Source organism: Leucoraja erinacea, chromosome 35 (assembly GCF_028641065.1).
Source record: "Leucoraja erinacea ecotype New England chromosome 35, Leri_hhj_1, whole genome shotgun sequence".
NCBI lineage: Eukaryota > Metazoa > Chordata > Chondrichthyes > Rajiformes > Rajidae > Leucoraja > Leucoraja erinaceus.
The window spans coordinates 12909609-12980206 of record NC_073411.1 but is presented as its reverse complement, the minus strand read 5'-3'; the positions used below and the strand labels follow the sequence as shown (position 1 = coordinate 12980206).

General features: G+C 52.6%; 3 protein-coding genes across 3 annotated transcripts; all 3 read left to right on the top strand.

The window, feature by feature from the left end:
* The first annotated feature begins 19947 nt into the window (after positions 1–19947).
* LOC129713352 (zinc finger protein 703-A-like) lies at positions 19948–24855 on the top strand. Its single transcript, XM_055662339.1, has 2 exons — positions 19948–20301; positions 23172–24855. The coding sequence occupies exons 1-2, from the start codon at positions 20155–20157 to the stop codon at positions 24441–24443; spliced, it is 1419 nt and encodes a 472-aa protein (XP_055518314.1). The 5' UTR covers positions 19948–20154; the 3' UTR covers positions 24444–24855.
* Positions 24856–35242: 10387 nt separating this feature from the next.
* LOC129713351 (erlin-2-like) lies at positions 35243–54743 on the top strand. The gene is made up of 12 exons (XM_055662338.1): positions 35243–35328; positions 35946–36061; positions 37616–37697; positions 39339–39385; positions 41525–41586; positions 44389–44514; positions 45595–45668; positions 47843–47901; positions 48982–49073; positions 50679–50768; positions 51315–51394; positions 52224–54743. Exons 2-12 carry the CDS (start codon positions 35955–35957, stop codon positions 52425–52427), a joined length of 1023 nt encoding a protein of 340 aa, XP_055518313.1. The 5' UTR covers positions 35243–35328; positions 35946–35954; the 3' UTR covers positions 52428–54743.
* Positions 54744–57986: 3243 nt separating this feature from the next.
* plpbp (pyridoxal phosphate binding protein) lies at positions 57987–65186 on the top strand. Its single transcript, XM_055662337.1, has 8 exons — positions 57987–58102; positions 59029–59136; positions 59315–59350; positions 61460–61535; positions 62106–62240; positions 63218–63360; positions 63990–64088; positions 64867–65186. Exons 1-8 carry the CDS (start codon positions 58031–58033, stop codon positions 64990–64992), a joined length of 795 nt encoding a protein of 264 aa, XP_055518312.1. The 5' UTR covers positions 57987–58030; the 3' UTR covers positions 64993–65186.
* Positions 65187–70598: the final 5412 nt, after the last annotated feature.

The following is a 70598-nucleotide window of genomic DNA, read 5'->3' as shown; positions in this document are numbered from 1 at the left end:
TTATAGGAGTGGAATTAGGCCATTCGGCTCATCGAGTCTACTGTTCCATTCAATCATGGCTGATCTCTGCCACCGAATCCCCATTTTCCTGCCTTCTCCCCATAACCCCATGGTGGCCGATTGGGAAAGGGGGAGATGCAGCGAGACCTGGGTGTCATGGTACACCAGTCATTGAAGGTAGGCATGCAGGTGCAGCAGGCAGTAAAGAAAGCGAATGATATGTTAGCTTTCATTGCAAAGGGATTTGAGTATAGGGGCAGGGAGGTTCTACTGCAGTTGTATAGGGTCTTGGTGAGACCACACCTGGAGTATTGCGTACAGTTTTGGTCTCCAAATCTGAGGAAGGACATTATTGCCATAGAGGGAGTGCAGAGACGGTTCACCAGACTGATTCCTGGGATGTCAGGACTGTCTTATGAGGAAAGACTGGATAGACTTGGTTTATACTCTCTAGAATTTAGACGATTGAGAGGGGATCTTATAGAAATTTACAAAATTCTTAAGGGGTTGGACAGGCTAGATGCAGGAAGATTGTTCCCGATGTTAGGGAAGTCCAGAACAAGGGGTCACAGCTTAAGGATAAAGGGGAAATCCTTTAAAACCGAGATGAGAAGAACTTTTTTCACGCAGAGAGTGGTGAATCTCTGGAACTCTCTGCCACAGAGGGTAGTTGAGGCCAGTTCATTGGCTATATTTAAGAGGGAGTTAGATGTGGCCCTTGTGGCTAAGGGGATCAGGGGGTATGGAGAGAAGGCAGGTACGGATACCGAGTTGGATGATCAGCCATGATCATATTGAATGGCGGTGCAGGCTCGAAGGGCCGAATGGCCTACTCCTGCACCTAATTTCTATGTTTCTATGTTTCTATGTTTCTAACCCTTGACACCCGTTGTGGGTGGGGGAGAAGATGTTCCCGATCTCCAAGCCAACCCGCCGTGATAAACAGCCTGACGAATCTCTAATTTCGAAGCCTCCGCGTCAATCTTCACGAACAGGCAGCTCACCAGGATGCTTGTTGCAATAAATCTTCCTCTGCTATTGAATGGTGACAGTGATGGCTATTTCCAGATCTCCCCACAGATCGCTGACACTGGTATCATTCAGTAATTATTGTTTCCCCTTAAGTTATTACTGTAATTTCTGCTCTCTGAGATACAATCAATTTCCCTTCTCAAGGGCAGCGGCAGAAAACCATTGCTTGCAGGCTGCTTCCTGACAGATTTGCTTCTGGACTGCACGCAGACAAATGGTCTAATTTGGCGCATATTAGCTCAGCTTTGAGCTCTGGCGTTATACACCGATGTAAATTATCTCGTCGGCAACAAGTAAGTCACCTTGGCGCTGAGGGAGCGGATACAGAAGAGCCAGGCACAGTCCCTGCTCATGCCGGCCTTCAGGGCCTGCCGTTGCTATGGCAGCCAGGGCTCATGGCGGTGGGCCGGGCCTGTTCTCCCTCCTCCTTCTCCACAGCGTCTCACCGCCCGGGCACTGAAGCTCTGCATCTGCATCTTCGGTGGGCGGTGATGTTAACGGTCGGTCGAAGGCCGGAGTGTTAGTGATGACACCCATCCACAGCCCCGGCCTACCTCCCTCCACCCCCAGGCACAGCCTGCGGCCTACACAGGCCTAACCAGACCTATACAGGCCTACACAGGCCGACACAGGCATATACAGGCCTATACAGCCCTATACAGGTATACACAGGCTCACACAGGCCTATACAGGCCTACACAGGCCGACACAGGCATATACAGGCTTATACAGGCCTATACAGGCGTACACAGGCCGACACAGGCCTACACAGGCCTACACAGGCCTACACAGGCCTATACAGGCCTACACAGACCGCCTATACAGACCTATACAGGCATACACAGGCCTACACAGGCCTATACAAGCCTACACAGACCTATACAGACCTATACAGGCCTACACAGGCCTACACAGGCCTACACAGGCCTACACAGGCCTACACAGACCTATACAGGCCTACACAGGCCTACACAGGCCTACACAGGCCTACACAGGCATACACAGGCCGATACAGGCCTATACAGGCCTGGCAGTTGTGGCAGGGGGGAGGCTGAAGGGGCTTTGGAGCCGGTCTGCATCTCCATGCCTGTGACTTCCTCAACGGCCTGACTACTGTAGGCCCATAAGTAGTCAATGGGAATTAGACGAACAAATATACACGGAAATTGCAGACAAATAGGGTTGTACTAGCAGGGGATTCAAACTTCATAATATAGACAGTGACTTATCAGTCTGAAGAAGGGTTTGAACCCGATACATCACCTATCTATGTTCTTCAGAGATGCTGCCTGACCCGTCGTGGTACTCCAGCATTTTATGTTACCTTTCAAATAGTCATGGATAGGGACAGGCTGGGCCAAAGGTTAAAGTTTTCAGGCAAAGGTCATTGAAAGTGGCAGCGTGAGGTGTAGATGGAGTCAATGGAAGGGAGGTTGGTTTGTGTCATGGTCTGGGCTGCGTCCACAATTCTCTTCAGATCCTTGCGGATTTGGATGGAGCTGTTCGCAAACCAATGCTTCTCGATAAAATGATTTCTGCGGTGCATCTGTGGAAGTGGGTGAGAGTTGTTGGGGTCAAGCCGAACTTTCTAAGCCATCTGAGGAAGTAGAGGCACTTTTCAGACCCAACGAGCCAGAGGTCATAAGGCCTCAAATGATAGGGGAAAGATTAGGCCACTCAATTGTGGCTGATCCATCTCTCCCTCCTAACCCCATTCTCCTGCCCTCTCCCCATAACCTGACACCCATACTAATCAAGAATCTATCTATCTCTGTGTTAAAAATATTCACTGACTTGACCTCCACGACCTTCTGTGGCAAAGAATCCCACAGATTCACCACCAACTGAAGAAATTCCTCCTCATCTAATTCTTAAAGGAAGGTCCTTTAATTCTGAGGCTGTGACCTCTAGTCCTAGACTCTCCCACTAGTGGAAACATCCTCTGCACATCCACTCCATCCAAGCCTTTCACTGTTTAGTCCGTTTCAATGAGGCTCCCCTCTCATTCTTCTAAACTCCAGCGAGTGCAGGCCCAGTGCAGTCAAATGTTAACCCAACCATTCATTCCTGGGATCATTCTGGTAAACCTCCTCTGGGACCCTCTCCAGGGCCAGCACGTATCCTTCCTCAGATATGGGGCCCAAGATGTTCTCACAATGCCACTGGTACATCTGAGGGCTGGAAGCCACTGCCCAAAACCAGAGGCTCCTCTCTGCTGATCTGACAGCGATTAGCCAGCGATCATTTCTGCAGCATCTTTGGCTGCTTCGGCCCGAGAGGAATTTTGGACGCGTTCCAAAGGCAATGTTTTAATTCCTTGCCTGATTTTATCGAGACGACGCATTAACGTGTTATCTGTGGCTTCTTGTTATCCGTGACGTGAGGCAAATTAGGGGAGGCAGGAAGACGAGATCACATCTCAACATCCACAATATCACCCACAACAAGAAGCAATTTCATACTCATTGAGTCTCAGCAGGTTGCCTTCATAGCACAGACACGGGCAGGCTGGTGTGTCGCTTGCCGCATAGCAGGCCGCTGCTAAATCCTGGCATTGCCCCTTCAGCTCAGATCCCCGCTCTCAACTCATCCCCCTTCCCCGACACCAATTAAGGGCCTGTCTCACTTTCATGACCTCTGCCGAGTTTGCCCCTGACTCATACTCGCAGCATGGTCGTCACGAGGTCGTAGGTAGGTCGTAGCGGACCGTGATGCTAGTCGTAGGTACTCGTGGCATCGAGTAGGTCGGGGCGTTTTTTCTAGCCTGATGAAAAATGTCCACGAGTAAAAAAAGGTCGTGAATTAAGTTGTGAAAGTGGGACAGGCTCTTTACCGCTGACTGGATAGCACGCAACAAAAGCTTTTCACTGTACCTCAATAAATGTGACAATAAACTAAACTGAAACCTTCGATGGTGGGGAGGTCAGTACTGTGATGGGCCTTCGATGGTGGGGAGGTCAGTACTGTGATGGGCCTTCGATGGTGGGGAGGTCAGTACTCTCATGACGAGCGTGTGAGGCGTGGGGAGATTACAGAGACAACACTGGCTGGCCACACGCCAGACTAAGTGGGAACCTTTTCTCCAACATCGGGACAGAGGGCAGGGCCAGTTATTTTTGGGCTGAGTTCGAAAAAACAAGATCACGTGAGAAAGATTTATTTCAAGCCAGGCTTTCCGTCTTTCATTCCCCAGATTGTTTGGATCCTGTTGGGAATGATTAATGGGTTTACGGAGATCAAACGGATGGCAGATTCCCCCCGGAATATGGGGACCAGATGTGGGAAAGGGGGGGCAGGGGGAAGAGCGGCCAGTTTCTTGCTCAATACCTGCAGTGGGACGGGGGGGCGGGGGAGGGGGAGGGGGGAAGGGGGGGGGGAGGGGGGGAAGGGGAAAAGGGGGGGAAGGGGGGAAAAGGGGCAAGGGGGGAAGGGGGGAAAGGGGGAAGGGAGGAAGGGGGGGGGGGAAAGGGGGGGAAGGGGGAAGGGAGGAAAGGGGGGAAAGGGGGCAAGGGGAGGGGGGAAAAGGGGGGAAGGGGAAAAGGGGAAAGGGGGGAAAGGGGAGGGGGGGGAAGGGGGGAAGGGAGGAAAGGGGGGGAAAGGGGGAAGGGAGGAAGGGGGGAAGGGGGGGAAGGGGGCATGGGGGGAAAGGGGGCAAGGTGGGAAGGGGGGAAGGGGGGAAGGGGTGAAAAGGGGAGAAGGGGGCAAAGGGGGAAGGGGGGAGGGGGGGGGAGGGGGAAGGGGTCCCCTTCATTCGTATCCATCTCCATTCTCTCAGCATATGACAGCCCAGAACAAGGGGTCACAGTTTAAGAAGAAGGGGTCGGCCATTTAGGACTGAGATGAGGAAAAACTTTTTCACCAAGAGAGTTGTGAATCGGTGGAACTCTCTGCCACAGAAGGCAGTGGAGGCCGATTGACTGGATGTTTTCAAGAGAGAGTTAGATAGAAGCAAGAACGGGGTACTGATTCTGGACGATCAGCTCGAAGGGGCGAATGGCCAACTCCTGCGCCTATTTTCTATGTTTTCTAAATGCTTTTGGAATGTCTAGTCCTCCAGTAACTACACCACAACACTGGTCCCTGTCTCTCACATATCTCTCCACATCTCTCCTGTACAGCAACAGGCGATGAACGATAAGAACTTAAAACTATTTCTTAAAACGCTATCAAAGGAAAGGAAATGGTTTCTGTAGCCACACTCTGTTTTAACATGTTGCTGATTAGATCTTGGAGCCTACTCATCTTTCAATGCTCGACCCATTCCTTCTCTCCAGAGATGCTGCCTGTCCCACTGAGTTACTCCAGCATTTTGTGTCTACCTTCGATTTAAACCAGCATCTGCAGTTCTTTCTTACATACATATATATACACTGTGTGTGTGTGTATACATAATATATATGCTGTGTATATGTATTATGAACTTTGTATTATGTGCGTACTGAGTACTATGTTTACATATCCGTGGTGCTGCTGTAAGTAAGAATTGTTCTGTTCCGGGACTTGTGACAATCTTAAGGGGCTGTCCCACTGTACGAGGCAATTCAAGAGTTCTCCCGAGTTTGCCCTGATTAGAACTCGGAGAATTACGGTAATATCCGCTCGTAGGTACTCGGGGCTCTCGTGGACATTTTTCAACGTGTTGAAAAAACTTCACGTGTCTTACCGCGTTTCCCGAGTACCTGCCGTTAGCGTTACGAGCCGCTAAGAGACGTCCCCGAGCTCCGACGTACCCGCTACGTACATTCTACGGACTTACCACGAGTTTGATTCTTGTTTAAACTGGGGAGAGCTCTTGGGTAAAGTTGCACAGTGGGACCGGCTCTTGAATCTAGACTCCTCAGGGCAAAAGGGTCAAGGATGCTGCATCAGGCGTGGTGGGGCAGGGGTTAACAGCTGCAGGTCCAGCCGCAGAGCTCGGACACAATGCTCCCTGCTCCCCCCCCAAGCTTAGCCCACACTATGGATTCCACATCTGGTCGATTCCAGCAGCTCCATTTATAGTTTAATGGCCTGGAACTAGAAGTGTAATAAATCAAAGGCAGATCAGAGGGAGGGCAGGCCAAGCCTGTCTCCCAGCGAGTGCACATCCCCCCCGGAGGCAGGAGTAGTTTAGTTTAGTTCATTGTCATGTGTACCGAGGTACAGCGTTCCGTCACTGCTGCCCCTCCCACAGTGTGCAGCAACACTGAGTAGCGGTCAGTGTCGGTATCCGTTCGCCAGCCCCCCCCCCCCACCCACCGTGAAGGTCCTCTACGCAGGGATTCTCCCCCTCTACATCGGGGACCTGGGGTGGGGGCTACTGCACTGACGAGTCTCCGTGCAACCTGTTTCTCTCGCGGTTCACAGACTCGCCACGCTCACGAAACATGGAAACATAGACATAGAAACATAGAAAATAGGTGCAGGAGGAGGCCATTGGGCCCTTCGAGCCTGCACCGCCATTCATTGTGATCATGGCTGATCGTCCCCAATCAATAACCCGTGCCTGCCTTCTCCCCATATCCCTTGACTCCACCAGCCCCTAGAGCTCTATCTAACTCTCTCTTAAATCCATCCAGTGACTTGGCCTCCACTGCCCTCTGTGGCAGGGAATTCCACAAATTCACAACTCTCTGCGTGAAAACGTTTTTTCTCACCTCAGTTGAGAAGAGTCTGTGTTCCACGTGTACATGGGGCATGTAAGGTTGCAGCCCCTGTTCCAATATCTAAAGGGGGCTGCTCCTCGCCTTCACACCCACCACCCTCATCTTTGGACACCCTGTGTGTAGGGGAGAGGGTTTGGGGCTGAGGATGTCCTGGTTGGGTTGCTCCTGGGCCTGGCCAAGCTGGCCATCCACGAGTCACGGTGCCAGGCAGCAGAGGGCTCTGCCCGAGCCGGCTGTCCGCCCCGGGGTTACGTCCGTGCCCGGGTGGAGTTAGAACGTGAGCACGCGCTGCCCACGGGCGCCCTGGGACTGCTGGGCACCACATCAGATTCAGATTCAGATTCAGATTCAATTTTAATTGTCATTGTCAGTGTACAGTACAGAGACAACAAAATGCATTTAGCATCTCCCTGGAAGAGCGACATAGCACATGATTTGAATAAATAATAATAAGTGTCCGGGGGGGGGGGGTGATTGGCAGTCACCGAGGTACGTTGTTGAGTAGAGTGACAGCCGCCGGGAAGAAGCTGTTCCTCGACCTGCTGGTTCGGCAACGGAGAGACCTGTAGCGCCTCCCGGATGGTAGGAGGGTAAACAGTCCATGGTTGGGGTGAGAGCAGTCCTTGGCGATGCTGAGCGCCCTCCGCAGACAGCGCTTGCTTTGGACAGACTCAATGGAGGGGAGCGAGGAAAAGGGGTGGTGATGCGTTGGGCAATTTTCACCACCCTCTGCAGTGCCTTCCGGTCGGAGACAGAGCAGTTGCCATACCATACTGTGATGCAGTTGGTGTGGGTGCACCCTTGACTAGGATTGTAACACAGTTGCTTAATACTCAGTATACTTGATCTTTAAGAATGCTGGTGCTTTGTGCTATGGCGGTGGGTTTGTTGGTATTGTGTTGTGCGGCACATATCATTCTTGTAAATTATCAATTCAAATAATTTTCTGCCAGGCAAACAAATAGTGTGGTGTTTACATGTCCCTGCCCCTCCCACAGCTCCTGATCTGATCACACTGAGGGTGGTGGGTATACAGTATGGAACTAACTGCCAGAAGCACTAGTTGAGGCAGGTACTAGCACCGTGTTTACAAGACATTTGGGCAGGAAAATTGATAAAGATTTAGAGGGATACGGGTAAAAACATGGGTGACTGTGATCTGTGTAAACAGGCATCTTGTTCGACACGGACAGGTGGGATGTGAGGGATTCTTTCCATGATATGTAACTCTGTGAATCGATGAACTAGTAACTCTTTAATCTCATTAGATTAATTAAAATCAGTTTAGATGGCTGTTTGTGAGGGAAAGAACTGCAGATGCTGAAGGTAGACACAAAATGCAGGAGTAACTCAGCGGGACAGGCGGCATCTCTGGAGCGAAGGAATGGACAATAGACAATAGGTGCAGGAGTAGGCCATTCGGCCCTTCGAGCCAGCATCGCTATTCAATGTGATCATGGCTGATCATCCACAATCAGTATCCCGTTCATGCCTTCTCCCCATACACCCTGACTCCACTATCTTTAAGAGGCCAATCTAACTCTCTCTCTTGGGCACTGTCGGGCACTGTTGGGCACTGTCGGGTTCTGTTGGGCACTGTCGGGCACTGTTGGGCACTGTTGACACTGTTGGGCACTGTTGACACTGTTGACACTGTTGACACTGTTGACACTGTTGACACTGTTGACACTGTTGACACTGTTGGGCACTGTTGACACTGTTGACACTGTTGACACTGTTGACACTGTTGGTTGACACTGTTGACACTGTTGGGCACTGTTGACTGTTGACACTGTTGACACTGTTGACACTGTCGGGCACTGTTGACACTGTCGGGCACTGTTGACACTGTTGGACACTGTTGACACTGTCGGGCACTGTTGACACTGTTGACACTGTTGGCACTGTTGACACTGTTGGACACTGTTGACACTGTCGGGCACTGTTGACACTGTTGGGCACTGTTGACACTGTTGGGCACTGTTGACACTGTTGGGCACTGTTGACACTGTTGACACTGTTGACACTGTTGGTTGCACTGTTGACACTGTTGACACTGTTGGGCACTGTTGACACTGTTGGGCACTGTTGACACTGTTGGGCACTGTTGGGCACTGTTGACACTGTTGGCACTGTTGACACTGTTGACACTGTTGGGCACTGTTGACACTGTTGGGCACTGTTGGGCACTGTTGACACTGTTGGGCACTGTTGGGCACTGTTGACACTGTTGGCACTGTTGACACTGTTGACACACTGTTGTTGACACTGTTGACACTGTGTGGGCACTGTTGGGCACTGTTGACACTGTTGGACACTGTTGACACTGTTGACACTGTTGACACTGTTGGGCACTGTTGACACTGTTGGGCACTGTTGGGCACTGTTGACACTGTTGGGGCACTGTTGGGCACTGTTGGGCACTGTTGACACTGTTGGGCACACTGTTGGGCACTGTTGACACTGTTGACACTGTTGGTCTCTGTCGGGCACTGTTGACATGGTGTTGACACTGTTGGGCACTGTCGGGCACTGTTGGGCACTGTTGACACTGTTGACACTGTTGACACTGTTGACACTGTTGGGCACTGTTGACACTGTTGGGCACTGTTGACACTGTTGGGCACTGTTGACACTGTTGACACTGTTGACACTGTTGTTGACACTGTTGGGCACTGTTGACACTGTTGGGCACTGTTGACACTGTTGACACTGTTGGGCACTGTTGGGCACTGTCGGGCACTGTTGACACTGTTGACACTGTCGGGCACTGTTGACACTGTTGACACTGTTGGGTTGACACTGTTGACACTGTTGGGCACTGTTGACACTGTTGACACTGTCGGGCACTGTTGACACTGTTGGGCACTGTTGACACTGTTGGGCACTGTTGACACTGTCGGACACTGTTCTCTGGCTGTAGTGGTATCTAGTTGTTCCTCAGGGCCAGACCACAGTAAACCAAAGCTCTTCCAGCCAAGAGAGGACAGAGATGACAGAGGGAGAAGTAATTGAAAACACCCAGGCATTTTATAAATCCTCCATGCCAGTGACTTTCAGCTCCCTCACGGAGATGGGTGGTTTTGCCAAACTTATGGATTCAGCTTTAAATAACAGTCAGTACAAATATCATAAATTTTAATGCTGCCTTTGAGAAAGTTTTTTTTCCCGCAAGCCTGCTGGGCTGGAGGTAGATGTTGTTTTAGATGTTTGTACTCAGTCTGTACCTGACGTGGTGCCTTTGTGATGGCAATCAGCGCATTTAATGTGGAGCAAAAGCCTCATAAAAATGTCAGCACTTGAATTACATGATACCATATTTCACTATTTTCTATTTTAGTACAATGAGTTACAGCGGCAGAAATGTGTCCCCATGAAAGGTGATTTGATATATTCTCTGCCTTGTTTAGAAGGACATCCATCTCCTGAGTAATAAAGAAAGTTGGCCTCCATTATTCTTTCTCTCTCCCCCTCCTGTCCGCGGTAATTTATTGCCTCGCAGTCTCTTGGCAGACTTGCACAGCAAGCAACTAAATAACCTCTAGAAGGTTTGCAATGAGCTGCTGCCTGCTACAGTGTCTGCGCGCTGGCTGTATCGATTGCAGCCGTCTGGAGGAGGGCGGAGAGGGGGCAGGGGAAGCGGAGAGTGTGATCTATTAACTGCTCGGTGGAAGGAATGGTTCACAACACGCACAGACTAATGAATCCTGCTCCTCTCACCCTGCCCATTCCGTGCTGGGGAAGGCGCTGACAGAGCTGTAAGCTGCCCACGGTCTGATTGAAGAAGGGCCTCGAAATGCCACCCATTCCTTCTCTCCAGAGATGCTGCCCGTCCCGCTGAGTTACTGCTACAGCTTTTAGTGTCTGCAGTTTAAACCAGCATCTGCAGTTCCTTCCCACACACCATCCCACAGGCCCGTAATCCTGGTGCCAGCCCACACACTGCCCCCTCTCTCCACTGGCTGGACACTGGGTGGACACGGCCAGCCACACAGATCCGGTGCCGTGGGGCAAGGGGAACAGTGGCGCAGCGGGTAGAGCTGCTGCCTCACAGCGCCAGGGTTCGATCCTGACCACGGCTGCTGTCTGTGTGGAGTTTGCACCTTCTCTCTGTGGCGAGTGCCCGGAACGCGCTGTGATAGCGGTGTTTAAGACACATTAGGACAGGCATGTAGATGTCGGATGGATCACGTACAGGCAGATACGTGATGCTCTTGGCACACGCACATTGTGGGCCGAAGGGCCTGTTCTCGTGCTATATTGTTCTATGTTCTACGTTTGTCAATCAGGCATCAGGGGGGTAAACGGCCAGAGGTTGGCACAGGAGAACAGGAGTAGACCGAAAGTGGGATAACATGGAACTAGTGTGAATGGTGGGCCGAAGGGCCTGTTTTATTATACATGCTGTATAGTAAAACTAGTAAGTCTGGTTTAGTTTGGAGATACAGCGCGGAAAGTGGCCATTCGGCCCACTGAGTCCGCGCCGACCCGCGATGCCCGCAGATTAACACTGCCCTACACACACGAGCCAGCACCGCCATTCAATGTGATCATGGCTGATCATCCCCACTCAGTACCCCGTTCCTGCCTTCTCCCCATACCCCCTGACTCCGCTATCTTTAAGAAACCTATCTAGCTCTCTCTTGAAAGTATCCAGAGAACCTGCCTCCACCGCCCTCTGAGGCAGAGAATTCCACAGACCGCTGCGCCACTGAGGGTGGGGTGTAGGGTGGTGGGGGGGGGGGGGGGGGGGGGGGGGTATACTGACGGCTACAGTGGAGGCCCAATGTGGGAAGGATTAGTTGAGAATTACACTGCGTGCTGGCTATGCCTGCAGACAGCCAAGTGATGTTTGCTTTTGGCACCGCGCTCTCCCTTTCCCAGAACTGTCATCAGTCACTCTGATGACAGGCCCGACAAGAACAGAAATAAGTTATTAATTAGCTGGTTAAAAAAAAACCTGAAGTGAAGGGTATTAACACAGGAAACTATTATTGTAAATTCCCATCTGGGTTACCGCGGACGGCTCCAATTTTATGTCCGATTGGTTTGGGAACAGCTCCATCCGAAACCGCAAGAAATCGCAGTGAATTGTGAACGCAGCCCAGACCATCACACAAACCAACCTCCCTTCCATTGACTCCATCTACACCTCACGCTGCCTCGGCAAGGCCAGCAGCATCATCAAGGACCAGTCTCACCCCGGTCACTCCCTCTTCTCCCCTCTCCCATCGGACAAGAGGTACAGAAGTGTGAAACACACACAGCTCCAGATTCAGGGACAGTTTCTTCCCGGTTGTTGTCAGGTAACTGAACCATCCCACCAACAACCAGAGAACAGCGTTGGACTACTATCTACCTCATTGGTGACCCTGGGACTATCTTTGATCGGCCTTTACTGGACTTTATCTTTAACCAAACGTTATTCATTTATCGTGTATCTGGACACAGTGGATGGCTCGGCTCGATTGTAATTATGTGTTGTCTTTCCGCTAACTGGCCAGCATGCAACGAAAGCTTTTCACTGTACCTCGGTACATGTGGCAATAAACTAAACGAAAGCCTTAGCTCAGAAGCCTGCGGCATTTGCCATCAGGCCCAGGACTGCTAGCTGTGATTGACTGTGCTCCTTGGCTGTCCCAGCAAGCTGCCCAATAAGTCACCCAGGGGCCAGTAGTCAGCGGTCAGTGGTCAGGGGAGGCCTCTGGCCCGCGACCACGCCCCCCCCCCCCCCCCTGGTGGTCAGGGGCTGGAACTACACCGTGACTGTTGACATAGCAAATCTTGAATGGAGAACGTGGACTCACAACAGGAAGTGTAAAACGGTGACATTTTATCTGTTGTGCATTGCGTCAGTGGGCAATCTTCCGAAAAGCTCCCCAGACGGTGGAAGCAAACTCCGAACCGTCACCCATCCGTGTTCTCCACAGGTGCTGCCTGACCCGCTGAGTTACTCCAGCGCTTTGTGTTTTTCGTATGAAGAATATGTGTCTTTTGTTTGAGGAACAGTGATGTTTTCAGGAGAGAGTCAGATTTAGCTCTTAGGGCTAATGGAATTAAGGGATATGGGGGAATAAGCAGGAACGGGGTACTGATTTTTGATGATCAGCCATGATCATATTGAATGGCGGTGCTGGCTCGAGGGGCCGAATGGCCTACTCCTGCACGTATTTTTCTATGTTTCTATGTTTCTTGGGGAAATCCAGGACAAGGGGTCACAGTTTGAGGATAAAGGGGAAACCCTTTGGGAGCGAGATGAGAAAAGCATTTTTCACACAGAGAGTGGTGAATCTCTGGAACTCTCTGCCACAGAAGGTAGTTGAGGCCACAGTTCATTGGCTATATTTAAGAGGGAGTTAGATATGGCCCTTGTGGCTAAAGGGAATCAGGGGGTATGGAGAGAAGGCAGGGATGGGATACTGAGTTGGATGATCAGCCATGATTCATATGGAATGGCGGTGCAGGCTCGAAGGGCCGAATGGCCTCTACTCCTGCACCTATTTTCTATGTTTCTATGAATGGCCTAATTCCACTCGTATCATTTATGACCTTGTGACAAACCACCTCAACATTCAGTCTGAAGAAGGGTCTCGACCCCAAACGTCGCCTATTCATTTTCTCCAGAGATGCAGCCTCACCCGCTGAGTTTCTCCGGCATTTTTTATCTACCTTCAATATTCGGGGCATCAGGTTGAATCTCTGAATCTGTTTGAAGCCACGTCAGAATTGTCCGTTGGCGTTGCTTTGAAGGTGCAGGGACATGTTGTTGATGGGACTGCGTGGAGCCAGCTGGAGAGATATTACAGAGTAATCGCAAAGGCCTACACATGTTTTAATGCAACCATTTAAACATCCCCAGTGTACAGCCGTGGCCAAGGAATCTTGGACGCAGCAAAAGCTTTGCCGAACGCTGTTTACATGGGGAAAGAGAGTGCGATTTAACAAACGTGGTCTTAATTAAGTTCGCTTCATTTTGCTCCGAGTTTAACAGAGCACAGATGCACACAATCAGATGCGGGTTCTACCCCAGAGCTTGGCTCTTGCTCGCACTCATAAATCACTGTAAATGAAGCTTGCAACTCGGGGACAGGACAAACAAGGAGGGGAAAGTGGGGCCCCTCTCCAGTCCAGGGCTACTCTCAATCTCTCTATTTTTCTCTTCCCTTCTCTATCTATCCCCGGCTGTGGGAGAGGCGGAGGCTGAGGGGTACACCTTATTGAGGTGTACAAAATCTCGAGGGGGGCACGGATAAGCTGAACACTCGCAGTCTCCCCCCCAGTAGAGGATTCCAAAACTAGAGCGCACAGACTTAAGGTGAAAGGGGAGAGATTTAACAGAGACCTCGGGAAACCTTTTCACTCAGAGGCTGTATCTGGAATGAACTGCCAGAGCAAGCTCCAGAAGTGGATATGGGGCAAATGCAGGCAGATGGGACGCCCAGAATGCCAACTTGGTCAGCATGGACAAAGTGGGCCGAAGGGCCTGTTTCTGTGCTGTACGGCGCTATGGCTGCCAAACATCACCAGATTCCACCCTCCTTGACCAATTTACAGAGGGCCAATGATCCCACCAGGGATGTAGGGAGGAAACCGGAGCACCTTGGGGGGGAAGGCGACGTTATCCCGGAGAGAACGTGCAAACTCCACACAAACAGCGCCCGAGGTCATGATCGAACCCGGGTCTCTGACGCTGTGAGGCCGCGGCTCAGCGCTGCCCACAATGTGACATCACTGACGGGAAGCGCCACGCTTCCGGGTTCCAAGTGGTTTGGCTGGATTTGGATCAAAAGCTTGCCTCTAAATGCATCCCTTGTGTTGCCTGGCTTTGATGTCTGTTTCATGGGCGGAAAATGCTTCACCAATGCACTTGGGCTGAGCCAGCCCGGGGTAGACCGTCACATAATGATACAGCGTGGGAACAGGCCGTTCGGCCCAAACTTGCCCCCACCGGCCAACATGCCCCAGCTATAGTCCCACCTGCCTGCGTTTGATCCATTCCCCTCCAAACCTGTCCAATCCATGTCCCTGTCTGACTGTTCCTTAAATGTTTGGATTCCCCCTGCCTCAACGACCTAATCTTCCAGCTCGCTCCATACACCCACCACCCTCTCCGTTTCTCCCCTTCTCCCACCCCCCTCCCCGTTCTCCCATTCCAAATCCCTTCATCTCCCCCTCTCATTGCTACCCCATCTCTCCCCACCTCCCATCCCATCCCCAATCTATTCTCCTAACCTTTCATCCCTCCCCCATCACTCCCCCTCCCCTCACGTTTCCTCCTCCCCATCTCTCTCCCACCCCCCCCTCTAATCTCTTCTCTTCCCCATTTCTCCTCCAAATCTCCCCCCCCCCCTGTCCCCCCTCCCCCTCTCCCCATCTCTCCCCACCCACATCCCATCCCCAATGTATTCTCCTAATCTCTCATCATTCCCCATCTCCCCCCCCCCCCCTCCTCCCCCTCCCACTCCCCATCTCTACAGTCTCTCCTCCTCCTCATCTCTCCTCTAACCCCGCCTGTCCTCCTCCCCACCTCTCCTCTCCTCTCCCTGCGCCACGAGTTTCCGATGTTGATTGGAGCAGCCCCTATGTAACAGTGTGGGATTCAGCCCGTTAAATCAATATTTAACGACCCCGTGCCATGCACACAATCACTGGACTGTTATTAAGATGCAGAGCCAACATCTCCCAGGCTGGGCTTTGGTGCATTTCCAGGTTCCTCAGCGCACACACCACATTGAAACCTCCTCCATCCTGCTCGTAAATACAACCCAGCTCAGGCAAGCGAGCGCACCCTTTCATCCCGTTCCAAGTGGCACGGGTCCAGCTCTGAGGTTGCAACCATGACCTCTCTTGTCAAGCAACACCACCGGGATTAATAGGTTGGGCGGGACGCACCAATAACCGCCTGTTTGATGTGACAGCCTTTGATGGACATTGATTTACTTACAGACTGATAGATTTTTAATTGCCCTCCTTCGTCAAAATCATGTCAAAATATTGTGTAGGAAGGAACTGCAGATGCTGATTTAAACCGAAATGCTGGAGTAACTCAGCGGGACGGGCAACCTCTTTGGAGGGAAGGAATGGGTGACGTTTCGGGTCAAAACCCTTCCTCAGACAGTATTTTGTGTCCACTTTCGATTTAAACCAGCATCTGCAGTTCTTTCTTACACATAAGGTCATAAGTGATCGGGGAAGAATTAGGCCATTCGGCCCATCAAGTCTACTCCGCCATTCAGTCGTGGCAGATCTGTCTCTCCCTCCTAACTCCATGCTCCTGCCTTCTCCCCATAACCTCTGACACCAGCATCTGCAGTTCCTTCCTACACGAGGGAGACTGGGCTGTTCCTCCTTCTCCCCTGTCCCGCTGAGTGACTCCAGCATTTTTATTCTAGTCTGCTCTCTGGAGACTGAATGGGAAAAAGAAATCCAAGTCAGAATGGGAATCGGCGTCAGCCAAGCGGAGAGGACAAGATGGGACTTGTGACCTCTGCGAGTTCACGGAGGGGGCGGCGACAGGAAATTCGATAAACCCACAGAATCGGGGGGGGAAATGCGTTGTACAGAGAGTGAGAGGCAGCGAGACTTGAGCGCCGGCATCAATGGACACTGACATTCCCCTGTTGTACTGGAGGCTCAGCTCGATTTTATCTCGATGTTGTTCAGGGTGCGGCTAGGAATATAATTTAGCACAAAGTGCACACTTCAGTAACACAGGCGCCCTTTGTTTTCTCTCTTGCCCACTACATTTGCCGTGCCATTGTTCGGACAGAATATAAATCTAACTTCATTAGTCATGAGAGAGGTTCCTTCAAAATTAGCCAGCTAAGTAAAAGAGTGCTCAGTAAATTCAGACTGACATCGTGTACACAAAATGGGCTCGTACAACTCACTCTGTCCGTTCTGTAACTTCAATTGTTCCCTTGTTCTCCCTCTCTGTCCATCCAACCCCCTTCCTAGTTCTCCGGCCACTCACTGACCTCCTCACCCTCCCTCCCCCCCCCCCTCCCATGCGGCGCCCCACCCCCGCCCCTCCCCGGCGCTCCCTCACTCCCCCCCCTCGCCAATGCGGCGCGCTCCCCGCCCCCGCCCCTCGTGCGGCGCCTCCCTCACCCCCGCCCCTCCACCAATGCGGCGCGATCCTCACCCCCGCCACTCCCATCAGCGGCGCTCCCTCACACTCCCGCCCCCTCCCACGGCGCTTCCCTCACGCTCCCTCGTGCAGTCCCTCAACCGCCCCTCCCACTGTGCGGCGCTCCCTCACTCCCGCCCAATGCGGCGCTCCCTCAGTCCCTTCGGAGCCCCCTCCCACCCTGCGGCGCTCCCACCCTGCGGCGCTCCCTCACGCCCCTCCCCGGCGCCCCTCCCACCCCATGCGGCGGGCTCCCCCCCGCCCCTCCCACCCCCCTCCCCTCAGTCCCGCCCCTCCCACAGCTTGCTCCGGCCCTTCCATCGTGCGCGCCTCAGTCCCGCCCACCGTGCGGCGCTCCCCGCTCCCTCACTCCCCCGCCCCCGCCCCTCCCACCGTGCGGCGCGCTCCCTCACCCCCGCCCCCCTCCCACCCTGCGGCGCTCCCATCCCCGTAACTTTCGATCAGAGCTCTGACTCAGGGATCTGTCCCCGCGACCTTGTGACTCCGTTAAAAGAGCCTGTGACGGGCGGGAGCCGATTGAAAAATTGACGGTGTCACTTCCAATTTATCCAGCAACTTCGGCGAGCGGCGCGGGTGTCGCTGCCTCTGTGTAACATTGGAAGCGACTGGAGCCCGAACCGCGCTCACTGCCTCTGCACAAACATTGATGTGTCTCACTAACGCTGCCAGTGCGGAGAATTGTGCGTGTGTGTTGTGAGTGTATGTGTCTGTGTATATGTGTGTTTGCGAAAGTGTTTTGTTTGTGCGTGTGTTGTGTGAATGTGTGTGTATGTATGTGTGTGTGTGTGTATCTGTATGTGTGTGTATGCGTGTATGTGTGTGTGTATCTGTATATGTGTGTGTATCTGTATGTGTGTGTGTATCTGTATATGTGTGTATGTATCTGTATATATGTGTCTGTACGTGTGTGTGTATCTGTATATATGTGTGTGTGTGTGTCTATATCTATGTGTGTGTGTGTGTGTCTGTGTGTGTGTGTGTGTGTGTGTGTGTGTGTGTGTGTGTGTGTGTGTGTATATATGTGTGTGTCTGTGTGTGTGTATGTGTGTGTGTATGTATGTGTGTATATGTGTGTGTGTACGTGTGTGTGTGTGTGTGTGTGTGTGTGTGTGTGTGTATATGTGTGTGTATGTGTGTGTGTGTATGTATGTATGTGTGTGTCTGTGTGTGTGTGTGTGTGTGTATGTGTGTGTGTGTCTGTGTGTGTGTGTGTTTTCTGCTCGCTTCAGTCTGGAGCAGGGGACCGCCCAGCCTCGGCACATTTGTTCACATTCAGCCCCAGCCCCTCCCACGCAATCTCGGTCAATGGGAAATATTTGCAAAACTATCTCATCTGTTGAAAAACAACTGCAGATTTATGAACGAAGAGGGTTTAAGCGCTGGCTGAATGTTGTGGAGAAGTTGTTTTGCTGTATCCGTGTAGCCCTCCCAGTGAAGGCCGTCCCACCCAGAGTGCCAGAGACCTGGGCGGTGGGGGTGGTGGAATGGGGGAACCAGCGGGTGGTGGTGCCTGTTGCCCTGACTTAGTTTAGAGAGCTTAGAGAGATACAGCGCGGAAACAGGCCCTTCGGCCCATCGAGTCCCGGTCGACCATCCCGTACACTAGCACTGCCCTACTGCACACGAGGGATAACTTACAGAAGCTAGCCTGCGTGCAAACTCCACACAGACAGCACCCGTAGTCAGGATCAAACACGGGTCTCTGGGGGCAGGAGAGAGTGTCACCTCGCTCTGTCTTGGAGGGTAAATCTCTCTCTCTCTCTCTCTCTCCACGGCACCTTCACCCTCTCCTAGAAACATGGACAATCGGTGCAGGAGTAGGCCATTCGGCCCTTCGAGCCCTTCAGTACCCCGTTGCTGCTTTCTCCCCACATCCCTCGATTCCGTTAGCCCTAAGAGCTAAATCTAACTCGCTCTTGAATACATCCCGTGAATCAGCCTCCACTGCCTTCTGTGGCAGAGAATTCCACAGATTCACAACTCTCTGGGTGAAAACGTTTTTTTCCGGACACTTATGAACTCCAACATTCTCCAAAACCTCGCTAGATGCTGCCTCACCCGCTGAGTTTCTCCAGCATTTTAGTCTACCCCAGCCTCCATTCCTTGGCCTGGCATTCGCTCGCCGCCCCCGCTCACTCCTCTTTTGGGACGAACAGGCCTGGTGTTTGGCTTGTTGAGCCGTGACGGGTGACCACTAGGCGATGGTCAAGAGATCAGTGGACAAAGGTCTGGCCTTTGTTCACCAACAACAAACACGACCGCACACTCGGCCCATCGGCCCATCGGGAGCATTGTGGCCCATCGCGCGGCTGAGGCAGAACTGGTGTGTTACCCGCCCCTTCTCTCCACAGATGCTGAGTTACTCCAGCATTTTGTGTCTACCTTGCGTGTGTGAGATGGTGTGTGTTTCCCTCCATGAACCCCCTTATCTCTCCCTCTTTTCCTCGCTCCCCCATTCCCTTCCCCCTTTCTCTTCATCATCTCCCCTCCCTCTCTCTCCCTCCCCATCCCCTCTCTCCCTCCCCATCCCCTCTCTGCCCTCCCCTCTCCATCCTCTCCCTCCCTTCGCTCCTTCTCTCTCTCTCCTTCCCCCCCCCTCTCTCCCTCCCCTCTCTCCCTCCTCTTCTCTCCTCCTCTCTCTCTCTCTCTCCTCTCTCCTCTCTCCCCTCTCTCTCTCCCCTCTCTCTGCCTCTCTCCTCTCCTCTCCCTCTCCCTCCCTCCTCCTCCCCTCTCTCTCCCCTCTCTCCCTCCCCTCTCTCCTCCTCCTCTCTCTCCTCCCCTCTCCTCCTCCGTCCCTCCCTTCGCTCCTTCTCTTCTCTCTCTCTCTCCCCCCCTCTCTCCCTCCTCTTCTCTCCTCTCTCTCTCCTCTCTCTCCTCCTCTCTCCTCCTCCTCCTCCTCTCTCTCTCCTTCTCCTTCTCTCTCTCCTCCTCTCTCTCTCCTCCTCCTCCTCCCTCTCTCCTCCCCTCCCCTCTCTCCTTCTCCTCCTTCTCCTCTCTCCTCCTCTCTCTCCTTCCTCTCATTCTCCCTCTCTCTCCCTCCCTCCCAGAGACGGGGCGGAGTCCCGATGTAGCGGCGCCGCTGTATCTTTAAGGCAGCGAGGGGGAGGAGGCTGTGGGCGTCTCTGCGCCTCTCCCTCCCTCCCTGGGCCAGACGCGCTGTCCGGCTCGGGGCGGCGGCTGTGCGGGAATTGGGAGAGCGGATGGCCCGAGCGAGCGGACGGAGCCGGGGACGGGCAGCGACAGAAGCGGCGGTGATGATGATGGTGATGAGGTTCGGCGGCCGCTGAGAGGAGGCGGCGGCGCCGTTAAGCCGCTGCCCGGGGCCGCATGAGGCAGAGCTGCCGCGGAGCCGGAGCCGAGGCGGAGAGGGAGAGCGGGCGGCGGCCGGTCGCGGCCCTCAACATGCTGAGCGCACACATCCTGCACCCGGAGTACATGCAGCCCGTCCCCGCCACTCCGCTCAGTCCCATCGAGGTGAGTGAGTCAGGGCGCCGGGTAGAGGGGTAGGGGGGTTGGAGAGGAGGGGGTGGGGGAGAGGAGGGGTTGGGGGAGAGGAGGGGTTGGGGAACTCGCCAGTGACCCCCCCGACATAGCGCACCCAGACCCGCCCGACCCCACATTCTCACCCCCGATCCCCGCAACCCGTTACAGCCGCCGACCCCCCGTCTCCAGCCCCGCTGCGTGACCGACTCCCTCCGGCCTCCCCTCCCCGCCCCCGACCAGTCTCCCCCCGCGGGCAGAATGCGCCGACAAGCTCCCGGCGCGACTTCTCGCCGCTCCGCACGCATTAGCGGCGGAATGAGACCGTTCGGCCCCTCGCCTCTGTACTATCCCATCCTTCTCCACAGCGGCCGGCTCGTGTCTGTATCCCGATTGCTCAGCCCCCCCCCCCCCCCCCCCCCCCGCCCATTAACACATTAGGAACATTTTACATTACACCAAAGCCAATTAACCTACAAACCTGTGGGTCTTTGGAGTGTGGGAGCAAACCGAAGCACCCGGAGAAAACCCACATGGTCACAGGGAGAGCGTACAAACTCCGTACAGACACAGCACCCGTGGTCAGGATCGAACCCGCGCCTCTGGCGCTGCGAGTGAGGCAGCAACTCTACCGCTGGGGACGGGCGGGGGAACAGTGCGTCGGGAGGAACTGCAGATGCTGGTTTAAACCGAAGATAGACGCAAAATGACGGAGTAACTCAGCGGGACAGGCAGCGTCTCTGGAGAGAAGGAATGGGTGACGTTTCTGGCCGAGATCCTTGTCCGGGGGCGGCTGGCGTTGGGAAGATGTGGCCTGTGTTTCCACCTTGTGGGAGACGCGGAGATTTCACTTCTCAAAATCAGCTGTGGGCCGGTGAAGCAGATCCAATGATCTCTCCTCAGTCTCTTGCTACCATTCCCTGCTGGAATGATTAAGAACAGCGAGCAGTACAGCACAGAAACAGACCCTTCGGCCCGTCGCCTCCATGCGTGCCAAATTCAACTAATCTCCAAAAATAGGCACAAAAGTGACTCAGCGGGACAGACAGCATCTCTGTAGAGACCCTTCTTCCGGTCTCGACCCGAAAGGTCACTCAGACCTCTCCAAAGATGCTGCCTGTCCCGCTGAGTTACTCCAGCATTGTGTTTATCTTTGGAGATTATTTTATTTTGACATTGGTTTAAACTTAAACCAGCATCTGCAGTTCCTTCCTGCACACTTCAACTAATCTCCTCTGCACCTGATCCATATCCCTGGATGTTCTGTTTTTGAAAATACTCTTAATTTTGCACTATATGTGGTTGCCGTTATCCTTTGAGGATTAGCGGCTGATTCCCAAAAAGTTAATCGGCAAGTCAAATCGGTAGTAAAGAAGGCAAACACAACACTAGCATTTATTTCTAGAGGGCTAGAATACAAAAACAGGGATGCAATGCTGAGACTCTATAAGGCGCTGTTCAGGCTGCATATGGAATATTGTGAGCAATTTTGGGCCCCATATCGGAGGAAGGATGTGCCGGCTCTAGAGAGGGTCCAGAGGAGGTTTACAAGAACGATCCCAGGAATGAGTGGGTTAACCTATGATGAGCGTTTGTCGGCACTGGGCCTGTACTTGCTGGAGTTTAGAAGAATGAGGGGGGGACCTCATTGAAACATACAAAACAGTGAAAGGATTGGATAGAGTGGATGTGGAGAGGATGTTTCCACTAGTGGGACAGTCTAGAACTAGAGGTCGCAGCCTCAGAATTAAAGGACATTCCTTTAAGAAGATCAGAAGGAATTTCTTTAGTCAGAGGGTGGTGAATCTGTGGAATTCTTTGATGCAGAGGGTTAGGGGAGGCCAAGTCAGTGGATGTTTTTAAGGCAGAGGTAGATAGATTCTTGATTAGTGCGGGTGTCGGGGGTTATGGGGAGAAGGCAGGAGAATGGGGTTTGGAGTGAAAGACAGATCAGCTATGATTGAATGGCAGAATAAACTTAAGGGGCCGAATGGCCTGTTTCTGCTCCTATCACTTATGAACTTATGTGAGCATTGTGGACGGCTTGATTGTAATCGAGTATGTCATTGTTTCTTTTACTTAGACAATGATAATAAATTAAATGCCAACCGCCTGTACGTGATCCATATCCCACCATTCCCCACATTTCATGTTATCAGTTAAACGCCACTATCGTATATGTCTCGTACACACCACCTATGGCAGAAATGTTCCAGGCCCCCACTGCTTTCTGCAAAACAAAATTACTTGGACCTCTCTAAACTTTGCCCCTCTCTCCTTAAAGCTGTGCCCTCTAATGTTTGACACCCCCACCCCCTTGCAGGGAAAGAGTTTCTGACTCTGGTCAATTGTGCTTTGTTGTCGCTAGTACAACCACACAGTGAAATTATTTTAATTTATGCATCACAGTTCAGTAAAGTACAAGCATAGCTAAGCACAATCCCCGATTAGCATGATGTACAGATATAGTCCACTGAGGCAGCATGCAAGACTCCAAAATCTCCAGGTCTCCAGGAGCACGGCCCGATCCATGCCTGTTTCCATAGATAGACACAAAATGTTGGAGTAACTCTGGAGAGAAGGAATGGGTGGCATTTCGGGTAGAGACCCTTCCTCATGGATATGGGAAGAGAGCAGGAACGGGGTACTGATTTTGCGATGATCATATTGAAAAGCAGTGCTGGCTGGAAGGGCCGAATGGCCGACTCCTGCACCTATTTTCTATGTTTCATGCTGTATTCATAACTGTCACTGTATGTCATGTTGTTACTTGTGGGCGGAGCACCAAGGCAAATTCCTTGTATGTGAATACTTGGCCAATAAACTTACTTGCATTGTGACTGAAACATCTGTCCTCTCCACAGCTGGATGCCAAGAAGAGCCCCCTGGCCCTGCTAGCACAGACCTGTTCTCAGATCGGTAAGCCTGATCTACAGCCCTCCAGCAAGCTGGGGTTGGGGGTGTCCGGAGGGAAGGAGTCACCCCGTCCCCTCTCCTGCCTGAAGCTGGGTGAGACGGCAGGCGAGGACAAGTCCAGCTTCAAGCCCTACGCCAAGGTGGGCGACTCGCAGAAGGAGGGGGTCGACAAGGCCGGGTTTCGGGCGCCCGGAGTGACGGGCCAGACCTTCCCTTCCCCCCGCCCCCCCTCTCTACCTGCCGGCCCCGGCACCTCGCCCCCCCCGCACGGAGACTGCAAGGCTGGGGATCTGGAGGACAAGACTGATGTGGAGGGCAAGGCTTGCCGTCAGCTCTCACCCCCGGCCCCCGTTGGCAGCAGAGCCGGCAGTGAACACAGAGACACGCCGACCAAGAACGACGGCCTGGCACTCGGACACGTGGCACCCGTCTCTCCCTACAAGCCGGGCCACCCCGTCTACCCATTGCCACCCTCCAGTATGGGGTACCACAACTCCATGGTGGGAGCCTACACCGCAGCCTACCCTGGTCAGTACGTATCTGCGATGGAGCCCAAGCCGGGGTTGGTGAGCGGGCAGATGGGAGGAGTGGGCAAGTCGGCAAACTCCAGCCCGCTGATGGGGGCATCCCCACCCTCCTTCGTGCATGGACTGTGCCGGGACCCGTACTGCCTGAGCTACCACTGTTCCCCCACTCTGGGGGGCAGCGGATGTGCCTCCTGCCTCCACGAACCCAACGCGCTGAAGAATGGATACCCGCTGGTGTACCCGCCCCACCCGCTGCAGTCGGCGCCCGGACTGGGCACCCACCCCCTCTACACATACGGCTTCATGCTGCACAGCGACCCCAGGCCCCACGTCTGTAACTGGGTGTCTGCGGCCGGACCCTGCGACAAGAGGTTCTCCACCTCCGACGACCTGCTGGGGCACCTGCGTTACCACACCGCGCTGCCCGGCGCCGACAAGCTGCTGGCTCACTACGCCTCGCCCACCTCCTGCGGCCTGCACCTGCCCCAGCACTCTCCGGCCGTGTCCAGCGGCCTGGCCCTCCGCGGCCCCCACGCCCTGGCGCTGGGACGCTACCACCCCTACGGCAAGAGCCAGCTGTCCGCGCCCACTAACTCGATGATAACCATGTCTGCTGCCACCCCTTACTACGCCCCTTATGCTCTATACGGCCAGCAGTTTGCAGCCTCTGCTTCTGCCCTGGGATACCAGTGAAGATGGGAGTGTCTGCATCTCTGGGGGAGGGAGGGGCGGGCGGTGCGGGCCAGGCCAGGGTCACTGGTCACCACACCAGCTTGACCCACAGGCCATGCAAACTCCTTGAATGCAATGTACATACCAAAAGCCCCGGGTATCTTTTTTGCAACAAGTTTTCGTTAAATCGTTTTATTTAAAAATATTTTTCTTTCTATTTTTTGTGGGGAAAGGGGGAAATTGATATGCATGTTTTTAGTAATCCCTCCTTCCATTCTCATTTGAAATTTTTTTTTTCCTGTGCTTATTTTTAACCCTGTACAATGGAGATGTAATATTTTTTTGTATTGTATTTCAACGGGGGTGAAACACGATGGCAGGGCTATCCGAGATGTGGGACGTGTTATTTTGTTATTAAATGAGCCTGATTATATTTATATTCTGATGGCTGCTGCTTTTCGTGAATTGGTTTAGTTTTCGCCGTGCCTTCTGTCTGCACACTGTCTCCCCATACACCCCCCCCCCCCATGGTACCAAGGACCACCACCTCAGTTCCACAAAGCCTGCCTCAGAGTGGAGAGAATAGCGCCTGAACCAAGACCAAGTGCGGCACAGTGGCGCAGCGGGTAGAGCTGCTGCCTCACAGCTCCAGTTCGACCCTGCTCTCTGTGTGGAGTTTGCATGTTCTCCGGGTGCTCCGGTTTCATCCCAAAGGCGTGTAGGTTTCTTGGTTGATTGCCCCCTAGTGTGTAAGGTAGAACTAGTGTACGGGGATTGCTGGTCGGCACGGACTCGATGGGCCGAAGGGCCTGTTGCCCATGTTGTATATCTGAGCTAAACCTCTAACCAAACAGCGTAGTCCTTGCCAACAGCTCACTCCGGCCCCATATACATCCTCACAACCTGCTACTTGTTCTGTGCTGGGTCATTTTTGTTCAGACTAACCTCCACAACAAGTGAACATTAAAAAAATACTGAACTTTTCTGAAGCATTGGAGATAATCCCAAGTTGGAGTGCCTTGGGTACAGGACATGTCTGAGGAGACACGAGGCTGCAGCCCCTGAACAAACTGCTGGCGGCACGGTGGCGCAGCGGTAGAGTTGCTGCCTTACAGCGCATGCAGCGCCGGAGACCCGGGTTCGATCCTGACTATGGGCGCTGTCTGTACGGAGTTTGTACGTTCTCCCCGTGACCTGCGTGGGTTTTCTCCAAGATCTTCGCTTTCCTCCCACACTCCAAAGACGTACAGGTTTGTAGGTTCATTAGCTTGGTAAATGTAACAATTGTCCCCAGTGTGTGTCGGGTCGTGTTAATATGCAGGGAGCGCTGGTCAGCGCGGACCCGGTGGGCCGAAGGGCCTGTTTTCCGCGCTGTATGTCTAAACTAAACTCAGCGGGTTGGGCAGCATCTGCGGAGGGAATAGACAGATGATGTTCAGGTCAGGACTCCCCAGAGTATGAATGAATGAATAGTTCATTGTGACAAGCAACAGTAAACCTCTTCACTTGCATCCCCAAGGTATGCGAATAGTAGCCAACTAAAGGGCGCTGACAATGTTACAATGATTGGGAATTTGAATTTGGCGTACGGATTGACACAACTCCCTCCATATCCCACACTAAACCCTTCACTGCTGGGTCCCATGGCACTTGTTATTTAAAAACAAAAGTGCTGGAGATACAGCAGGTCAGGCAGCATCCATGGAGAGAGAGAGAAACAAGGTTAACGTCTCTGGAGGCCAAGTCAATGAATATTTTTAAGACGGAGATTGACTGATTCTTGATTAGTACGGGTGTCAGGGGTTGTGGGGTGAAGGCAGGAAAATGGGGTTGAGGGAGAGAGAGAGATTGAATGGTGGAGTAGACTTGATGGGCCGAATCTAATTTGCCATAGAGGGAGTGCAGAGACGGTTCACCAGACTGATTCCAGGGATGTCAGGACTGTCTTATGAAGAAAGACTGGATAGACTTGGTTTATACTCTCTAGAATTTAGAAGATTGAGAGGGGATCTTATAGAAACTTACAGAATTCTTAAGGGGTTGGACAGGCTAGATGCAGGAAGATTGTTCCCGATGTTAGGGAAGTCCAGGACAAGGGGTCACAGCTTAAGGATAAGGGGGAAATCCTTTAAAACCGAGATGAGAATAACTTTTTTCACACAGAGAGTGGTGAATCTCTGGAACTCTCTGCCACAAGAGGGTAGTTGAGGCCAGTTCATTGGCTATATTTAAGAGGGAGTTAGATGTGGCCCTTGTGGCTAAGGGGATCAGGGGGTAATGGAGAGAAGGCAGGTACGGGATACTGAGTTGGATGATCAGCCATGATCATATTGAATGGCGGTGCAGGCTCGAAGGGCCGAATGGCCTACTCCTGCACCTAATTTCTATGTTTCTATGTTTCTATTCTTCTCCTAGAACATAAGAACGTTTCATCTGAATATCCCTTCATCAGAACTGGAAAAGTGAGACACCTTCTAATTGTGATGTAACAATGAGTGTTTCCCTCCACATATGCTGCCTGGTCTGCTGACTCCAGCAGTTTCTGTGTTGAGATATCCAGCAATTACAGTTTGGTGATTGTCACCCCAGTTTATTGAGGTGGGCGATGAAGAACTGGCTGGAATAAGTAGGGCGTGTGTTTATTGTACGTGTCGTTATTGCAGCGTCATCATTCTCCAGTCTGAAGACGGGTCTCGACCCGAAACGTCACCCATTCCTTCTCTCCAGAGATGCTGCCTGTCCCGCTGAGTTACTCCAGCTTTTTGTGTCTATCTTCAGCCTGAAACAGCAGCAGCCGGTGAACAGTGGGATCTTCAACATTGCCCCTCTGGAACAAGGAACCTGAGTTCACTCCCGGTGGAGCCCTTGGTAATGTTCAAGAAAGAACTGCAGACGCTGGAGAATCGAAGGTAGACAAAATTGCTGGAGAAACTCAGCGGGTGCAGCAGCATCTATGGAGCGAAGGAAATAGGCAACGTTTCGGCGTCGGAGACTGTGGATTATTCCCAGCTGGGACGGTGAGACGGATCGGAACGTCACGTGGACCCCTGGAATTAGGACGAGGCTCGGACCCGATCACCGGTCGCCATGTAGAGATGGTGGGGGAGGGAGCCTGTCAAATGTGCAGGGTGCAACTGCAGATGCTGGTTTAGATTCAGAATCCTGGAGTAACACAGCGGGCCAGGCAGCATCTCCGGAGTTCCCGATGTCCAGAACAAGGGGTCACAGTTTAAGGATAAGGGGGAAATCTTTTAGGACCGAGATGAGAAAATAAATTCACACATAGAGTGGTGAATCTGTGGAATTCTCTGCCACAGAAGGTAGTTGAGGCCACACAGTTCATTGGCTATATTTAAGAGGGGTTAGATGTGGCCCTTGTGGCTAAAGGGATCAGGGGGTATGGAGAGAAGGCAGGGATGGGATACTGAGTTGGATGATCAGCCATGATCATATCGAATGGCGGTGCAGGCTCGAAGGGCCGAATGGCCTCCTCCTGCACATATTTTCTGCGTTTCTATGGAGAGAAGGGACGGGTGATGTTTCAGTTGGAGACCCCGTTTCAGACAGAGCCTGCTCTGGGATTTCCCTCCACCGGCAGCCCCGGGGCTCGAACCTACAGCGCGCAGGCTGGAGATTGATTTGTTAATTGTACGCGGAGCGGCTTCCTCAGCCCCCTGACTGACGGCAACGCGGAAAATCAATGCCTCCCTTCCCTTATTTATCCTCTCCACTTATCGCTTGTCATCCCAACAGTCTCTGTTTGTCTGTGTGTTCACCGATCAATAGCCATCACTCCATTGTGCCACCGATCAATAACCATCTATCAGTCGGAATCTATTAGATCTATCCATCCATCTGTCTAAATCTATTGATCCCTATCGCCCTGTCTCAATCGGTCAATGTATGTTATTCAACAATCAATAACTATTTTGCTCCATCAGTCAACGTCCATCTATTGATCAGGCTATGTGTCTGTGTCCCTCGATTTCCATCAATACCGTAACTTCTATCAATCTATAGCAATCAATATTTTTGCTTCTCTCCATCAATGTTTGCCTCTATCAATGGATTGGTTGATGGAGATGTCTGCATGACAGCAGTGTGGGCCAGTAGACAGGGTTGGAATAAAAACATAGAAAATAGGTGCAGGAGTAGAGGCCATTCGGCCCTTCGAGCCTGCAACGCCATTCAATATGATCATGGTTGATCATCCAACTCAGTATCCTGTACCTGCCTTCTCTCCATACCCCCTGATCCCTTTAGCCACAAGGGTCACATCTAATTCCCTCTTAAATATAGACAATGAACTGTGGCCTCAACTACCTTCTGTGGCAGAGAATTCCACAGATTCACCACTCTCTGTGTGAATTTTTTTTTCTCATCTCGGTCTTAAAAGATTTCCCCCTTATCCTTAAACTGTGACTCCTTGTTCTGGACTTCCCCAACATCGGGAACAATCTTCCTGCATCTAGCCTGTCCAACCCCGTAAGAATTGTGTACGTTTCTATAAGATCCCCCCTCAATCTTCTAAATACTAGCGAGTACAAGCCGAGTCTTCTCCCCATAACCCCTGACACCTTGTAAACCACACCTCATTCCTCCCAGACCCTGACACTGCTCCCAGCTCTGTGCAGTCTCTCCGCGAGTGACCAGCAGTGTCTCAGCCTTCGGGGACAGGAGTCCAAACCTCTCCCGGGCTGGGCACCAAATGTACCCCTCACACCCGCACTTGAAAACGGAGAGAACATCGCGATGGGATCCGATAGACAGCGAGAATATGCGACGGGCCAGTGGATGGCAGCCGGATTATTTTTTAAAAAGTGACAAAATGCTGGAGTAACTCAGCGGGTCAGGCAGCATCTCTGGAGATGCTGGTTGGAAGAAGGGTCTAGACCCAGAACGTCACCCATTCCTTCTCTCCAGTGATGCTGCCTGTCCCGCTGAGTTACTCCAGCTTTTTGTGTCTACCTCTGGAGAACATGGATAAGGTGTCGTTTAGGGTCGAGACCCTTCTTCAGAAGGCAGCCAGGTTCATTATCAATGGTCCCACCGGACTGCTGCTGCTGTTCCCATCTTTGGGTTACCAAGGGTGGGTGGCGAGAGGGTTTGGGGGGGGGGGGGGGGGGGGAGAAGGGGGGGGGGGGAGGTCAGTCGCAGTCTACCCCACGACAGAAGGGGGAGGATTGTACAGTTAATGAAAAATGGCTGATCTATCGTTCCCTCTCAACCCCATTCTCCTGCCTTCTTCCCCGTTACCCCTGACACTTAAGCCCCTGTCCCACTTCCACGACCTAATTCACGACCTTTTTTACTCGTGGTCATTTACATAGAAACATAGAAATTAGGTGCAGGAGTAGGCCATTCGGCCCTTCGAGCCTGCACCGCCATTCAATATGATCATGGCTGATCATCCAACTCAGTATCCCGTACCTGCCTTCTCTCCATACCCCCTGATCCCCTTAGCCACAAGGGCCACATCTAACTCCCTCTTAAATATAGCCAATGCACTGGCCTCGACTACCCTCTGTGGCAGAGAGTTCCAGAGATTCACCACTCTCTGTGTGAAAAAAGTTCTTCTCATCTCGGTTTTAAAGGATTCCCCCCTTATCCCTAAGCTGTGACCCCTTGTCCTCCATTATGTTAGAAAAAACGCCCGACCCACTTGATGCCACGTCCTACTTACGACCTCCTACGACCTCGTGACGACCATGCTGCGAGTATGAGTCGAGGGCAAACTCTGTCTTCTAGTTTTCTGCTGCCTGGCCCGCTGAATGACTCTTATTTAAGAAGGAACTGCAGATGCTGGAAAAATCGAAGGTAGGCAAAAATGCTGGAGTAACTCAGTGGGTGAGGCAACATCCATGGAGAGAAGGATATGGGCGACGTTTCGGGTCGAGACCCTTCTTCAAACGACCCGAAACGTCGCCTAATCCTTCGCTCCAGAGATGCTGCCTGACCCGCTGAATTACTCCGGCACTTTGTGTTTTTTTTTTGCAAACCAGAATCTGCAGTTCCTTATTTCTCGGCTAGCGGATCAAATTTAGCCAATGGAACCCATGTGCTCCAACCAGTTGAACTTGTCGAACAGGTTGTCAAATAAAGCCCACTCCTATTGCGCAGACCGCGCATCACTTTTATTAACTTTGCACGGAATTTAATCAAATTGGTCAGACAGGATCTGCCCTTCACAAAGTCACGTTGGCAGTCACTGATTCATCTTTGGCTTTCCAAGTCCATTAATCTTGATGTTTAAGAAGGAACTGCAGATGCTGGAAAATCGAAGGTAGACAAAAGTGCTGGAGAAACTCAGCGGGTGCAGCAGCATCATAGATCATCATAGATGCTGCTGCACCCGCTGAGTTTCTCCAGCACTTTTGTCTACCATTAATCTTGATGTTGAACAGCTCCCCTTCCACGCTTCCCCCCGCTGCCCTTGTGCACAAATGGACCACATTTGCCAGTTTCCAGTCATCTGTTACCCGGCTTGTGCTCCTCAGCGAAGATCTAACAAATTATTTGCAAGAATGCTGGCAATCTGTCCCCTTGTCTTCCACATTAGCCAGCGGCGAATCGCACCCGGTCCTGCGAATGTATTAGCATTTAAACCCACCCAGACATTGAGAACCGCAGCCCCACCCCCGCCCCTCTCATAGCGCGGCGCTCCCTCAAGCCCCGCCCCTCCACAACCCCCCCCCCCCCCCCACAGCGCGGAGCTCCCTCAACAGCCCCCCCTCACCCCCCCCCCCACACAGTGCGGCGCTCCCTCACCCCCCCCCAGTGCGGCGCTCCCTCCCACCCCCCCCCCCCCACACCCCCCCCCCCCCCCACCCCCCGGCCCACCCTCAACTCCCCCCCCCCCCCCCCCCCCACCCCCCCCACACACAGCGCGGCGCTCCCTCACCACCTTCCCCTCCACAGTGAGGCGCTCCTTCCTCCCTCACCCCCCTCCCCTCCCCTCCCACAAATTTGGGGAGTGGGAGCAGCTGGGGGTGGGATTGTACCCCAGAGACCCCCTGGTCATTACGACTGATGGCGCGCAGGAGGAGAAGCTGAGGTCACTGACCATGGCAACAAGACCTCTCGTTACTCACCACCCCGAGTGTCCCAACGCCTGGTGTAAGTTTAATACCCCCCAACAACTATGTGTCTGCTGCTGGAAGCAACACTACAGACAGGCCTTTACAGAGCCAGTAAAACATTTAATGAGAGGCTGCCCCAGCAGTGGTTATCTACATCTGGGACTTGCTATTTGTTGTAATGAACAGCACCTTTCATCTATTTTGTGGACACCAGTGAAGCTGTCACGTCTGATCAGCCACTTAATGTGACAGGCAGTGCTAGCTAGAAGCCAGTGAACAGGGAGGCCTTGTTTTGTCACATCTGACGCAGCCGCTAATCCCCCCAGATTGATGGCTGTGGATCACATCCAGCACGTTTGCCCGGTCTATTTTGGGGCGAAAATGTTTCTTGAAAGATCTTGAAAGGAGCTGGCAGTGGGAGAGCGGATGATTAACGAGGGTTGAGTGGACTGTGAAGGGGCCCTCCCACGAGCAACAATCAATGGGCAGAACAAAACGTGTGAGCCTGCTGCTCATTCCCGGAAACAAACAGCACTGACAGCCTGCATATGGAGGAGCTTAAATAAATTACTGTTTCGATGGGGAATGAGCAATGTGTTGCCAGAGCTAAGCTTTCTTCAGGATATGAGGACTGCACCTATATGTTGCTCAAATAAAAACAAAAAAGATCTTAAAAAGTGACTCTACTGGCGAGGAGTTTCTGCCTTTGCTCAACATTGCTGGGACTTTTCAAACAAAGTGCTGGAGTGACTCAGCGGGTCAGGCAGCATCTCTGGAGAATGTGGATAGGTGCAAAGTTCTCTGCCTCAGAGGGCGGTGGAGGCAGGTTCTCAGATTCAGATTCAGATTCAATTTTAATTGTCATTGTCAGTGTACAGTACAGAGACAACGAAATGCATCCATTCTCTGGATGCTTTCAAGAGAGAGCTAGATAGGGCTCTCAAAGATATCGGGGTCAGTGGATATGGGGAGAAGGCAGGAACGGGGTACTCATTGGGGATCACATTGAATGGCGGTGCTGGCTCGAAGGGCCGAATGGCCTACTCCTGCTATTGTCTGTTGTCTATTGCTGGAGTAACTCAGCGGGTCAGGCAGCATCTCTGGATTACTCCAGCACTTTGTGTCTTAAAAAAAAACCCCAGCACCTGCAGTTCCTTGTCCCTCATGTGCCTTTTCAATGGTGGGAGATGGGAATTAGTGCAGGAAGGAACTGCAGATGCTGGTTTACACCAAAGGTAGACACAAAATGCTGGAGTAACTAGTATTGTAATTGATGGCGTTTATCAAAACCATCATTCTTCCCACTCATGTGGGCCCCTGGGGGTGATACCCCTTCCCTCGTTTGAGGAGTGTCTCCCCCCCACCCCACATGTCCAGCAGCGGAAGGACCCTAGACTGTGGTCCTCCCCCACAGAGCCTTGGTGTTGGCTGCACCGAGCTTCAGTGCATCCCTCAGCACGTACTCCTGCAGTCTGCAGCGGGCCAGTCGGCAACATTCCCCGACGGACATCTCGCTGTTGACTCTGGGCCGCACCCCCTCCCCCTCTCTCTGGCACTCGCAGACGGAGAGAGGGGGACTGGGACGCCCTGGTCATTAATCATCCCGCTGGCGTGGCTGATAGATTTAGGCCCTCCGTCTGTTTCCCAGCTCGGAGAGCTTGTAATGTAACGCACCACACTACATCCGCGCTGTTCAAATTCAATTTGGCTGACATTTTAAGTCTGCAAATTTAAACAAAGTGCGGCGCTGAATCCACGACCCCAGCGAGGCAGGTGCCTTTTAAAGCGCTGACTGGTGCTTTCTTTACACTGCCAGGGAATGATTAATGAGCGGTAGGCTGTGGGCTCACCATTGTTCCCGCTGATGAGAACGCATCCAGTTCAGTTTAGTTTAGTTTATTGTCACGTCTACCGGGGTACAGTGAAAAGATTTTGCTGTGTGCTATCCAGTCAGCGGAAAGACAAGACATAATTACAATTGGGCCCTCTACAGTGTACAGATACACGACTAGGGAATAACACTGGGGAATAACAACCCGAGGGGTAACTTTTTTTCACACAGAGGGTGGTGGTGGGTGTATGGAACAAGCTGCCAGCTGAGGTGCCCAAGGTAGATACAATAACAATTTTTTACTTGGACAGCTAGAGTCGTCGAGTGATACCGTCTAAGACATGTACTTAGAAAGGTGGAGTCTACTTGGACAGGTATAGTTATAGTCAGAGTGATACAGTCTAAGACAGGTACTTGGACAGGTAGAGCCTACTCGGATAGGTAGAGTCATAAGGTGATACAGTGTTGAAGCAGGCCCTTCGGCCCATCTTGCCCACACCGGCCAACATGTCCCAGCTATATTAATCCCACCTGCCTGCGTTTGGTTCATATCATATCCTACCAAATGTGTCCCATCCACGTACCTGTCTTACTGTTTCTTAAACGATGGGATAGCCCCAGCCTCAACTACCTCATCTGGCAGCTTGTTCCATACACCCACCACCCTCTGTGTGGAAAAGTTGCCCCTCGGATTCCTATTAAGTCTTTTCCCCTTCACCTTGAACCTATGTTCACTGGTCCTTGATTCCCCTACTCTGGGCAAGAGATTCTGTGCATCTACCCAATCTATTCCACTCAAATTTCGTCTTCTTCTTTCATGTGCGTGCACAGCCTAAAGTTGTAGGATAACTTCTTCTGTTTGTGCACGTCGACTTGATTGCATTAGTCGAAACAGGGTGGACCATGTGAAGGTTGCAATCTTCCACCCCCCTCTCATGATTTGGTACACCTGTATAAGATCACCCCTCATCCTCCTGCACTCCAAGGTATAGAGTCCCAGCTGACTCAACCTCTCCCTATAGCTCACACCCTCTAGTCCAGGCAACATCCTCGTTAATCTTCTCTGTAACCTTTCAAGCTTGACAATATCTTTCCTATAACATGGTGTCCAGAACTGAACACAATACTCTCTACTCTTCTCTCACCTCTCCCTCTCCATCCTCCCCCTCCCTCTCCCCTCTCTCTCTCCCCCTCTCCCCCTCTCCCTCTCCCCTCCCTCCCCCTCTCTCTCTCTCTCCCTCTCTCTCTCTCTTCTCCCTCTCCCTCCCCCCTCCCCCCCTCCCTCCCTCCCCCCCCCCCCCCCCCCTCCCCCTCCCCCCCCCCCCCCCCCCCCCCCTCCCCCCCCCCCCCCCCCCCCTCCCCTGCCCCCCCCCCCCCCCCCCCCCCCCCCCCCCCCCCCCTCTCCCCCCCCTCTCCCTCTCCCCCCCCTCCCCCTCTCCCCCTCTCCCCCCTCTCCCCCTCTCCCCCTCTCCCCCTCTCCCCTCTCTCCCTTCTCCCTCCCCCCCCCCCTCTCCCCCCTCCTCTCCTCCTCCCTCCCCCTCTCCTCCCCTCTCCCCCCCCTCCCCCCTCCTCCCCCCCTCCCCCCCTCTCCTCCCCCCCCTCCTCCCTCTCCCCCCTCTCCCCCCCTCTCCCCCTCTCCCCCTCTCCCCCTTCCCCCCCCCCCCCTCCCCCCCTCTCCCCCTCTCCCCTCCCCCCCCCCCCCCCCCCCCCCCCCCCCCCCCCCCCTCCCCCTCCCCCCCTCTCCCCCCTCCCCCTCTCCCCCCCCTCTCCCCCTCTCCCCCCTCTCCCCCTCCCCCTCCTCCCCCCCTCCCCCCCTCTCCCCCTCCCCCTCTCCCCCACCCCCCACTGCCTGCCCGCCCTGTGACCGGGAGGGGGCGGTGTCGAGTGGTTCCAGATCTCCGGGCGGGGCCTCGGCGACGTCATCTCCCGGCGCCGCCCACACAGGGACACGTCATCACCGGTCGCCGCTGGGCCCGAACTGTGGGAGAGAGAGAAGGTGAGAGAGAGGGAGAGAAGGAGAAAGAGAGAGGAAGAGAGAGAGAGAGAGAGAGAGGGAGAGAAGAGGGGAGAGAGGGAGAGATAGAGAAGGGGGAGAAAGAAGGAGAAGGGGAGAGAGAGGGAAGGGGAGAGAGAAGAAGAAGAAGGGAGAGAAAGAAATGGGGGAGAGAGAGAGAGAGGAAGAGAGAAGGGGAAGGAGGGGGAGAGTGAGAGAAGGAGAGGAAGAAGGGAGAGAGAGAGGAAGAGAGAGGGGGAAGAGAGAAGGGGAGAGAGAAGGGGAGAGAGGGAGAGAAGGGGAGAGAGAAGGAGAGAGAAGAAGAAGAAGGGAGAGAGAAATGGGAGGGAGAGAGGAAGAGAAGAGGGAGGAGAGAGAAGGGGAGGAAGGAGAGATAGGTAGATTCATGATCAGTGTGGGTGTCAGGGATTATGGAGAGAAGGCAGGAGAATGGGGTTGGGAGGGAGAGATAGATCAGCCATGATTGAATGGTGGAGTGGACTTGATGGGCCGAATGGCCTAATTCTACTCCAATCACTTATGACATGAGTGGGGAGCGATAGGAGAGAGAGGGAGGGAGAGGGATGTCTCGTATCTGACCGTCTCCCCCTCCCCCACAGGCCGTAGCGATGGCTCAGCTCAGCTCCCTGGTTGCCGTGGCAGCCGCCATCATTGCCGCCATGGTCTTCTCCTCCGTACACAAGGTGGAGGAGGGTCACATCGCCGTCTACTACAGGTGAGCCTGGCGCTGACCCCTGACCCTGGCAGCTGACCCCCGACCCAGACAATCCACGCCTGACCCTGATAACCTGACCGCAACTACCTGCCCCTGACCCTTCCTGACTATGATCCCCGCCTCAAACCCTGACCTCGATCCCCGACCTCTCCCATCCATTCCTGACCCCGACAACCGCCCCCTGACCCTGACAACCGACCCCTGACCCCGACAACCGTCCACTGACCCTGACCCCTGACCCCGACAACCAACCCCTGCCCCCAGCTACCTGCCCCTGACCCCTCCTGTCTATGATCCCTGGCCCCTCGCATCCACTCCTGACCCCGGCCTCTGTCCCCGATCCCTGTAATTGACCCCTGTCTCCGACCCATGACCCTGTCACTGATCTCTGACCCCGGCCCCTCTCCCCCAACCCTCACACCGACCTAGACCATCTTACTGACCCTGGACCCTGTCCCCACACACACACATGGACGGGGGGTGCTGGTGTGAGCGACTGTCGAGGTGGGGGGGGGGGGGGGGGGGGGGGGGGAGGGACAGGAGCTGAGAATGACAGTGGAGGGGGCGACGGAGTGACATGGCGGTTGGAATGAGCTCTGTGTACAACCCGCCTGGAACTCAGCAGTGCAGAGGGTATAACTGGCAGCGCATGGAATACAGCCGCTGCCTCGTAACGCAGGAGACCCCGCTTCAAACGTGACCTTGAGTGCTGTCTGTGTGGAGTGTGCACGTTCTCCCTCTTTTCCACCGGGTGCTCTGGTCTCCCACATCCCAAAGATGTGCGGGCTTTTCGGTTAATCAGCCTGTAAATTGTCCCTACAGTGTAGGCCAGCGTTTCTCAAGGGGTTGGACAGGCTAGATGCAGGAAGATTGTTCCCGATGTTAGGGAAGTCCAGGACAAGGGGGTCACAGTTTAAGGATAAAGGGGAAATCCTTTAAAACCGAGATGAGAAGAACTTTTTTCACGCAGAGAGTGGTGAATCTCTGGAACTCTCTGCCACAGAGCGTAGTTGAGGCCAGTTCATTGGCTATATTTAAGAGGGAGTTAGATGTGGCCCTTGTGGCTAAGGGGACCAGGGGGTATGGAGAGAAGGCAGGTACGGGATACTGAGTTGGATGATCAGCCATGATCATGTTGAATGGCGGTGCAGGCTCGAAGGGCCGAATGGCCTACTCCTGCACCTAATTTCTATGTTTCTATGTTTCAACCTTTTGACCTTGCGGAACCTTTGAAATAATTTTCATATATCTCAGTGAACCCCTACATTAAAATTATTATGATTTTATTAATCACTTCTCTCTCTTTCATAAACTTAAAGTTCATGAGGCAAACATAATAACATTTTTTCAGCGAAAAAATCGCTGAAGATGGGTCTCGACCTGAAGCGTCACCAATTCCTCTTCTCCAGGGATGCTGCCTGACCCGCTGAGTTACTCCAGCACCCTGAGTCTATCTTTGTTGTCGGATTGCTGTTCAGAAGCTGGGCTTTGTTACTGTGCATGGTGTCCTGTGTTTCCTCCCCCTGCCTCACGGCCTTTTGAATTGTTCCGCAGGGGAGGAGCGCTGCTGAAGTCCACGAGCGGCCCAGGCTTCCACCTGATGATCCCGTTTATCACCACCTTCAAAGCTGTGCAGGTGGGTCCTGTCAGAGCACCGATGCACAGTGTGGAAACAAGTTCGCAAGTTATAGGAGAAGAATAAGGCCATTCGGCCCATCCGGTCTACTCCGCAATTCAACCGTGACTGATCTCTGCTTCCTCACCCCATTCTCCTGCCTTCTCCCCATAACTCTTGACACCCATTTGTCTATCTCTGCCTTAAAAATATTCACTGACTTGGCCTCCACAGCCCTCTGTGGCAATGAGTTCCACAGATTAACTACCCTCTGACTAACGAAGTTCCTCCTCACCTCCTTTCTAAAAGAGCCCCCTTTAATTCTGAGGCTACGACCCCTGGTCCTGAACTCTCCCACCAGTGGAAACATCCTTTCATCATCCATTCTATTTATGCCTTTCATTATTCTGTAAGTTTCAATGTGGACCCCCCCCCCCCCAACCTTCTATACTGCGGAGGCCCAGTGCCGTCAAACACTTGCTCACCCTATACTAACCCACACTCATTCCAACAAAGAGGTGGATGACTGATCGTTGGTGCCTTCCCGCACAGTGGGAAACTTTGATTCCGCGGTGTGGGGATGTTTGTGTTAAAGACTATGGTGTTCTGTGTCTTTAAAAAAAAAAATTGTATGGCTGTCTGGTGAGCACAAATTTCACTGTACCAATTGGTACATGTGGCAATAGATGCCTCCTGTGCTCAGAAACTACACAGAGCTAACATGGAACAGCACAAGAACAGGCCCTTTGCTGCCTGTGCCAACCACGACTCCAAGTTAAACTGGTCTCATCTGTCCGCACATGGTCCATATCCCTCTATTCCCTGCACTTCCATGTACCTTTGTAAAAGTCTCTCAGCTGCCACCTTCATCTCTGCCTCCACCACCACCCCTGGTGGTGCATTCCAGGCACCCAAGTTCACGTTCAAGTTACATTTATTGTCACATACACCAATTGGTATAAGTGTAAATTGTCCCTAGTGTGTGTAGAATTTAGAAGATTGAGGGGGGATCTTGTAGGGGTTGGAAACTAGATGCAGGAAGATTATTCCCAATGTTGGGGACATCCAGAACTAGGGGTCACAGTTTAAGGATAAGAGGGAAGTCTTTTAGGACCGAGATGAGAAAATCATTTTTTACACAGAGAGTGGTGAATCATTGGAATTCTCTGCCACAGAAGGTAGTTGAGGCCAGTTCATTGGCTATATTTAAGAGGGAGTTAGATGTGGCCCTTGTGGCTAAAGGGATCAGGGGGGTATGGAGAGAAGGCAGGGATGGGATACTGAGTTGGATGATCAGCCATGATCATATCGAATGGCGGTGCAGGCTTGGAGGGCCGAATGACCTACTCCTGCACCTATTTTCTATGTTTCTATGTAGGATATTGTTAGTGTGCGGGGATCACTGGTCGGTGCGGACTCAGTGGGCCGAAGGGCCTGTTTCCGTGCTGTACCTCTAACGTAAACTAAACAAAATAAACAATGGGCCTTGTCTACTGTTGGAGATGTGCCACTTGCCCCTCTTGTTTGAAGCCACCACCCAGAGAGCGACCATTTAAAATATTTCTCTTCCCCCCCCTCCCCACACCGTGATTTCCCGCTCTCCACCCAACACGCAAACAGCTCTGTTTCTTTCCGGTGTTTGATTCAGAGTTTATTTTTCAGACCACCCTGCAGACCGATGACGTGAAAAACGTCCCGTGTGGCACGAGGTAAGCCTGTGTGTTCGCGTGTGTCTGCGTGCGTGTATTGTGTCACCTGTAGGCTCTGTCATCGGCTGGAGCGGCAGCAGATGTTAGCTCAGCGGCACAGTGGCGCAGCGGTAGAGTCGCTGCTTCTCAGCGCCAAAGACCCGGGTTCGATTCTGACTACGGGAGCTGCCTGTACGGGGTTTGTACGCTCTCCCTGTGACTGCATGGGTTTACTCCGGGTGCTCCGGTTTCCTCCCGCACAAGTCAATAGTCAAGTCCAGTCATGGGAGTTTATTGTCATGTGTCCCAGATAGGGCAATGCAATTCTTGCTTGCTGCAGCACAACAGAGTATTGTAAACATAAATACAGAACAGATCAGTGTGTCTGTATAGCATAGACCATATATATACACATAAATAATCAGATAAAGTGCAATAGACTGTTATAGTTCAGAGTTTGTTTGATGGTGAGTTTAATAGCCTGATGACTGTGGGGAAGAAGCTGTTCCTGAACCTGGATGTTGCAGATTTCGGGCTCCTGTACCTTCTACCTGGTGGTAGCGGAGAGATGAGTGTGTGGCCAGGATGGTGTGTGGGTCCTTGATGATGCTGGCAGCCTTTTTGAGGCAGCGACTGCGACAGATCCCCTGGAAGGTGGGGAGGTCAGAGCCAATGATGGACTGGGCAGTGGTCACAACTTTCTGCATCCTTTTCCGCTCCTGGACGCTCAAGTTGCCGAACCAAGCCACGATGCAACCGGTCAGCATGCTCTCTACTGTGCACCTGTAGAAGTTCGAGAGAGTCCTCTTTGACATACCGACTCTCCGTAATCTTCTCAGGAAGTGGAGGCGCTGATGAGCTTTCTTTATAATTGCATCAGTAATAATAATAATAAACTTTATATCGGACTCAAGGTCCAGACAAGGGGCAACATTACATAAAAAATACATTGCATGTAAAAACATAAAATACACATCAAATATTAATATATCACTTATAAAAGCATAATAAATTATATATTAATTAAACACAATCCATGAATTAAAATCCAGAATAAAAAAGAATGATCAATGTCCTACAATGAGACAGCGATACATACCAGTGTCTTCACAACTGGGATTGGTAGCATGTGCTGGGACCATGAAAGATCTTGGGAAAAGTGCACATCCAGGAATTTGAAGTTCTTGACCTTTTCCACCATCGTCCCATTGATATAAACGGGATTGTGGGTCCCTATCCTACCCCTTGCAAAGTCAACAATCAGTTCCTTGGTTTTGCTGGTGTTGAGAGCCAGGTTATTGTGCTGGCCCCATTTGGTCAATCGGTCGATCTCACTTCTATACTCTGTCTCGTCCCCATCAGTGATACGTCCCACAACAGTGGTGTCGTCGGCGAACTTGATGATGGAGTTCGCACTATGTCCGGCTACACAGTCATGAGTATAGAGTGAGTACAGCAGGGGGCTGAGCACGCAGCCTTGAGGTGCTCCCGTGCTGATTGTTATCGAGGATGACACATTTCCACCAATACGGACAGACTGTGGTCTGTGGATGAGGAAGTCGAGGATCCAATTGCAGAGGGATGCGCAGAGACCCAGATCTGAGAGCTTGGTAACCAGCTTGGAGGGGACGATGGTATTAAATGCCGAGCTGTAGTCAATGAATAACAGCCTGACATATGAGTTTTTGTTGTCCAAGTGGTCCAGAGCGGAGTGGAGGGCCAGCGAGATCGCATCCACCGTTGATCTGTTGTGGCGGTAAGCGAACTGCAGTGGGTCGAGGTTCTTGTCGAGGTAGGAGTTGATTTGGGCCATAATCAACCTCTCAAAGCACTTCATCACCACCGACGTTAGTGCCACTGTTCGAGAGTCATTGACGTACAGGTTTGTAGGTTAATTGGCTTAAAGGGCGTATCTGTGTCACTAGCTTGTATGTGGGTGAAGTTGGTTTTAGTCAGAGATGCTTCAGCATTTGCCGCTGCCACCTGAGGTCAGACAATGGGCGTTGAGGTTTTGGACTCGTTCTCCCACAGTTGACAGTCATGTGTAAAGAAGATGCATCAGTCTATTGTACAGTTAACCTGCCACCAAGAGGCAGATGACAGATGCCATTCCATCGCCTATTAGCAGCATTAATTTCCATTTTTCTCCGTCTTTGGCAGTGGCGGCGTAATAATCTACTTCGATCGGATTGAAGTGGTGAATTTCCTCATTCCATCTGCAGGTAAGGAGTTCGCCCTCCCCACCTCCCCCCCTCCCCGTCATTCCATTGGTGTCTTCAACCAACATCAGCCCAGGCACTACAGAACGCTCCACCCGGCTCAGCCATTCACTCGCCCGTCCCAGCCGCTCCTGCAGACATCAGCTCGCACAAACTCCTGCCGCTAGGACGTAACCCACACCGACTCCGTCTCAGTCCCCTTGTCCCAACAGTACGAGCTTAGAAGAATGAGAGGAGATCTTATTTAAACATATAAGATTGTTAAGGGGTTTGGACACCCTGGAGGCAGGAAACATGTTCCCGATGTTGGGGGAGTCCAGAACCAGGGGCCACACACACAGTTTAAGAATAAGGGGTAAGCCATTTAGAACGGAGACGAGGAAACACTTTTTCTCACAGAGAGTGGTGAGTCTGTGGAATTCTCTGCCTCAGAGGGCGGTGGAGGCAGGTTCTCTGGATGTTTTCAAGAGAGAGCTGGATAGGGCTCTTAAAAATAGCGGAGTCAGGGGATATGGGGAGAAGGCAGGAATGGGTACTGATTGGGGATGATCAAATTGAATGGCGGTGTTGGCTCAAAGGGCCGAATGGCCTACTCCTGCACCTATTGTCTATTGTCTACTGCCACATACACATCACCCACCCTGACTCCGTCCCCCTTCCCCGCTCTCTGCTGCTTGTACATAACTCACACTGACTCAGTCCCGTCTCCCCGTGATACCGCTTGTATGTAACCCACGCTGACTCTCAGTTTCCCCCCCACCTCCCTCCCCGCTCTTCTGTCACCAGGGCAACAGCCGGACTATACACTTCACACCCTGGGTATAAATCGCTCGGAGTCCCCTCTCCCTCGCTGGTTCTGCGCCGCTCCCCTCCACCCTCTTATCAACTCTCTGGAATCAAATCATTTCCAAATCCAAGTGACACTTTCCACCACGACATAAACCATAAGACATAGGAGCAGAATTAGGCCATTCGGCCCATTGGGTCTGCTCTGCCATTGGATCATGGCTAATCTATCTTCCCCACTCATCCCCATTCTCCTGCCTTCCCCCCATAACCAGTGACACCCTTACTAATCAGGAACCTCAGTTTTAAAAACATCTATTAACGTGGGTGCCACAGCCGTCTGTGGCAAAGAATTCCGCAGATTCACCACCTTCTGACTAAATAAATTCTTCCTCATCTCCATTCTAAAGACACGTCCTTAAAAATACAAGATAGACACAAAATGCTGGAGTAACTCAGCGGGACAGGCAGCATCTCTGGAGAGAAGGAATGGGTGACGTTTCGGGTCGAGACCCTTCCTCAGACTCAACCCGAAACGTCGCCCATTCCTCCTCTCTGGAGATTCACGGGAAAGGGAAACGAGAGAGATAGACGGTGATGTAGAGAGGTGGAGAACATTAAAGTTGTGCCAAAAAGTAACGATGATAACAGAAACTTTTATACTCGGAAAGGCCACAATCCGAAACGTCACCTATTCCTTCTCTCCAGAGATGCTGCCTGACCCGCTGAGTTACTCCATCTGTGCAGCCCATGAACTAGTTGGGCTGAAGGGCCTGTGTCTGTGGTGGGTGACTATGCATCAGCCGCTGACCCGGAAACCACAAGGGTCCGCTAGCAGCTGTGCCCTGGCGGCAGCATTCACTCAGCCTCGAGCCAGAGGGTCACCGGTTCTCGTCCCACTCCAGGACCCGGCCTGGATCAACGCAGCAGCAGAACTGACGCAGGGTCTTCAACAGTGAACTGAGGTGGATGTTAGTTGAGGGGAACTGTTTGGGTCTCCGTTCAAGGAAGAACTGGCGGGTGGCTGTGAGATTGTCCTGGTCGGGTAGTTACTTACTTAAACCTCTGTCTCACTGTACGAGTTCATTCAAGAGGTCTCCCCAAGTTTGCCCTGATTCGAACTTGGAGATTTACGGTAATGGCGGCTCGTAAGTACTCCGGGCTCTCGTGGACATTTTTCAACATGTTGAAAAATCTTCATGAGTCTTCCCGTGCTTACCTGCCGTAAGCGAGTCTTCCCGAGTACCTGCCGTTAGCGTTACGAGCCGCTAAGAGACATCCCCGAGCTCCGACGTACCCGCTACGTTCATTCTCCGTGCTTACCACGAGTTTGATTTTTTTAAAAACTCGGGAGAGCTCTTGGAATGAACTCGTACCGTTGGACAGGGCCATTACTTACTGCCTATTATGCCTCCTGGCATGTAGGGCAGCAATGAAGGTCCTCCACTCAGTAGTGTTAGACAACAGACAATGTGTGCAGGAGTAGTCCATTCGGCCCTTCGAGCCAGCACCACCATGTTGATTCCTTCAGTTGCTGTTTCCGTAACATGTTTGTTTTACGAGACGGGGTTGTTAGCCCTGTGCTCAACCTCCAACCTGGAGGACCAGTGGATCGTACTCCTTCTCGCCTCTACCCTTCGACCTGTCCAGCATGGGAGACCCTAACAGGAGATGAATCTCCCACTAGCATAGGTCTAGGGGTCACTGAGACACACACACTCCCCGACCAAGACAAGGTTGCAATCCAACGGGGAGTTTCTGGTGGGGTGTGGAGGTGTAAAGGGACTGGGCATCCATGGTAAAGATCAAGCGATGGGGGCGGAGGTGAAATGGGCGGTGGGTGTATGGAACCAACTCTGCTCCACCTCACCTTCCCACCACCTCACTCGGGCCTGACATTGCCCAGACATGGCCCCCATCCCCCTCCCCATCCCCCTCCCTCCCCGCTGTATGTGGGCTCCCCACCAGGCCAGGCCGGGCGGGGCTGACTGACGCCAGTGTGGGCCATGTTGTGTGCAGTGTACGACATCGTGAGGAACTTCACGGCCGACTATGACAGGGCGCTGATCTTCAACAAGATCCACCACGAGCTCAACCAGTTCTGCAGCGTGCACACAATGCAGGAGGTGTACATACAACTCTTCGGCAAGTGGGGGCGCCACCCGGGGGGGGGGGGGGGGAGGGGGGGGTGGTGGGGGGGGGACATAGTGTCCAGAGGGTTGGGAAGGGATGGTGTGGGACCAGAAGGGAGGGGGGGGGGGGGTAGGGGTGTGGGTGGGGGGGGGTGGGTGGGGAGGGGTGGAATAGGGGTCGGGAGGAAGGGGGTGGTGGAATAGGGGGGAGGGGGGTGAGGGGGGAGGGGGGGGGAAATAGGGTGAGGTGGAGGGGGTGGGTCCAGAGGGGGGGGGGAATAGGGGTGGGAGGTGATGGGGAGGGGGGAATTGAATTCAGAATTGAATCTGAATCTGAAATAGGGTGGGGTGGTGGGGCGGTGTCCAGAGAGGGGGGGGGGGGGGGTATAGGAGTGGGAGGTGAAGGGAGAGGTGATGGTGGGGGGGGAGGGAAATAAGGGTTGGGGGGGGGGGGGCGGGGGGGGGTGGGGGGGGGGGGGGGGGGGAGGGGGTGGTGGGGGACGGGGGGGGGGGGGGGGGGGGGGGGGGGGGGGGGGGGGGGTTAGGGTGATAGGTGGTAGGTGGTGGTGGGAGACCAGAGGATGGGGGAGAGGGTGGTGGGGGTGAAGGGGGACCAGAGGGAGAGAGGGGAGGGGGGAATTAGTACGGGGAAGGTCCCAGGGGGAGGTGGGGAATGGAAGGGGGGAACCCAGGGGGGATGAGAGACCAGGGGTATGAATCCCAGTGGGAAGGGGCAGACTAGAGGTGGGGGGAGAGTACGGAAGGAAGGGAGTAACTGGACATTACAGGGTGTTGGCGGGATGTGCATGCTTCCCCTGTCCCCATCCTCCCATCTCTCCTTTCCCTCCACTATACTGCTTTCCCCCCTCCCCTCCTACCCCTCTCCATAACCCCTTTCACCTCCGCATGTAATTTCTCCTCTCCCCCCTGCGAACCTCTCCTTTCCCCCCTCTCCCCCTATCCACCCCTCCACCCTCCCCCTCTACCGCCCCACCCATCTGCCTCTTCTCTCCCCCCCCCCTCCACCTCCCTCTCCGACCCTCCCCATCTCCCTGCTCCGTGCTCTGCTGACAACGGCTCCTTGTCCCGACAGATCGGATTGATGAGGACCTGAAGTTGGCTCTGCAGCAGGACCTGACCAGCATGGCGCCCGGACTCATCATTCACGTGAGCTTCCCTCAGTGACCTGTGGCGGCGGTAGTGTGGGAGGTGCTGACCTCAGTGACCCGTGGCATTAGCGGCAAAGACCCTACAGCGAGCAAGATCGTCCACTCGACGAAAAAGACGTAGTACGGTCATGGGCAGATTCACGGGTTATTTTCGGCCCCATTTCCGTAACCGGCTTCCGTCTCCGCACCAAAGATCCCGTAGCGGAGCAAAGATACTAGTGCGGAGACGGAAGCCGGTTACGGAAACATCCTCGTAAAAAAAAAACTTATTTGGGAAAAATCTTCTCCTCAGTTTCAGATTTTAATTTATTATCACAAACTGTTCCCCCGCAACGTTGATTACACTGCGAGTCGGGTCGGGTTACTGAAATGGATGAAACTACACATCAGCCATTGCATTTAGAAGGAGTGGTCTATCTTGCTCTGCTATCGGATCTTTGATTAGCGGTGTGAGGCGCTAGGAGTGCTGGGCTGCAACCACGGGGTGGCACAGTGACGTCTCTCCCTCACAGCGCCAGAGACCCGGGTTCGATCCCAACTACAGGCGCTGTCTATACGGAGTTTGTACATTCTTCCTGTGACCACGTGGGTTTTCTCCGGGTGCTCCAGTTTCCTCCCACACTCCAAAGACTTGCGGGTTAATTAGCTTGGTAAATTGTCCCTAATATGTAGGATAGTGCTGGTATACAGGGTGGTCGCTGGTCGGCGTAAACTCAGTGGGCCCATAGGGCCTGCTTCTGTATTGTGTCCTTGGACTGAACTGAACCACCAGACACCCTTCACTCCTTCACCTCTCTCCACCAGCCAGTCCTCCCTCCGCCTCTCTCCGCTGTTCTGGCTTTCGCTGAGAGATACAGAAGCACAGCGCGGAAACAGGCCCTTCGGCCCACCAAGTCCGCACCGACCGGCGATCCCCACTCTCGGGACAATGTACAATTATACCGAGCCAATTAACCTACAAAGCTGCACGTCTTTGGAGTGTGGGAGGAAAGCGAAGGTCTGGGAGAAAATCCGCGCGGGTCACGGGGAGAACGTGCAAACTCCGTACAGACAGCGCCTGTAGTCGGAATCAAACCCGGGTCTCTGGCGCTGTGAGGCAGCAACTCTACTGCTGCGCCACCATGCCTGCCCTGTGATCCGTGTGAGACCCCCCCCCCAACTCATGGCATGCCCATAGCTTGGTTTATATTGGAGATGCAGCGTGGAGACGGGGCCATTTGGGAGCCAGAGGGGCAGTTCTTGTGTTGGCTCTTCCATGTTCTAGTTGAGTTGGGAGCTGCAGGAATGCTCTGCCTTTGCTGTGGGTCTCGTTGTTGCTGCCAAACAATCTACCCTCAGCTTGGAGCAGAGCGGAGCTGGTGACACGGTGTACACTGCTCCCCGGTAACACCAGCCTTACCGGCTGCAGCCAGCTGTCTTTACCCAAGGCCTCTGTGTTTCACCAGAATAATGACAGGCCTGGATATAGTGGATGTGGAGAGGATGTTTCCACTAGTGGGAGAGTCTAGGACTAGAGGTCACAGCATCAGAATTAAAGGACGTTTCATTTAGGAAGGAGATGACGGCAAATTTCTTTAGTCAGAGGGTGGTGAATCTGTGGAATTCTTTGTCACAGAAGGCTGTGGAGGCCAAGTCAGTGGGTACTTTTAAGGCAGAGATTCTTGATTGTACTAAATCAAGAGGGGAATAGATCGGGTAGATGCACAGAGTCTTTTGCCCAGAGTAGGGGAATCGAGGACCAGAGGACATAGGTTCAAGGTGTAGGGGAAAAGATTTAATAGGAATCCGAGGGGTAACTTTTTCACACAGAGGGTGGTGGGTGTATGGAACAAGCTGCCAGAGGAGGAAGTTGAGGCTGGGACTATCCCACAGTTAGACAGGTACATGGATAGGACTGGTTTGGAGGGATATGGACCAAGCACAGGCAGGTGGGAACTAGTGTAGTTGGGACATTGTTGGCCGGTGTGGGCAAGTTGGGCCGAAGGGCCTGTTTCTACACTCTATGACTATTAGTACGGGTGTCAGGGGTTATGGGGAGAAGGCAGGAGAATGGGGTTAGGAGGGAGAGATAGATCGGCATTGAATGAATTGCGGAGTTGACTTGATGGGCCGAATGGCCTAATTCTACTCCTATTCCTTATGACGTTACAATCTCTCTCTCTCTCTCTGCAGGCGGTGCGTGTGACCAAGCCAAACATCCCAGAAGCCATCCGCAGAAATTACGAACTGATGTAAGTTCGGCGAGGTCGGGTCTTAACTCAGCAACTCCCACATGGGAGAGGTTTGTGCTGGACTGTACCCTTCCCCCAGTTGTTGTACTGACTGTAGACAGACACAGAGTGCTGGGGTAACTCAGCGGGTCAGGCAGCATCTCTCTGGACAACATTTCAGGTCAGGACCCTTCTTCAGACTGAAAGCATCAGCCGTTATTTTTTCGGCAGAGATGCTGCCTGACCCGCTGAGTTGCCCCGGCACTCTGTGTCTATCTCTTTCCACTGACTGACGAGAGTGTTGGCTGAGAGGAACTGTGAGGGTCTCTGTCCAAGGAAGAACTGGGGGGGAGCTGTGAGACATTTCTGGTGGGGAATGGAGGTGCAAAGGGACTGGGAACCCATGGTAAAGCAAAAGGTACAAAGGGTGGTGGGTGTCTGGAGCGAGCTGCCGGAGGAGGTAGATGAGGCAGGGACTATCACAACCAAAGATCCTACAGCGAGCAAGATGGTCCACTCGACGAGAAAGACGTAGTACAGCCATGGGCAGATTCACGGGTAATTTTCGGCCCCATTTCCGTAACCGGCTTCCGTCTCCGCACCAAAGATCCCGTATGGCAGCAAAGATACTAGTGCGGGAGACGGAAGCCGGTTACGGAAACATCCTCGTAAAAATAAAAGTTCTTTGGGAAAAATCTTCTCCTCATTTTCAGAATTTTAATTTATTATCACAAACTGTTCCCCCGCAACGTTGATTACACTGCGAGTCGGGTCGGGTCGGGTCCGGTTACTGAAATGGATGAAAAAAAGGCCCACGTTCCGTTCCGTTGCGTACTACACTTTAGCAGGAGTGGTCTATCTTGCTCCGCTAAAGGATCTTTAGTCGCAACGTTTAAGTAGTATCTAGACGAGCACATGGATAGGACGGGTTTGGAGAGATATGGGCCAAATGCAGGGAGGTGGGACTAGTGTAGCAGGGACATGTTGTTTGACGTGGGTTAGTTGGGCCCAAGGGCCTGTGTTCTACACTGTTTGACCCATAGATGGGGGACGAAGGATGGAAAGGTATTGAAGAGTGTTGTCCTCTCTGTGCTTCCCCAGGGAGAGTGAAAAGACCAAACTGCTGATCGCAGCTCAGAAGCAGAAGGTGGTGGAGAAGGAGGCCGAGACAGAGAGGAAGAAAGCTCTAATAGGTCAGTATACACACGGGGTTCAATAAACTCCCAGCAACGCAGCGTCACGTCCCCCCCCCCCCCCCCCCCCCCCCCCCCCCCCACCTCCCCCTGCTGCTCTCATGGCGGTCTCACTCACCATTGCCCAGTGCTGCTGCCTCTAGCGCTACAGAGTTGAGGACGGTTTTCCTGTACAGCCTGCCTTTGCAAAGCCATGGTAGATCCTTGACTTGCCCATCAGCGCTGGGAAAGTCAAGGAGGCAGGGTGATCCAGGTTACCGGGAGTCCCAACAACAGGGCCGTGCACACATTTTGTCTGCGTTAGTTTGACATTTATTCAGAATCAGGAGGAAAGTGAAACTAGTCGGAGAAGTAGGGTGGGGGAAGGAAGGAAAGAGAGGGAGAGGGAAAGCAAGGGTTACTTGAAGTTATATATAGAAACATAGAAACATAGAAATTAGGTGCAGGAGTAGGCCATTCGGCCCTTCGAGCCTGCACCACCATTCAATATGATCATGCCTGATCATCCAACTCAGTATCCCGTACCTGCCTTCTCTCCATACCCCCTGATCCTGTTAGCCACAAGGGCCACATCTAACTCCCTCTTAAATATAGCCAATGAACTGGCCTCAACTACACTCTGTGGCAGAGAGTTCCAGAGATTCACCACTCTCTGTGTGAAAAAAGTTCCTCATCTCGGTTTTAAAGGATTTCCCCTTTATCCTTAAGCTGTGACCCCTTGTCCTGGACTTCCCTAACATCGGGAACAATCTTCCTGCATCTAGCCTGTCCAACCCCTTAAGAATTTTGTAAGTTTCTATAAGATCCCCTCTCAATCTCCTAAATTCTAGAGAGTATAAACCAAGTCTATCCAGTCTTTCTTCATAAGACAGTCCTGACATCCCAGGAATCAGTCTGGTGAACCGTCTACCATATATATATATATTCAATGGTATATGGACATACTGATCTGTTCTGTATTTATTTATGCCTACTATATTCTGTTGTGCTGAAGCAAAGCAAGAATTTCATTGTCCATCTGGGACACATGACAATAAACTCTCTTGAATCTTGAAGTTAGAGAAGTTAATGTTCACACCGCTGGGGTGTAAGCTGCCGAAGCCAAATATGAGGTGTTGTTCCTCCAATTTGTGTTTAGACTCTCTCTTGACAGTGGAGGAGGCCCAGGACAGAAAGGTCAGTGTGAGAATGGGAGGGGGAATCAAAGTGTTTAGCAACTGGGAGATCGCGTGGGCCCAAGTGCGTTATTAATGTGGAGGGATTACTTTACTGCGGGTGGCAAGGCAAGATGGGAGCAGAAACTGTCTCTGCAACAGTGCATGGAGTGTACATAAGCATCAAGTGATTAGACTTGAGCTGCACAGTCACACCGTTCTACCCTGACCCTCAGAGTTACTCCAGCACTTTGTGTCCTTTGTTTGTAAACCAGCACCTGCAGTTCCTTGTTCCTCCATTTGTCCCGACTTCTTCAGAGCCAAGGGCATGAGCTTTGGAGTAGGTGAGCTGGCCCCCGGTGAGCTCGTCCCCTGCTCCACGCTCTGAGATGTGGCCCCGGGGTCTGCCCACCACCTTGTAACCTGCTCCTCTCTCCACCCTACCTTGCAGAGGCTGAGAAGATTGCACAAGTGGCTGAAATTAAGTTTGCCCAGATGATAATGGAGAAGGAAACCGAGAAACGGATTTCTGAGATTGAAGGTGGGTGGTTGGCCCTTGGGGGGGGGGGGGGGGGGGGGGGGGGGGGGAGAGAGAATCAGTGGCAGTAGAGGGAGCGCGGGGAGACCTGTGTGAATATGTGGGGGTTGCCTTAGTAAACCACGGCATCAATAGTAGTGCAGCGGTAGAGTTGCTGCCTCACAGCGCCGGAGACCCGGGTTCGATCCTGACTACGGGTGCTGTCTGTATGGGTTTGTACGTTCTCCCCGTGACCTGCGTGGGTTTTCTCCAGATGCTCCGGTTTCCTCCCACACTGCAAAGACATGCACGTTTGTAGGGTAATTGGGTCCGATAAAATTGTAAATTGTCGTGTGTGAGTGTGAGTGTGTGTGAGTGTGTGTGTGTGTGTGTGTGTGTGTGTGTGTGTGTGTGTGTGTGTGTGTAGGGTAGTGTTAATGGGCGGGGATTGCGGGTTGGGGCGTGGATGCGGTGGGCCGTAGGGCCTGTTTCCGCGCTGTATCTCTAAGCTAAACTAAACCATGCACTGACCTCGGCGTGTGCTCTGTGCCGAACCTCTCCCTTACACAGACGGTGCATACCTGGCCCGGGAGAAGGCCCGCGCTGATGCAGACTTCTACACGGCAAAGAGAGTGTCCGAGTCCAACCGGGTGAGCTGACCGGGGGAGAGGGGTGGGGTGGGGGGGGGGGGGGGGGGTTGTGGCTAGGGTCTTGCCGGGTCAGCGAGCTCCAGTTTAAATTCCATTTGGAATATTTTGGAGGACCAAGAAACCAAGGAGAGCACTGCTGTGTCGAGGGGACTGGGTATCTAACCGGGGGGGTGGGGATTGTGGCTGGGGTCTCTCACCCGGTGGGGGGGGAGGGCGGACTGCTCTACACACTGACAGCCTTCCTCACGGTCCGCCCACCCCAACACACCAAATGGGAGATGCTGGCTGAGCTAGAGTCATTAAGTTATACAGGCCCTTCAGCCCAACTTGCCCACACCGGCCAACATGTCCCAGCTATACTCGTCCCACCTGCCTGCGCTTGGTCCATATCCCTCCAAACCTGCCCTATCCATGTACCTGTCGTTGTCTCTGTACTGTACACTGACAATGACAATTAAAATTGAATCTGAATCTGAATCTGGAGTCTTAACTGTTCGTTAAACGTTAGATTAGATCCAGCCTCAACTACCTCCTCTGGCAGCTTGTTCCATACACCCACGACCCTTTGTGTGAAAAAGTTACCCCTCAGATTCCTATTCAATCTTTTCCCCCTCACCTTAAACCTATGTACTCTGGTTCTCGATTCCCCTACTCTGGGCAAGAGACTCTGTGCATCTACCGGATCTATTCCTCTCATGATTTTATACACCTCTATAAGATCACCCCTGTGCAGCTGCAGTGCCTCCTCTGTTGGCAGTGAAGCATCAGTGAGGGAAGGGGGTGGCACCAACTTCCTGGTTGACGGCATCTCCACCTTGTCTCTCCACAGCTGAAGCTGAGTCCAGAATACTTGCAACTGCTCCGGTACCGGGCCATCGCGTCCAACAGCAAGATTTATTTTGGGAAGGACATCCCCAAGATGTTCCTGGACCTGAGCGCCTTCGCACCGGGCAGCACGGACAAGTCTCCGGGAGACGCCGCCTCGGGCCCCGAGCTCACCAGCAAGATGAAGGAGCTGGACGACGGGCTGTGAGGAAGCGGTGGGTGCAGAGCGGCTCAAGTCAAAATCACTGTCAAACCAGCACCGAGGCACTTCAGCCCACCTCACTCTGGGAGTGGCCTCTCTTTATCCGCAATTACGTTGTACATTACAGGAAATCCCAGCCTCTGACGGTGCAGGAACTGTGGACCAAATCTGCAAGGGAGCTGCGTGAATAATGTGTCTGTAACTTAGAATCAGGTAGCAGCGGGGGTGAGTGTGTGGGGAGGGGGGGGGGGTGGAATGAGATGTGGATGGCACCACGTTCAATACATGATCTGGACAAGCCAGGTGTTGCTGTGTGCTGGTATTGAGAACCGCTGTGCTGCCCTGGTGCAACCAGCCACCACTTTGTGGGGACTTCGAGCTCTCGGGAGGTTTGGTGAACCTTTGTTGGAGTTAGGCCTTTTCAAGCATGGGATGGTATTTTACATTTGAGAATATTTCCTGCGTGACCCATTGGCCATGTGGAGTGTGAAGACCCAGCTCCTGATACCCCCCTCGGCATGAAGTAGCTCGGACCAGCATCGCCCATGGCAAGGTGCAAGGAATGGGAGAAGGCCAACCCCATCAATACAGCAGCTTCCCCTCATCCCCAGGCTAGGCCAGGCCACAGTGACCTCAGTGACCTTCCCCCCTGCCCCCTCTCGACCAGGCCCTTACTCCATCCTAGTGACCAACCTCGCCACACCATGCCACCCCACGCAACGAGGCACCGGTCATGCATAAAATGCCACGCTAGTAACCCACACCCTGTGCCATGCGATGGTGTGGATGCAGCTAGCTGCTGGATTGCTGCTGCATGGGTGTTGCAGAGCAGTGCAGTCATCTCCCTGCACCAGCCGCATGCTCCTGCCACCCGGGGTCTGCTGCCCACTTGGCAGAGGGGTCCGATGTCCACAAGGGGGATCAGAGAGGAGACATCACCCATGCCTGGACTGAAGGCCAGCCAGCTAGGGGTCAGTGGCTTCATCGCTGTGGCTTGAGTTGGTCTCACTTGCACCCAATACAAATGGGTAGTGCAGATTGCCAGGGCACAGATGGCAGACTGTGGTCTGTGGAGTTTGGTCCAGGTACACCTCTCAACCCCAATGTACTTGGCCGGTTCTGGAGGACCAGTCGGAGTTTACCCACGCGCGCTGCCTGTTGCCATCACAGCTGTGTACTGCAGACCGCCCAAACCCCTGACCATCCGTGCCCTTGTGTGTAAACCAGCTCCTGCAGTTCCTTGTTTCCACATCTCCACTTTAGCGCACAAGGCCCGTGGATTGGACTTTCTCATTCACAGTCTCATCAGTGCCAGCTCAGCACCTGGATTCCAACTGCTGACCCTTCGGCCCCTCTAGCCCTGCCGGTCACTGAGAGGAAAGGGCGATAGGTTTCTCGCAGAGAGTTGGCGGTCTGGCTCAGTGTCCCTGCTGCTGGCCTCTCCCGCTCTCACCCCTTCCCCGGCCCCTTCTCCCACACACCACCCCCCCTGGTGCTGACCCTGGTCCTGACCCTGCCCCTCTTTGCCTGGCATTAAGAAGGTGCTCACACAAAATGCTGGAGTAACTCAGCGGGTGAGGCAGCATCTATGCTAACAAGCAATGGGAGACCCTTGGGTCTCGACCGGAAACGTCACCCATTCCTTCTCTCCATAGATGCTACCCCACCCGCTGATTACTCCAGCATTTTGTGTCTACCTTCGATTTTATCCAGCAACTGCAGTTCTTTCACACACATTAAGAAGGTGCTGTCTGCTGCCACCCCACCCCTCACCCATCACGCCTGCCCCACCTTCCAACAAAGGGTCTTCCACCAGAAACATTGACTGCTTCTCTCTCCACAGATGCTGCCTGACCCGCTGAGTGCTTCCTGCATCCTCTGGTTTTTATTTCAGATTAGCAGCCTCGGACCCTGCGTCTCGTTGCCCTGTGTAGGGAGGCAGTGGGAGATACCTGCTCAGATGGTCATCCCGGGCCTGGTTTGCTTGCCTCTCTGCACCCCAAAAAACAATGACGTCTCGCTCCACTTGCAATAATTCTTGCACTAAAGGGAGCTGATGAGATTCGGCAGGGACACCCCACAAGGAAGGGTGTTCTATTTTTCAGTTTGGCTCTTCCCTGTGCCGTGACAATAATTGGATGTAACTTGAGTGTGGACACACACTTTATCTTAGGTGGTAGTCTGTCTTGTCTGTGAAATCTTTTTCATTTTAATCGTTCCTGTGTTCAGAGTGGTGAATTGATTTTGGAGATTATTTTCTGTGAATCGTGATATGTTTGTTTTTCAGTGTCCTGTTATCATGCAATAAACAGGAGTACCAGACTGATGAGTGAGTAGATTTATCTGCAGAAGGGAAATAATGGCCTTGAGGTCTCTGGGCACTCCGTTCGTCCCCCTCCCTCCCACACACCCCGCCCCTCGTCACATTAACATATCATGGGCGCTTCACTGCACTGGGCCTGTCTGTGGAATTCTCTGCCTCAGAGGGCGGTGGAGGCGGGTTCTCTGGATCTCTGGAACTCTCTGCCACAGAGGGTAGTTGAGGCCACAGTTCATTGGCTATATTTAAGAGGGAGTTAAATGTGGCCCTTGTGGCCAAGGGGATCAGAGGGTATGGAGAGAAGGCAGGTACGGGATACTGAGTTGGATGATCAGCCATGATCATATTGAATGGCGGTGCAGGCTCGAAGGGCTGAATGGCCTACTCCTGCACCTAATTTCTATGTTTCTATGCATTCAAGAGAGAGCTAAAATAGCGGAGTCAGGGGATATGGGGAGAAGGCAGGAGCGGGGTACTGATTGGGGATGATCAGCCATGATCACATTGAATGGCGGTGCTGTCTCGAAGGGCCGAATGGCCTACTCATGCACTTATTGTCAATTGTACTCGCTGGAGTTTAGAAGGACGAGGGGGGGACCTCATTGAAACTTACCGAATATTGAAAGGCCTGGTTAGAGTGGATGTGGAGAGGATGTTTCCACTGGTGGGAGAGTCTAGGATTAGAGGTCATAGCCTCAGAATTAAAGGACATTCTTTTAGGAAGGTGAGTATGAAATTCTTTAGTCAGTGGGTCATGAATCTGTGGAACTCTTTGCCACAGACGGCTGTGGAGGTCAAGTCAATGGATATTTTTAAGGCAGAGATAGATAGATTCTTGATTAGTACGGGTGTCAGGGGCTATGGGGAGAAGTCAGGGGAATGGGGTTAGGAGGGAGGGATAGATCAGCCCTGATTGAATGATGGAGCAGACTTGTTGGGAAACTTTAGTTTTTCAGTTTTATAGATTTAGCTTTTTAGTTTTAGAGATTATAGCACAGAAACAGGCCCTTTGGCCCACCGAGTCAGCGCCGACCAGCGATCACCATTCACACTAGTTCTGTTATCCCACTTTCTCACCCACTCCTTGCACACTAGGGTTAATTTTGCAGCAGCCAATTTTAAACGATAAACCTGCCTGTCTTTGGGATGTGAGAAGAAACTGGAGCGCCCGTAGAAACCCATGCGATCCCAACGTGCCAACTCCCTACGGGCAGCGCCCGTGGTCAGGATCGAACCCTGGTCTCTGGCGCTGCGAGGCAGCAAGTGTCGCTGTGACCCGGTGTTTGTCCGGATTGGGATGAGATGGTCCTCATTTGGACGGGATCCCGGCTTCTGGGGATTTGGTGGAAAGCTGCACTGGTGTCAGCGTCTGTCACCCACCCTCTTGTGGAAGTAGAGGCAGTGGGGTTTGCAGCAAGGTCAGTGTGAAGTCCACCACCATCAGAGTGCTGAGTGTTGCTCTACATGGAGCTTTTCAGCGTACCAGATCCACATCCACATCCAGATGTAGATCCACATCCAGATACAGATGCAGATACAGATGCTGATACAGATGCAGATACAGATGCAGATACAGATACAGATGTAGATACAGATACAGATACAGATACAGATGCAGATACAGATACAGATACAGATGCTGATGCAGATACAGATACAGATGTAGATACAGATACAGATACAGATACAGATGCAGATACAGATGCAGATACAGACACAGATACAGATACAGATGCTGATGCAGATACAGATACAGATACAGATGCAGATGCAGATACAGATGCAGATACAGATGCTGATGCAGATACAGATACAGATACAGATGTAGATACAGATGCAGATACAGATGCAGATACAGATACAGATGCTGATGCAGATACAGATACAGATACAGATGCAGATGCAGATACAGATACAGATACAGATGCAGATACAGATGCAGATACAGATACAGATACAGATACAGATACAGATACAGATGCTGATGCAGATACAGATACAGATGTAGATACAGATACAGATGCAGATACAGATACAGATGCTGATGCAGATACAGATACAGATGCAGATACAGATACAGATACAGATGTAGATACAGATACAGATACAGATACAGATGCAGATGCAGATACAGATACAGATGCAGATACAGATACAGATACAGATGTAGATACAGATACAGATACAGATACAGATACAGATACAGATACAGATACAGATGCAGATACAGATACAGATACAGATACAGATACAGATACAGATACAGATGTAGATACAGATACAGATGCAGATGCAGATACAGATGCAGATACAGATGCAGATACAGATACAGATGCAGAGATACAGATACAGATGCAGATACAGATACAGATACAGATGTAGATACAGATACAGATACAGATACAGATGCAGATGCAGATACAGATACAGATGCAGATACAGATACAGATACAGATACAGATGTAGATACCGATACAGATGCAGATGCAGATGCAGATACAGATACAGATACAGATGTAGATACAGATACAGATGTAGATACAGATACAGATACAGATACAGATGTAGATACAGATACAGATACAGATACAGATGCTGATGCAAATACAGATACAGATACAGATGCTGATGCAGATACAGATACAGATGCAGATACAGATGCAGATACAGATGCAGATACAGATACAGATGCTGATGCAGATGCTGATGCTGATACAGATGCTGATACAGATGCAGATACAGATGCAGATACAGATACAGATACAGATACAGATACAGATGCAGATGCTGATACAGATACAGATACAGATGCTGATGCAGATACAGATGTTGATGCAGATACAGATACAGATACAGATACAGATACAGATACAGATGCTGATGCTGATACAGATGCAGATGCAGATACAGATGCAGATACAGATGTTGATGCAGATACAGATGCAGATACAGGTGCAGATACAGATACAGATGCAGATGCAGATACAGATGCAGATACAGATACAGATGCAGATACAGATACAGATACAGATGTGCGTTTCCTAACATTAAAAAGTACCGTGGGCTACAACGAGGGGGCGCTGCAATTCACGTGGAGGGTGGAGCGCCATGTATGGTGCGCGGGCTGTGATTGGCCGGCGGGGTCTCGGCCCGTGATTGGTCAATGGTGATCGCGCTGTGATTGGCCAGTAGGAGGCTCGCGCTGTGATTGGCCAGTAGGGGGCTCGCGCTGTGATTGGCCAGTAGGGGGCTCGCGCTGTGATTGGACAGTAGGCGGCGAGCGGGCGCGATGGCGGACCTGGGCCTCAGGCTCCGCGCCGTCACCGACAGCATCCGCGGCGCCGCCGCCCGGAGACCACGGGTACAGCGGCCCCCAGCCCGGACCCCGGGACCCCCTGCTCCCCTTCTCCCTCCCTCCCTCTCCCCTTCTCTCTATCCCCTGCGCCGCTCCTACCCCACCCCTGCCTCCTCACCTGTCCCTGCACCTGTCTACTCTCTCCCCACCTGTCCCTGCACCTGTCTACTCTCTCCCCCTCCCCCTCACCTGTCCACTCTCTCCCCTCACCTGCCCCAGCGCCTGTCTACTGGCTCCCCCTCCCCTGTCTACTGTCACCCCCTCCCCCTCACCTGTCTACTGTCACCCCCTCCCCCTCCCCTGTCCCCTCTCTCCCCTCACCTGCCTCCTTACCTGTCCACGAGCCTCCCCTCACCTACCCCAGCACCTGTCGCTGCGCCCCCCCCGCTAGTTGCTGATCCTCTCCTCTCTCGCCTCCCCTCACCTGCCTCCTTACCTGTCCACTAGCCTCCCTTCACCTGCCCACACACCTGTCACTGCGCCTCCCCTCACCTGCCCCCCCCTCACCCTGTCTACTCTCTCTCCTCACCTGTCCCTGCACCTGTCTACTCTCTCATCTCACCTGCCCGCTAGCCTCTCCTCACTTGTCACTGAGCCTCCCCTCACCTACCCCAGCACCTGTCGCTGCGCCCCCCCCGCTAGTTGCTGATCCTCTCCTCTTGCCTTCCCTCACCTGCCTCCTTACCTGTCCACTAGCCTCCTCTCACCTGTCCCAGCACCTGTCTACTCTCTCCCCTCACCTGCCTACTTACCTGTCCACTAGCCTCCTCTCACCTATCCCCTCACCTGTCCACTCTCTCCCCCTCACCTGTCCACTCTCTCCCCTCACCTGCCTCCTTACCTGTCCACTAGCCTCTCCTCACCTGCCCCAGCACCCGTCGCTGCGCCCCCCCCTCCCGCTAGTTGCTGATCCTCTCCTCTCGCCTCCCCAGGGTTTGCCCGCTGTGGCTCCACGTCTGGTGGCCGTAGGAAAGACCAAGCCCGCCTCCCTCCTGATCGAGGCTTACCACCATGGCCAGAGGCACTTTGGAGAGAACTATGTGAGTGTGCTTTCTGTCAGTGATCCCCACTGGTCCTTGAAACATCAACCATTCCTTTCCTTCAGAGATGCTCTCAGACCCACTGAGTTACTCCAGCATTTTGTGTCTACCTTCCATTTTACCAGCATCTACAGTTCTTTCTTAAACAACCACTCTAACCTGCTCTTTGTGTTTGTAGGTGCAGGAGCTGGTGGAGAAAGCCTCTGACAGTCAGGTACAGTAAATGTGTCGGCGCTCACAGGGGAAGGCGTGGGATCAGTCCCCACGTTAAGGGAAAGCACATTTATTTCTAGAATATCAAACTTCCTCAGGGCAACACGGTGGCACAGCAGTAGAGCTACTGCCTCACTGCGCCAGAGACCCGGGTTCGATCCTGACTTTGGGTGCTGTCTGCACGGAGTTTGCACGTTCTTCCCGTGACCTGGGTGGGTTTTCTCCGAGATCTTTGGTTTCCTCCCACACTCCAAAGATGTACAGGCTTGTAGGTTAATTGGCTTGTTATACATTGTCCCTAGTGTGTGTGTATGATAGTGTCAGTGTGCGGGGATCGCTGGTCGGTTAGGACTCGGTGGGTCGATGGACCTGTTTCCACGCTGTATCTCCAAAATTAGACCAAAGCTAAGAACTAAACTAAAACTTTTCTGCCAAAACCTGACCTCATCAATGAACAGGGAAGCTCGGAGACAGGTGACTGGTGTGGAGAAGGGTGTGGAAACCTCTTCAAAGCCCTTTGACCAAGCCTCGTACTAGTAATGAAAGCTAATGCAATAGGTGAGGGAACTCATTTTTGCTGATGAATCCAGGGCAAAGGACACATTGTAGGAATGGAGGGTTCGAAGTTTAGTTTTACCGCAAAGGACGATAGATTAATTGTTAACGTTGAGGCTAAGTCTGTTAGATTTTGTTAACCCAGTGAGTGGCGACAGAGAGCTGAGTGGTTAAGCAGCATCAGCTGCGATCTCCTGCAATGTCGAGCGAGGAATGGTTTCATGTACCATACAGGAGAACATTGTATAGTGTCTGATCAAGCTCAGGAGATGCTGGATAACAAACAGACGTGCCTGGCAAGACAGCAGCTGCGCACCTATTTGTAATCTCAGTGGGAGAGGGGAGGTGTTTAACCTGTTCACTGCTGTTTGTTTTTTTTCCACTCGTATACTTGGGGGTGGCACTGAACAGGTTAACGTCTGTGCTGAAGGTTGGTGGATCTGATGTTGCATTCTGTCAGCACGGGCCATGAGCAGAGAGGATGTGGCTGCGTGCAAGGGCCTTGGCTTCATGCACCTATGGGAAAATCGTTGGAGCGGCTGAACGATGCGCAGGAGAATTTGTCTCTTTCTCCCGTCCTAAACCCCCGGAGGATGTAGCATAGACAATAGGTGCAGGAGTAGGCCAATCGGCCCTTCTAGCCTGCACCGCCAGTCAATATGATCATGGCTGATCATCCAACTCGGTATCCTGTACCTGCCTTTTCCCCATACCCCCTGATCCCTTTTGCATCATAGTCATAGAGTGATACAGTGTGGGTACACGTCCAACTTGCCCACACCAGCCAACATGTCCCCCAGCTACACCAGTCCCACCTGCCCGCATTTGGCCCATATCCCTCCAAACCTGTCCGATCCATGTACCTGTCTCACTGTTTTTGAACCACCTCCTTTAGTTTAGTTTAGAGATACATCGCAGAAACAGGCCCTTCGGTCCACCAGGTCCATGCACTCCAGCGATCCCCGCACATTGACACTATCCCATGAGGGACAATTTTTACATTTACCAAGCCAATTAACCTACAAACCTGTACTTCTTTGGAGTGTGGGAGGAAACCGAAGATCTCGGGGGAAATCCATGTAGGACACGGGGAGAACGTACAAACTCCGTACAGACAGCACCCGTAGTCGGGATCGAACCCGGGTCTCTGGCTCTGCATTCGCTGTAAGGAGGCAACTCTACCGCTGCGCCACCGTGACCTCCCTGGCAACTTGTTCCATACACCCACCGCCCTTTGTGTGAAAAAGTTACCCCTCAGATTCCTATTAAATCTTTTCCCCCTCACCTTAAACCTATGTCCTCTGGTCCTCGATTCACCTACTCTGGGCAAGAGACTCTGTGCATCTGCCCGATCTATTCCTCTCATGATTTTATTCACATCTCTATAAGATCACCCCTCATCCTCCTGCTCTTCAAGGAGTGCAGTCCCAGCCTACTCAACCTCTCCCTACAGCTCAGACCCTCTAGTCCTGGCAACATCCTCGTTAATCTGTAGAGGTCCTCCTGCCACAGTCGGTGAGTTGGAGTCTGATACTCTTCCTATTGCTGGTTGCAGATTCTCTCCCTCTGCCCCGAAATCAAGTGGCACTTCATCGGGCACCTGCAGAAGAACAACGTCAACAAACTGATGGGTAATTGCTTCCATTGTTACATCCGCGCGCGCGCTGAGCCAGCATCTTTGTTGTCCAACATTCGTTGCCCTCAACAAGGTGGGGGGTGACACCTCACGCTGCCTCGGCAAGGCCAGCACCGACTTCGAGCCAGCACCGCCATTCAATGTGATCATGGCTGATCATCCCCAATCAGTACCCCCAGAAGTCCTGCCGCACACCCCATATCCCCTGACTCCGCTATTTTTTAAGAGCCCTATCTAGCTCTCCCAGTTGAAAACTATCCCTCAGAGAATCTGCCTCCTTGATTGGACTTCTAGCCCTCTGAGGCAGAGAACGTCCACAGATCATCACCACTCTCTGTGAGAAAAAGTGTTTTCTGCTGTCTCCGTTCTAAATGGCTTTTACTCCTTATTCTTAAACTGTGGCCCCTGGTTCTGGACTCCCCCAACATCGGGAACATGTTACCTGCCTCCAGCGTGTCCAAACCCCTTAACAATCTTTGTTTGCCCGCCGCGCCCGTGTCTCGCTCTTGCGCCCGCGCCAAATGACCTCGGTCATCTCACGCTTCACGTACGTCTCCTTTGGCAGCGATTCCCAACCTGTTCATGATCGAGACCATCGACTCCATCAAACTGGCCGATAAGGTCAACGTCTCGTGGCAGAAGAAGCAGGCCGCAGGTCGACTGAAGGTCATGGTTCAAGTCAACACCAGTGAGGAGGACTGTGTGGCAGTAAGTACCTGCCCCCCCCCCCCCCCCCCCCCCCCCCTTGTTTTGTCCCAATCTTTGTTTGCCCCCCCGCCCGTCCCCTCGCCCCCTTGCCCCCCCCCCCCCCCCCCCCCCACCCCGGTCATCTCACCCCCCCCCACGTACCCCTCCTGGGGCAAACCCGGAAAATGTGGACCACCATCCTCATTATCCAGACAGGCTGCATCCCTGGAGACAAGGAATAGGTCGGAACGTCACCCATTCATTCCCACCGGAGATGCTGCCTGTCCCGCCGAGTTACTCCAGCGTTTTGTGTCTCTCTCCGGTGTAAACCAGCATCTGCAGTTCCTACCTACATATAAACTGCACTGACTTCTCCCACCAGCTGCATGTGACTGCGGTGGAGCTGTGGCCATGGGCTGCATGTGACTGCGGTGGAGCTGTGGCCACGGGCTGCATGTGACTGCGGTGGAGCTGTGGCCACAGGCTGCATGTGACTGCGGTGGAGCTGTGGCCACGGGCTGCATGTGACTGCGGTGGAGCTGTGGCCACGGGCTGCATGTGACTGCGGTGGAGCTGTGGCCACGGGCTGCATGTGACTGCGGTGGAGCTGTGGCCACGGGCTGCATGTGACTGCGGTGGAGCTGTGGCCACGGGCTGCATGTGACTGCGGTGGAGCTGTGGCCACGGGCTGCATGTGACTGACTGCGGTGCATGTGACTGCGGTGGAGCTGTGGCCATGGGCTGCATGTGACTGCGGTGGAGCTGTGGCCATGGGCTGCATGTGACTGCGGTGGAGCTGTGGCCACGGGCTGCATGTGACTGCGGTGGAGCTGTGGCCACGGGCTGCATGTGACTGCGGTGGAGCTGTGGCCATGGGCTGCATGTGACTGCGGCTCTGGTGGCTGGGTTTTGGCTGCTTCTTGTGGTTGATCCTGTCTGATCCCGCCTGTCCTCCTCCCCCCCCCCCCCCCCCCCCCCCCCCCCCCCCAGGCAAGCATGGAATGTCAGCGGCGGACACCCTGGGCACGGTCAGCCACATCTTTGACCACTGCCCCGGCCTGGAGTTTGTCGGCCTGATGACCATCGGCAGATATGGCTACGATTTGAAAGAGGGTCCCAATCCAGACTTCCAGGTAAAGTAACAGCTGCTGATCCCGTATCTAATGGAGCCTCAGTTGTTTCCCCCTCCGTGGACGATTCCACCCCCAGTAATTGTGGGTGTGGTGCCCAGCCGGTCATTTTGCCTGGGTTTCAACAACTAAGTTACAGAGAAAGGTTGAATAAGTTAGATCTTTATTCTCTGGAGCGCAGAAGGTTAAGGGGGGGACTTGATAGAGGTCTTTAAAATGATGAGAGGGATAGACAGAGTTGATGTGGACAAGCTTTTCCCTTTGAGAATAGGGAAGATTCAAACAAGAAGACATGACTTCAGAATTAAGGGACAGAAGTTTAGGGGTAATATGAGGGGGAACTTCTTTACGCAGAGAGTGGTAGTGGTGTGGAATGAGCTTCCAGTGGAAGTGGTGGAGGCAGGTTCGTTGGTATCATTTAAAAATAAATTGGATAGGCATATGGATGAGAAGGGAATGGAGGGTTATGGTATGAGTGCAGGCAGGTGGGACTAAGGGAAAAAAGTTGTTAGGCATGGACTTGTAGGGCCGAGATGGCCTGTTTCCGTGCTGTAATTGTTATATGGGTAGGGGACGTGGGCACCCCCAGTACTTCTTACCTCTTGTTCATGTCCACTTCCCCTCCCATGCAGGTTCTTGCAGCTCGCCGGCAGGAGCTGTGCAGCAAACTGAGTCTGCCTCTTGAAGCAGTGGAGCTTAGCATGGGGATGTCCACAGACTACGAGCATGCGGTAAGTCTCTCATTGTTTTGTTTAGTGAGTGGTGAGTCGGTGGAATTCTCTGCCTCAGAGGGCGGTGGAGGCCGGTTCTTCGATGCTTTCAAGAGAGAGTTAGATAGGGCTCTTAAAAATAGCGGAGTCAGGGATATGGGGAGAAGGCAGGAACGGGGTACTGATTGGGGATGATCAGCCATGATCACATTGAATGGTGGTGCTGGCTCGAAGGGCCGAATGGCCTCTACTCCTGCACCTATTGTCTATTGTCTAATAATCATAATTATTTATTAGCCTAATGCAGGGGGTCAGGCAGCATCTCTGGAGGTCGTGGACAGGTGACGTTTCGGGTCAGGACCCCAGACGGGGTGGAGACTGAGGCAGGACCTGTTATCATAGGACATATAAAATTCATAAGGGATTGGACAGCCTAGATGCAGGAAAAATGTTCCCCATGTTGGGGGAGTCCAGAACCAGGGGTCACACAGTTTAAGAATAAGGGGCAGGCCATTTAGGACTGAGATGAGGAAAAGCCTTTTTCACCCAGAGAGTTGTGGATCTGTGGAACTCTCTGCCACAGAGGGCAGTGGAGGCCAATTCACTGGATGTGTTTCAAGAGAGAGTTAGATTTAGCTGGGGCTAATCAAAGGTTATGGGGAGAAAGCAGGAACAGGAAACTGATTGTGGATGATCAGCCATGATCATATTGAATGGCAGTGCTGGCTGGAAGGGCTAAATGGGCAACTCCTGCACCTATTGTCTATGTTGCTGTGACACTCTCCCCGTTCTCCCGCAGATTGAAGTGGGGGCGACCAGCGTGCGAGTCGGCTGCGTGATATTCGGTGAGCGGACGTACCCCAACAAGCCGAACCCCGACAAGGCGCCGGAGGCAGAGGGAGTGGGGGAGCGGGTGGCTGCCTGACCGGCCAGACTGGAGGGCATTGGAGGAGGGGAGGGGAGGGGAGAGAGCGGATTGTGGAGGGCGGGCTTCAATTCAACCTTTCACATCAACCCTGTTGAGTGTTTGAGTCATTTGTCCCATTGGTCTGAGAGTGGATGTGAAGGTCATCGAGGTTGTGATGCCCTCTTCTAGATGCCCCCCCCCCTCCCTGATTTCACACCCCCCCCCCCCCCCCCCTCACTCTGGTCCTCCCCACCCCCCACTCTAATCCCCCCCCACCAATCGCCACCCCAGTTTGATCCGTGCCCCCCCCCCACTCTGAACCCCACCCCATCCATTTCCCACCCCATGTCCCCCCCCCCCCACTCTGAACTCCACCCCCCTCACTCTAATCCCCGCCCCACCAATCGCCACCCCAGTTTGATCCCCCCCCCCCACTCTGTACCCCACCCCATCCATTTCCCACCACATCGCGCCCCCCCCCCCACTCAGCCCCGACGAGGGGGGTCGCTGGTCGGCGCGGTGTGAAGTGATTGTCTTCACGCTGGGCCTGTAAACTAATGTACACTGTTTAACTGTTGCCCCAGCACCTGATTCAGAGTCCACGTTCCCCTGCACCCCTGCTGTTTCCTCAGTAATTAACACAAACTGATTAACGTTGCATGATCCAGACAGGTTGATGTCGAGTTGCTGGTTCACTCCAGTCTCTGGAATTAGAGAAATCTCCTGTCAGTGAAGTTTTTCGCCTCCCCTTCTAAGCTAAGCCTTCGTGGGAGACGCAAAAAAAGAGACTTCAAAAGCAGATATTCTTTAATTCAGTTCAATTACGTGAAGAAGATTGAGGGGTGGTGGAATATTATGATTTGATGGGCAGGAAGACTCAGCAGGTCGGGCAACATCTGGGGAGCAAGAGAGCAGATGGTCAAGGCTCCTTCAGATCCATTAGTCTCTCCGCTGATGCCGGGCCAGCTGGGTCTCCCCACGTTTGTCTTTATTCCAATGTTTGCGACAGATGCCTGCTCCTTGGTCCTTGATACCGAGCCTTGGCCCCTCTCTCCACCTCTGCCCCCCCCCCGTTGGTGCCAGGGTATCTGGGGAGCTCCTGGCTATTAGCAACAGCAGCCGAGGGGAATGGATCTGTACTCGAGTCATGTCCGCTGGTTGGACAAGATTACACTAGAAAATGCTGGTTCGCTGGATGCTTTCAAGAGAGAGCTAGATAGGGCTCTTAAAGATAGCGGTGTCAGGGGATATGGGGAGAGGGCAGGAGAATGAGGTTGGGAGGGAGAGATAGATCAGCCATGATCGAATGGCGGAGTGGACTTGATGGGCCGAATGGCCTAATTCTGCTCCTATCACCAGAGGACCTCCTGCCGTGTCCATGGCCCACATGAAACCCACTCCCTTTCATCCAGGACCCATGTCCCAAACCATCTGTCCTCAAGGACCAGAGGACACGGGTTTAAGGTGAAGGGGAAACGATTTAATAGGAATCCGAGGGGTAACTTTTTAACGCAGAGGGTGGGTGAATGGATCGAGCTGCCAGAGGAGGTAGTTGAGGCAGGGACTAACGCAACGTTTAAGAAACAGACCGGTACATTGATCGGACTAGGTTTAGAGGGATATGGGCTTAACGCAGGTAGGTGGGACTAATGTAGCTGGGACATGTTGGCCGGTGTGGGCAAGCTGGGCACAAGTGCCTGTTTCCACACTGTATCACTCTATGTATAAGGTGTACCCTAACCAGCACCCTCCCACCCTGGCCCCACTTCCTGAACAGCCTGGACTTGAATTCAACATTCTGTTTGGGAAGGAAATTTACAAACTAAGGACCTTGTTCATTTTGAAATTCTCACTAAGATTAACTGTGTGGACTAATTTTTGTTCCATTCCCCTGAAATCCCCAGCAACGCTCCTAATGACTTCTGTGTGACTGTATTCTTGTGAAACGTTGTGGGCACTTAATCAGATTAAAGCTGCTATGTAAATTCAGCTGCTTGGATGTTTGGTGTTGGTGTCTGTGGGCCTGTCTCTCGCACCTCGACCAGGGAGAGTTGAGCAGTCGTGTTTAAGAAGGAACTGCAGATGCTGGAAAATCAAAGGTAGACAGAAATGCTGGAGGAACTCAGCGGGTGCAGCAGCATCTATGGAGCGAAGGAAATGGGCAACGTTTCGGGCCGAAACCCTCTGTGTGCATTGTCCATTGCTCTAGTGCTGGACCAGTCAGACAGCAGTGGTTAAACACAGAATAAGGTTCCCTGTACACCTGGAGCAAGGACAGTATGGGTTAGATGCAGAATAAACCTCCCTACTCATGCTGAGGGCAAGGACAGTATTAGTTCGACACAATAAACCTCCCCCTTCATGGAGAATAAATGTGGAAGTAAGTGCAAAGAAGATGTGTGGACCAGGTTTTACATAGGCTGGGTGCCTGGAACATGCTGCATGGGGTGGTGGTAGAGGCCGATACAATAGGGGTGTAGGAAAGAACTGCAGATGCTGGTTTAAATCGAATGAAGACACAACATGCTGGAGTAACTCCAGTATATTGTACTGATACCATTGTGGTGTTGAAGAGATTTTTAGACAGTCACACGCATGTGGAGGTGAATGGTGCATGTACAGGCAGAGGGGCATTATGCTCGGCACGGACATTGTGGGCCGAAGGGCCTGTTTCTGTGCTGTACGCTCTACACTCTATGCTCCATTCTCCAGTTTGCAACTGAATGTGGGACCTGGGTGAATCTGAGCAGCTGCTCCCGCGACCAACACCAGGTGGCAGCAGTGGTTCACATTGTGAATGGGAGATGAGGTTACATGATCAGTGTATCTCTTCACAAGATGGACATGTCCCTGTTGCAGCTGTGGCCGGACCAGGAGCAGAGGAATCATGTATGTGGGCAATAGGTCACTTCTACCCACATGGAAATTCGTTTTCCCCAGTGCCAGGTTATTGAGTATTGGTCTGCATTGTAAATTCGACCCAAAAGTTCACCCAGTTTTGGGGTCCTCTAGAAGTCTAGATCGACACAACATGCTGGGACTCAGCGGGGACAGGCAGCATCTCTGGAGATGATGATTAGGTAACGTTTGGGAAATCCTTTAAAACCGAGATGAGAAGAACTTTTTTCACGCAGAGAGTGGTGAATCTCTGGAACTCTCTGCCACAGAGGGTAGTTGAGGCCAGTTCATTGGCTATATTTAAGAGGGAGTTAGATGTGGCCCTTGTGGCTAAGGGGATCACGGGGTATGGAGATAAGGCAGGTACGGGATACTGAGTTGGATGATCAGCCATGATCATATTGAATGGCGGTGCAGGCTCGAAGGGCCGAATGGCCTACTCCACCTAATTTCTATGTTTCTATGTTTCTATGAGACCCTTCTTCAGACTGAGTGTCAGGGGAAAGGGAAACAGGTGATGTAGAGAGATATGGAACAAATGAATGTAAGATATGCAAAAAAAGTAATAAAAACATTGAAAATAGGTGCAGGAGTAGAGGCCATTCGGCCCTTCGAGCCTGCACCGCCATTCAATATGATCATGGCTGATCATCCAACTCAGTATCCTGTACCTGCCTTCTCTCCATACCCTCTGATCCCCTTTAGCCACAAGGGCCACATCTAACTCCCTCTTAAATATAGTCAATGAACTGTGTGGCCTCAACTGATGATAAATCAAGTAATCATTGTAATGGTGATAAAGGAGAAGGGCCAATGTTAGCTGTGGTCTAGGTGAGAACTTTGCCCACACCGGCCAACATGCCCCAGCTACCCTAGTCCCACCTGCCTGTACTTGGTCCATATCCCTCCAAACCTGTCCTATCCATGTACCAGCCGAACTGTTTCTTAAACGATGGGATAGTCCCAGCCTCAACTACCTCCTCTGGCAGCTTGTTCCATACACCCACCATTCTTTATGTGAAAAAGTTACCCCTCTGATTCCTATTAAGTCTTTTTCCCCTTCACCTTGAACCTGTCCTCTGGTCCTCGATTCCCCTACTCTGGGCAAGAGACTCAGCCCGATCTATTCCTCTCATGATTTTATACACCTCTGTAAGATCACCCCTCATCCTCTTGCGCTCCAAGGAATAGAGACCCAGCCTACTCAACCTCTCCCTGTAGCTCACTCCCTCTAGTCCTGGCAACATCCTCATAAATCTTCTCTAAACCCTTTCAAGTTTGACAACATATTTCCTATAACATGGTGCCCAGAGCTGAACACAATACTCTAAATGCGGTCTCACCAACGTCTTATACAACTGCAACATGACCTCCCAACTTCTATACTCAATACTCTGACTGATGAAGGCCAAAGTGCCAAAAGCCTTGTTGACCACCTTATCTACCTGCGACTCGACCTTCAAGGAACCATGCACCTGTACTCCTAGATCCCTCTGCTCTACAACGCTCCCCAGAGGCCAACCATTCACTGTGTAGATCCCGCCCTTGTTCGACGTCCCAAAACACACCACCTCACACTTCTCTGTATTAAATTCCATCAACCATTCCTCCGCCCACCTGGCCAATCGATCCAGATCCTGCTGCGATATTTTACAACCATCTTCACTGCCTGCAAAACCACTCACTTTTGTATCATCAGCAAACTTGCTAATCTTGCCCTGTATGTTCTCATCCAAATCATTGATGTAGATGACAAACAGTAACGGGCCCAGCATCGAACCCTGAGGCCCACCACTAGTCACAGTGCAGTGAGTTCTCCAATACTCGTATGTTAAAACAAAGATAGGTCTAGCCTATCCAACCCCTGGTTATAATTCGAGCCCAGAGAACATCTGATGAATCTTCTGTACCATTTGCAAGGAGTCCAGATAAGTTGATTAAAAAGATAATTCTAAATAATCTTTATTCAGTGTAAAAAAAAACAATGCTGAAACTGCAAAAATTCTTCCGACATTGTCGGAGGCTGGACATGCATGCGATGTGTGGTAAAGTAGTGTTTGCAGATGTGACCCAACACCCTTGCCGTGTGTGTGTGTTCACACATATGCACAAACACATCAAAAACATATGTGAAGGAAGGAACTGCAGGTGCTGGTTTAAACCGAAGATAGACACAAAACTCAGCGAGACAGGCAGCACCTCTGGAGAGAAGGAATGGGTGACGTTTCGGGTCGAGACCCTTCTCCAGACCACGTTTCGGGTCGAGGCGTTTCTTCACACCATAAAAACATATGTTCTTTAATATGTGAGTTTGCCGACACTCACATTTTTGCACAGTCATGTGCACACACACACACGCATGTACAAATACACATGTGCACGCACACTCTCATGCAACAGAAACACGCATGCACGTTGCTCCAGGCTACAGGTGGATGTAGAGAGCTCGCCTGACCATGGCATCATGAACCCAGGGTCAGGGTCCAGCCTGGAGTCTGTGGGATCAGTCACCAGGTTCACTCTGAAGGGGGAGGTGGTTACAGTAATCAGGGTGTGTATTGTGGGCCGATGGTGCATGAGGCTGAATGCTAGTCGTGGTGTCTGATGAATAGACCAGGACTGGTAATAGACACAAAAGGCTGGCATCACTCAGCAGGACAGGCAGCATCTCTGGAGAAAAGGAATGTCAGGGGAGTGGGAGATACATAGATAAGGAAGTGTAAGGT

What these genes read in the sequence shown, in the direction of transcription:
- LOC129713351 (XM_055662338.1), top strand. Translation starts at nt 35,955, where the DNA reads ATGGCTCAGCTCAGCTCCCTGGTTGCCGTGGCAGCCGCCATCATTGCC. An exon ending in CGCCCGGACTCATCATTCAC is followed by an intron (nt 45,669 to 47,842) that starts GTGAGCTTCCCT and finishes CTCTCTCTGCAG; the next exon opens with GCGGTGCGTGTGACCAAGCC. An exon ending in GAGTGTCCGAGTCCAACCGG is followed by an intron (nt 51,395 to 52,223) that starts GTGAGCTGACCG and finishes GTCTCTCCACAG; the next exon opens with CTGAAGCTGAGTCCAGAATA.
- plpbp (XM_055662337.1), top strand. Translation starts at nt 58,031, where the DNA reads ATGGCGGACCTGGGCCTCAGGCTCCGCGCCGTCACCGACAGCATCCGC. An exon ending in AGAAAGCCTCTGACAGTCAG is followed by an intron (nt 59,351 to 61,459) that starts GTACAGTAAATG and finishes TGCTGGTTGCAG; the next exon opens with ATTCTCTCCCTCTGCCCCGA. An exon ending in CAACGTCAACAAACTGATGG is followed by an intron (nt 61,536 to 62,105) that starts GTAATTGCTTCC and finishes CTCCTTTGGCAG; the next exon opens with CGATTCCCAACCTGTTCATG.
- LOC129713352 (XM_055662339.1), top strand. Translation starts at nt 20,155, where the DNA reads ATGAGGCAGAGCTGCCGCGGAGCCGGAGCCGAGGCGGAGAGGGAGAGC. An exon ending in CTCCGCTCAGTCCCATCGAG is followed by an intron (nt 20,302 to 23,171) that starts GTGAGTGAGTCA and finishes TCCTCTCCACAG; the next exon opens with CTGGATGCCAAGAAGAGCCC.